A 70,718-nucleotide genomic window follows, 5' to 3' on the forward strand; every position below is an offset into this window, starting at 1 on the left:
AAAATAAATTTCTTTCAGATTTATGATATTAAATTTTAATTACTGCATTATATAATTGAACAATTTTAAACATTATTATTCAGTAATCTTTAAATAAGAATATAAGTTTATTTCATTATATACAAATAATAATTAAAAATAAGTAAATATAAAAAATAGCCATAAAATTATTTAAATAAGCATAGTTAAAGAATAATAGAAAACAAAATTTAATAATAATTATATAAAAACAAATTCATATACAGATAAAAATAAAAATAAAAAAATTATAGATTCATATAAATATATATATGTATAAATATATATATATATTAATATATATATAAATATAAATTTATATATATATAATATATAATATATAATATAATATATTTTTATAATTTAATATTTATTATTTAGAAAATAGTATTATAAATTCTAATTATTTTAATAGTATAATATTTACTTTTTTATTTTCAAAAAAAACTAAAATATATTTTTTTACTTTTAATTCTTTAAAAAAAATATTTTATTTATTGTTTATATATTTTTTTTTAAATATTAAAAATTAATTGATTTTATATAAAATAAATGCTGAAAATTAATTTTACTATTCTGTATTTTATAATAATAAAAAAAAAAAAAAATTAAATATAATTTATTTATTTTAATTATTTTTTATTTTTTATTTTTTTTTTTAAATGCAATCATCTAATATATTAATGTCAGAAAAAATTAAAAATTATTTTTTTTACTAGTATTTTATTTTATTTTTTAAAAAAATAGAAAAACAAAAAATAACTATTTTAAAAATAATAATAATTATATTATTTATTTTACTTTTTAAACTTTATATTTATAAAAAATTTAAATTTAATAATCATTTTTTATTTTTATTAAAATTTTTGGCCGATTCATATTATTCTATTTTATATTCATCATCATCAAATTTCTTAAGATAATTCAAATATCCATAAATACTCATATTAATAATAAAAACTAAAAAGCTTAGATAAAGATTTCTTTCTGCTTTATGATATTTCATATTTGCTTAGATTAAAGAATCATGAATATCTTCTTAATGATCTTATAATTATTTCTACTCTTATAATTATATTAATTCAGAATATTATTAAACATCATTTATAGATAAAACAAATTACAAAGTTATAAACCCTAAAAATATTATTAAACCTGTTTATATTTATTAAGTTAATGGGTTGTGGAAAAGTAACTTTATTATTAATTTTCTAATAACATTATGTAATGGTAAGTATGATATGCACAAAAGAATATTAATTAAGCAATACCTATGTAGTATATTAAAACACTATTTCTAATTCCAATTTTATTAGTATTTTATATTTTTTTATTATTATATTATTTATAATTTTTTTTATTTTGATATAATAAAAAAATTATCTTTTTTTATATTTTATCATTATTATTTTATTTACGATAATATTTTATATTAATAAAATGAAAAAAATAATGTTAAATTAATAATAATTAAGTAGTTTTATATATATATATATATATATATAATATTAGTACTTTATGTTTTTAGAATTTTTATTAATAATATAATAGATTTATCTTCAAAAATTGAATAAAATATAACAAAAAAATATATATATTTTAAAAAAATATTTAATTTAATAACTATAAATCAAATATATTATATAATAATTAATATATTAATATAATAAATAAATAAATATATATATATATATTTATATTTATATTTTATATAATAATAATTGAAATATATATGACTTATTATAGTTAAACTAGTTCAAAATACACCCCCTAAATAAGTGCATTGTTAACGCCACCAAATTAATCTAGTCTTTAAAACTTTTAATTATCAAATACATAAACTAATATATTTTCAGGGTAAAAAACTAAAAATAATTCCAAAACTGAAATAAATTTTGAAAATAATGATGAAAATCAAAATAAACGAGCTTCAAAATTTATATAAAATTCCGAATTTTTATAGAATTCCAATATTTTAAATAAAGACGAAAATTATCATAAAATAATAATAAATCCTTACAAAATAATATCATAAGAAAATATAGAAAAGTAACTAAAAAAAGAAGAAAGAATAAAAAAAGAACAAGAGCGTTTATAAATAGAAGAAGAGAAATTAATTTAAAAAAAAATTTTAAAGGAAGTATATGGAAAAATAGATGAAGATGAAGACGAAGACGAAGCTGAAGCTGAAGAAAAAGAAAAATAAGATAATTTCAAAAAAAAAAAAAAAAAACTTTTTCGTGCCGAAGATATATTTAAATCAGAAAACAAAAAAAAAACTCTATTATAAAACAATTTGTAATTAGAACAAAAAGAATTAAAAATAGACGAAAATAATAATACAGAAAAACTATAAAACGATAGCGAAAATGAATATTTTTGGTAAGATTTTTTATAAAAAAAGCCCTTTATGAAAGTATTAGATAAAAAATTTCTCAGAAAAGCCTTTATTAAGGAACTTTCATATAAATCAAATATAATACTACAGTCTTTAAAAAATAAAGGAATTGAATATTCTTCGAAAATAATCAGCATGAATACTATAATAAGTAGTTTTTCCAATTCTTTAGCAAATTCAGACGATGAAGACAATCCTAATTAATTATAAGTAGAACTTGATGTTTTTAAAATGGCTAATTTAGGACAAATAATGATTGTAAAAAAAGAAAATAAAAAAATTAAAGGAGTTTTGAAAAAAAAAGGGAAATATTTACAACTATATAAACTTTAAGAATAAACCAAATAAAAGGAAGAAATGGAAAATTAAAATTTAAAAAAATAAGAAGTAAATAAAAAAATGAAAATAAAGCCGAAAATAGATTCTGAAAAAGAACACATATATAGCTTAGAAGGTAGATAAAAGGCTATATAATTAGAAATAAAAGAAAATTAAAACGAATAATAAAATAATAATAATAATAATAAAAAAATCAGATTTTCAATATAAGCAGATTTATACTAAGTAGACGAAGAAGGAGAAAAAATGGCTTCTGTTTTTAATAAATAATTCATAAAAGGACTTTTTAATGATTAGAATATATATTTAAACTCCTATGATAGTTTTAAGAAGGTTTAAAATTTTAAATAGAGTATCATTTTATCTTAAAGTGATTATTCTGGTTTTGAAAAAGAGATAAAAAAAAGTCTTTTTTTAGAAGAAAATTTAGGAAAAGGAGGCGATGATTATTAATACCCTTTAAAAGAAGAATTAAAATAGATAAAGGATACTGATAATGAGAAATTTATGAAAAGTTATTTAAATAGATTAGATGGGATTAAATATAAGTATTTTGAAAAGGATAATATAGAAAAAGATATCCGAGAGGAAAAAAGTTACTATGAGGGGATAATAAATGATCCTTACGAGGATTTTTCTAAAAAAGAATTTCAAATAAATGATTAACCATAGACTAAACCAGATGAAAATTTAAAATAATTCATAATAGAACCTAATATATTAATAAAAAGTAAAAAAATATTAAATTTAGATGAAAACTATTAGCTTAAATACAAAAATAAAGATAATTTTAGACGTAGAAATAATTAATTAGGACTTTTTTTGGATAAATTTACGCCTGGATAGTTATAAACTTTACAATAGAATAATTTTTAATTTAAAGATAAAAACAATTAAGATATAATAGAAAATAAAAGAAAGACGTTTGATTTTATATATTAAAATCCTTCCAATTTACCTTTTGTCAAAATGCATTAATAAGTTTTGGAAAAAAAAGAAGACAAAAATCAATAAAATTTTCTAAATAAAGAAGACTTGGCCATTTTATAAAAGACTCCTTTAATACCACCTAATATTTTTTTAAATAGATTTTTATAAAAAGACTTTTTTGAATAATAATAAGAAGAAGAAGAAAAATAAATAAGCAATAAAATAATAATTAATTAATAAAAAACAAACTTTACATCATAAAATATAATTGGTACTATGAATTAATTCAATCAGTATTTTACTAATAAATAATAAACAAGTAAAGCAGAATTTTTCCTCAAAACTAATATTGAAAAACCTGAAATTTTTTCAATAAAATCACTTACAAATATTCAAAAAAATACATAAAATATATAAAAAAGTACTATTTAAGAAAATACCACAAATATTCAAAAAAATACATAAAATATATAAAAAAGTACTATTTAAGAAAATATGACGTATAAAAATATGTACAAACCAGGCTAATATATAATAAATGATATATAAAAAACACTTAAAACTATAAGAATTCAAGAAGAAGAAGAAAGAAAAAACAAATAACAATAGACTAATAATAGCAATATTTAAAACAATCTGAATTCTAAAAAAGTTCTTAAAGAAAAATATGATGGAAATTATTCTTAATCTTATTTAACTAATGCTTAAATGGATTATTCTATCCCTATGAATTTTCATATTAGAGAAGCAGAATAGGGACTTTTTTATTTATCTAAAGCCTATAGGGATTATTTGGAACCGGCAAGAGATACTTTAGCTGAAAAAAATGGATGGGATATATTAGAATATTTTAGTAAAAATCCTTTAAATCTTAATCAAAAAATTAACAATAATAGTGTCTATGGATATTCTTAATAAAATAAAAATTTATAAGATGAAGATATTTTAACGGCTTTTTAAGGAATTTATAGTATGTAATATTATAATTCAATAATGAAAGATATAGATTAGAGAAATTAAATTAATATTTAAAGAAATATCTAATAGATTTGAACTTATTTTAAATTAATTAGAGAAAAAAAAAAATTAATTACTAAATTATTAATAAAAAAATATATAATTGTAAAATAAAATAAAAAAAAAACATTTAATTAATTATAATTTATTAAATATAATTTGTATATTTTTAATTATAAACAAAATATTTTTAAATATATATTATTGAAAAAATAAAAATTATATACATTTTATATTATAAAAAATTAATGATATTATAATTTATAATCCATTAAAAAAATGATTTTATTTTAAATTGAAATCAAATATATGTCACTTGCTTATATTATTCTATATATTTTTCTATAGATCTTTTAAAAACTAAATTAAAATAAAGTCTATATTAACTTATCATTTTTTAATTTAAAAGATTTTCTCTTGTAATATTTATTCAATAAAAATAACTATATTTCATGAGGGATATGCTAATTTTATACAATAAATTTTCATAAAAACTTATTATTATATTTTAAACAATATAATTAATATAAAAATGACATTTAAATAAAAATTAAAAGCTATTAGGGCTTTTAGAAAATAAAAAAATAACTATATTTAAAAATTTAATATTAAATAAATAAATATAATAATTAGGTATAAAAAAATTAAACCTTAAATAAATTTATATTTTATTTTAAAATAATAGATTTGAATCATTTTTTAATTAAAAAAGTAAAAATAAGAGAAATTAAAGAAAACTAATCTTTTATTTATATATTAATTAAAAAATTTGAAAATAAACAAAAAGAAAAATTATTTAATATTCTTAAAGTAAAGAAAAAAAAAATCAATATTATTTTAATCTTATTATAAAATTGTTTAAATTGATATCTCTATATTATCTAATATTTAATATTTGAATTTTATATATTTTTAAGGCTGATTTTTTTATTTTTTAGACTTTTAAAATAATTTATATATATGCTTTTATTATTTATTTCACCAAAAAAAAATATAATATTTTCCATATTGTTTTGATTTTCTGTTAATTTGGTTAGTTTTTGATTAAAAACAATATCTTTTTTTTATAATTTTAATTTATTTAGTTTTATTTTAAACTTCAATTCTTTATTATACAAGTAAAATACTTTTTTTAATTATTTTTTTATTATAAAATATAAAAAAAATGTTATTATACAAATAAAATATATTAAAAATATTATAAATTATTAAAATTCAATTTAATATGCTTTATATAAATTGACATTTTAATAAAATTAGTTATTTCTATGAATTTATAAATATGAATATCATTAATTTTATAAAATTTCCTTCTCCTTCTTTATATATAAAGTAAATAATTTAATAAAAAGCATTAATAAATGTATTAATTTATTTTTTAATATTAAAAAAACTAAATATTTTACAATTAAATAATATACTTAAAAATTAAAATAAGATTTGTTTTCAAATTTTTTAACTAAAAAATAAAAATACACGCATTAATTATTATAATAAAAAATATCTAAAAAAAAAAAAAATGTCCGAAATAACAGACAAAAAATAAGCCAAATATGAAGCCAAAAAAAACTTTGTATACTCTTATTTTAGTATAACAAACAATTTCAATATAAAAGGGAGTAAATTTGTGAATTTCCCTAATTTTATATACTAGTAGCACCCATAATAAAAATATATAGTCTTATAACAAAAAAAATAAGTTTAAGAAATTTAATATTATTCTATTTTATTCCATTTATTATTATGGTCGGAAGATATTTTAAAAATATACGCAATTTTATGCCCAGACGATAAAGGAAAGCTTGAATTATAATATTAAGCATAATTTCAAATCCATAGTCGGATAGTAAATATTGGAATTTTAAATAATTTATTAGTTTGTTCATTAGAAAAATATAAATAATAACTCTTTTTTATGACAATATAACTAATTCTCTATAGACTATATCTTAATACGCCTTATAGGAAAAATTACCTATAGACATAGAGACAGAATTGGAAAACGACTAATATAAATACAATAATTTTTACATAAAAACAGCCTAAGAAGTCCTATTGTGTTTAATTTAGAGAAGAATTTTGATGATTTCATATTCTTAGAGGGGATTTGACAGTTTTTTCGATAAAAGCTAATCGGAAGAAAAAAGCCAAAAAAACGAAATTCATTAAAACATCAATATTTTTTCTAATGAGATTTTTTATTTGGATTTAATTTAAGATTATTAAATGAACCATATAATAGACTATACTATTTGTAAAATCGGAAATATATAATATGCTTTTATATTGAACCGAAAGATAGTCTTTTAACAATAAGAAGAAGAGGAAAAAAAGGCCACATAAATAATAACTAGTAATAATATTAACTAAGATTAAGGAAATAAACACAAAATGAACAAAAAATTATATTTACTTAACTTTTTGCAATTAATTTAGTGAATATGATTGATAAAAAAAACAAAAAATTCGTCTTTGATAAACATTAGGTTAATTTACCCGAAAATACGCACACTATAAGGACTTTAGAGAATAATTCTATATTAATAATTTGCAAGTTTTATATTTTTTTGGGCATTTAAAATTCTTAAGGTATTTTTTAGTTTCAATGTTTGTCACTTAATCATAATTCCAAAAATGAATTAGAGAGCTTATAATAATAATTTTAATGTAGTGTAATTGTAAATGACTATAATGTATTGGAAGGAATAGAAAGTTGCGATGTATAGGAATTATCATATAAAGAAATAGCTATTAAATATAAAAAAAATATCTATATGTTTGATATATAGGCTTTTTAATTAAAATATATATATTCGACATAAATTTCCAATACTTTTTCAGCAAAAACATTTTTTGATTTTAACCAAAAATAATATGATCTTTTATTTATTGGATCTAAAAATAATTCTTCCCCATGTTCTTATTTATTTATTTTAAATTGCCTTTAAGAAAATATTGTTAAAAAAGTTAAATAAGAATAATAATAAGGAGTTTAATAAAATTTGCCTTAGATTATTAACGTTCCTGTTTATAAATATAGTTTATAAGTAAAATATATATTTATTTTTATTAATTATTTTTATAGATTGTAGAAAAATTCGAAAACTGGAATAGAATAAAAGATGTGAGTTTTATAAATAAAGAAATACCTTAATGGTCTAATTATTATTTTCTATGTAGTAATGAAAAAGGGCAAAATCAAATTTATTATTGCCAAAGAATCATGAAACCTTAGAAATTAGATAATGTAGAACAGAAATTTAATGTAAAGCCTGGAGAAGACTATGCAGATAAAATATTCGAAATAGAAAATAATTTTATAATAGTTTCTTGTAAAAATAACCGTACAATAATTCTTGAAAAAATAGATTTAGAAATCAAATCTTTTTCTAAATATACACTTTTTATGACAGATGTTTATACTTTGGATATTATTAAAGAAATTATTTAAATAGGATTACAATAAAAACCAATATTTATATAACTATGTAGTTAAAAATTAAGAATTATAGATATTTAAAACGATTCTTATGTAGATTTAGAAATAAAGTAACAATAAAATATTATTAATATTTTTTTTTTAAATAAATATATAGTATTTAATTAGTTAAACTGATATATGTATGTAATACAGTGTTTATATTAGACATTCATAATGATTTACATGCATTTACATATAATTACTATGGAGGTCAATGGGAGGAAGCAGTTCATTTTACTCAAGAAATAAGTACTAGGAGAATAATAAGTATCCAAAAGACATCACCATATTACAACAACATTAAAATGAGAAATTATGATTTTGTATTTATAGGATATCCGAATTAATTTTAAATATATAGCAGTGATCTTGATAGATAAACAAATTAAGTATAATTTAGACTATGCTATGAATGCTATTATGTAAAAGAAGGACTAACGATATTATAAAATGGGATTTTTTTAGATGAAAATTAAAGAAAAGATCACCTAATGAGAAGTATTACAGATACAAGTGTTGTTTTAGGTTTTACTAAAAGGGAAGTTTAAAATACTTTCGTGAAAGAGTATTTTATTACTTTATTAGATAAATGTCTTGTTTTAGTTATCAAAACTAATGAAGGAGATGTTTATATATATAAAGGAGTACTTAAGCATAGTAATAATAATAACGATTTTTAAGTTTTTCCATATGATTTTTAAAGATAATAACTTAAATGTATTTAATTTATTAATACCAAAATGAAAAAAAATGAAGAATTTTAACTTAGTATTAATGAAATCGAAAAAAACATGTACTCTTTTCATAATATCCAAAATACGGTTTTTAGAAATTATTATAAAGATTGTATTATTATTTCCGATATTGAATAAAATGCAGCTTGTTTAGCTGTTTTTGAAAATAAAAGATAAGAAATTTTTATTCATGTAATGCTTTTTAAAGACGGGCCTGAAGTTATTAAATCTCTAGCTTCTATAAATTTAAATAGTTAAGTATTATTTCTTTAATTTTATTTTTTTATAAAAATAAATAAAGTAAAAATCTTTTAATGGTCTATTAATTACACATGAAGGAAAAATACTACTTTATGAATTTGATAATCAACTTATTTGTGCCTAAAATTTTATGTATAAAATACCTGAAAAACTTCGTGAATACAACTCATAATATATGGATGTTGTAAGAACTAAATTTGATTAATAAATAAAGCTTTACTTAATATTAGTAAATTAAAGAGCTAAAGGAAAACAAGAAATAATACTAATAGAAGAAGAAACTCTAATATAAAGAGAACTCAAATAATTAGAAGAAGGAGAAATCGTTTATAAATTTAAATGTTTCGAAGGGACATCTAAAAAAAACAAAATAAAATAAAAAATATAAATGATAGGATATTTGACTTATAAGGAACCTGAAGATGATGTAAATTGCAAATTTTATTGTCATTTTTTAAGAGAAAACTAAATGCCAGAATTAGTCAATACAAATAATGTCTATAAAGATTTTATTTTTGATTTTTGTTTTTTAAATTATCCTTCATTAAATGATTCAAGTAAATATATATATATATATATATATATAAATATAAATAAAAAGCTGAACATTTTAAAGTTGTTTTAATGGAAAGAGATAAAGTTATGATGTGTAATTTAATTAATAATTAAATAGTTCCTACTATAGATGGTCCTTATCATTAAAGACTTATTATTTCATCTATATGGAATAATAAGTAATATTTTTTAGTTGGGGATATTTAGAAAGGAATGTAACTTTATGAAATGGATGAAAGAGAAAATAAAGTTAAGTAAATAGGAGAAGAAAATGCTAATATAAATATTAGATAATGCCTTCTTTTTTTTATTTAAAATACTAATACATTAAGAGCCCTTGTTGCAGATGAATATAAAAATTTATATGCTTATTCTTTGATTTAATAATAAGATTTAAATGAAAAAAAAAATGTCTAAATGGAATTAATTGCCAATTTCCATTTAGGATCCAAAGTTAATAAAATAATTACTGATTAAAAATAAATTATAGAAAAGGGAGATAATTAAGTATTATATATTTCTTAAATATATATTTTTTATTTTTTTTAAACAAAAAAATATAAGTAATAAGAAGCAGTAAGTCATATTCTTTTACTTTCATAAGATGGAAATATATCTGTTTTAAAATTAATTTATGAATAAGGAGAAAATACTCTCCTTTTTGATTTATAGAAAACTATTTATGAGGAACTTCCTTATATTGGAAGTTTAGATTATAGAGAATATAGAGAATGCAAAACTTTTAAATAATCAATGTTTTTAAGAAATTCTCATGAGTTTTTTGAATTAAATATTTTGGATGTTTATTTTAATCTTACTAGACCTTTATAAGAAAAAATTGCATGGAAATTAAATAGATCAAGAGAAGATTTTATTAATGTTATTATTGGAACTATTTTAATGTGAAAATAAATAAATATAATTTATATTTTTTTATTTGTTTTTTTTTAAACAAAAAAAAAGTTTATTTTAAAATTTTATATATTATTTTTTTCATATTAAATTTCTTTTTTATAATAATTATTTCACTTTTTGTAAATTTTTTGGTTCTTTTCTTTTAATTTTATTAGTAATTTTAAATGGTTTCATATTTTAAACTTAATTATCTTTCTAAAATAATATTGAGTTTTAACTATCTTTATTAAGAAATTATAGGTCTTAATTATCTTTAGAAAAATTTTAAAGCATTTTATTGTTATTTTCTTTTTAAGGCAAATAATTATCTTTTTCAAAAAAACAACTTTTAAATTAATTATTATTATTTGAATTCTGAGAATGAAATTAAACTTAATTTTATTTTTCAATTTTCAAATTATTGTCGCTTTAAATATTGAAAAAAATGGAATTTCTTTATTTTTATGTAAGCTAATAATTATTATTAATAAAATATTGGCTTGTATTTTTTTTCATAAAAGGTTTTTTAAATATATTTGAAATTTCTCTTTTATTAAAATTATGCATAAAAAGACTATTTTCTATATTTTTTTAAAAATCTTAAAATCCTTCCCCCCCCCCTAAATTACTTTTTTGTAAATCTTCAAATTATTTTATTTTAATTTACTTATTTTGATTTTATGCATTATATTCTTTGGTAGAATTTTATTTTTTAAATTAAATAGGTGTTGTTTAATTATTAAATTACAATTTGTCATTAAAAATTATAGAATTTTATTTATTAATTATTTCAAGTGACTTTTTTTAAATTTTTTGAACTTTTTCAAACATTTACATTTAGTATTAAATAAAGTATTTATTCATAAATTTTGAACTGAGATCTTTTGAAGATATAAGACTTTAATTTTTATCCTTTTTTTCGAAATTTTATATTTAAACTTTTAAATTTTAAGTTTAATTATGAAAAAATATTTTTTTTTATTAATTTTCTTATTTTATTTTTTCAATATAATTATTATTTATTGTAGTTTAATTTATTAATATTTCTTTCCTTTTTTCATTAAATTGGTTTTTTTAATTATTTTATTAATTAATGTTTTCCATTAATTTATAAGATTTTAATGTTTCTAAAATAATCTTTAAATTAATATATATATAATTATAGTTTTTTATAAAAAATAATACTTTTTTATCAACAATATAAAGTTCAGTATCTTATTAATTTATAATAGCCTACTAAACTCTATATTTTTATTCATTTTTAACTTCATATTCTCCAAAGCATTAATTCATACCTAAAAGGGCTATTCGGATGATTTTTTTATTTTTTTATGCGTACAAATGAGGATTTAATTATTTTTTCTAACTTTCAAATTTTATATTTAAACTAATTTCAACTTCTCCTTTTTTAATAAAATATATTTTATCGACTGCATCTCCTTATTAATAAATAATATTATTCAAAGAATAATTAACATTTTTAGTGCTATGAATAATCTAATTTTATATTAAATTTATTTACTAACATTTCTTTTTATTTTAAAAAAAAATACACTAATAAGTTTAGAAATAGGAATATTATAAAAAATCTAAAATTATCTTAAAAAATTAATTTTTTGTCTTAAAATATCATCATGATATTTCCTCATAATAATATCAAATCCATCTTTAGATAAAGTCATTACATGAGTTTATTCTCTACATATAATAGTACCTGTTCTATTTAAAAATATTATATTTATTAAGATAATAGTATGTATATTTTTTTTACTTTTTACCTTCTTTATTTTGTCAATAAAGCTATTTCACCAAATGCATCTCCTGGAATAAATGTTTTTACATTATTCCAATTTTTAAAATGGCTTTAAATATATTATTAATATAATGTATCATCTACATATGAAGTAATTTTAGGCGAAAAACTAGCTGAAAATTTTCTTTTAATAATTTATTATATTTTTTTTAATTTAATAAACTACTTTGATCTATTTGATTAAAGTGAACTTTTTCTTGTTAATTCTTCTGCTTATTATATATTTAATTATAATTAAGGAACAATTTCTGGTTTTGGTATAAATAATTAAGCGGAACCTTAAAATATAAAATAGTAAATTTTAATGGTAAATATTATGTTTCAATATTATATATATAAGTAATTTTTGGATAAATCTAATTTTACCTTATAATAAAATATAATATTTGAAACCAAAATCGCCTAATTATATATTAAATAAAATAAAATAAATTATTTAGGTAATTTATATTATAGATTATATATATTTTTATAAAATAAAAATTAAAGATAATAATATTAATAATATTTATAATTATTATAAAATTAAAAGAGTTTATTATAATTAAAATATTGTTAAAAATAATTGTATTAATATATATATTTATGTAAAATTTATAATGTTAATTATAAATATATTTTTAATTTTTATAATAAATATTATTCTAATAATATTAGTATTAATATTACCATAGTTAAATATTATTTCATTTTCATCGAATTTCTCATAATTAAATTATTTAAAAATCTATGCTTAAATATTTTCTATAAATAATATGTCTTAATGAGACTTAAAAAAATTTAGTCCTTATATTGCTTTTGAAAGAAATGCATTTTCTTTATCGCTTCTTTTTTCTTTTTATAAAATATATATTATCATCTTTTTTTTGAAATTTAAAATTTAATTGTGTTTTTATAAATATAAAATACATCACTATCTTCCTTATTTTATAAATCAATATTATTTTAATTTAACTTATCTTAATATTTTAAATTTTTTAATTAATTCTAATGTAGTTTTGATTGTACGTTTTATGAAATATTTAACTATTATTTAAATATTGAAGGATTTTATTTCATTTTATTTGCTATTAATTTTTATTTTAAAAAAATAAAAAAAAATTAAAATATAAAAATAGTAAACTGATAATATTAAAAATATTATTAAATTGCATTTAATATATATATATATATATATATTTATATATATATATATATAAATATTAAATTATTATATCATAAATTTTTATTAAAACAAAAAATATTTATATTCGCGCGCTTAAATCTAGTTTCACCAAAAAAAAAAAAAAATTAATATACTTTAGAAAGAAAAAAATACAAATTTAATTTTTACGTATTCAAAAAAAAAAAATCTTTTTTTTTATAAATAAATAAATATAAAAAAAGGAAACCATGAAACAAAGTAATCTTCTTAATTTTTTTTCAAGCACTAAAAAAAGTCAATAAAACTCCCAATAATCCGACTACCAAAAAGAAAACTAAAAAAACAATGTAAACATAATCTTAAATAATAATTAATAATCTGATAAAAAATACTAATAATAGTAAAAAATATCTCTAGACCCTTCTAAAATTTCCGAAGAAAACTAATACTAACAAGAAAATCCCATTCCCAATTTTTAAAATCCAAATCTCCTTTCTCTTCGCAAAACCAAAAAAATAATTGATTCCGAAGAAGAACAAGAAGAACAATAATTATAAAAAATCTTAAAAAAGCCTTCTCCGTTAAAAACACCTTAAACTAATAACAATAATTAAAAGAGAAAATCAGTCAGATTTACAGAAAAATAAGAAAAATCACTATCTTCGTTTTCCATAGAATCCCAAAACGAACAAGAAAACGAAGATTTCGATGAAAAATACAAATAAAGCTCAACTGCAAGAAAATCCAAACAATCCCTCTCCACACCTAAATTCGGGTAAAAAGTAACAAATACATCCGAAAACATATGCGAAGACCCAAAAAAGGCCGCTTTTGAGCAATTAAGAGACACCACCCCTTTATGGGCCCTTCCAGAAAACGCCCGTGACAAACAAATGCGCAAAAAAGATCACCCAAACTATGATCCAACTACATTATATATTCCCCCTGATGATTTTAAGAAACTAACTATCTGTATGTAATAATACTGGACAATAAAAAGCGAAAACTTTGACAAAATTGTATTATTTAAACTTGGTAAATTCTATGAATTATTCTATGAAGATGCTTTAATTTCGAATAAAGAATTAGACTTAAACTGGATGGGTGATAAAATGCACACTGGTTTTCCGGAAAAAGCCTTAGATAGAATGGCTAGTAAACTAGTAGAAAGAGGATATAAAGTAGCCATAGCGGAATAAACTGAGACTAATTAAGAAATGGAAAAAAGACTGAAAAATAAAATCGGATAAAAATGCATTTAAAGAGAACTAGTTCAAGTTATGACTAAAGGAACTTACGATATAAACCAAGAAGGTAATTATGACCCAAGATATTTAGTTTGCTTAAAGAATTTCAAAAATTACTTCTGCTTATGTATTTTGGAACATACTACGAATTAAATAACAATCTCTTTTATATAAGATGATTTACATTATACTAATTTTAAAACCTTATTATGTCAAATTAAACCCCAAGAAGTTGTTTTTGATCCTTTGTTGGTAAATAATGAGGTAAAAAAAATACTCAAATCTGGATATTTAGTACCTTAATTGAGTCCTTTCCCTAATAAAAGAAACGAGTGGAATAAAAATGCATGCTTTTCTTATTTTGAGTAAGTTTATGGATAAGATAAATAGTTATATCCTTAAGTTCTATAAGATCTAGTTAATATAAGGAATGAAAAAAACGATATTATTCTAGAAACTTTAAGCGGACTTTTTTCGTATTTGAAAAGTCTCCTAATTTTTGATGAAATATTATATACTGCTAGATATTAAATGTAAGAAGATATTCATTCATAAAATTCCGTTTTATAATAATTTATGATACTAGACAGCTAAGCTTTATAACATCTGGAAATTTTAGAGCCTTCTGCAGGCTTTTTTTCAACTAAATAAGCCTTCGATGGTAGTCTATTGTCGTATATTAATAAAACTAGAAGTCCATTTGGCTACCGAATGCTCAAAAAATGGGTTTGTGCGCCCCTTTTAGATATTTAAATGATAAATGATAGACTTAATGCAATCGAAGACTTACAAAACATATCAGAAATGAGAGACTATTTTCAAAAAGAGCTTCAAAAAATGCCTGATTTAGAAAAAATATGCGGTCGAATTTACAAATACTAAATAAAATAAGCTTAAAAAAATGTTGTCTAATATGAAGATTTCTCTACTATCCGTCTAAAAGAATTCCGTGAACTCTTAAGTAATTTTTAATCGTCTTATAATTTAATAATGTCCTCATTTTCTTAATATGCTGAAAATTTTAATAGTTAAAGGTTGAAATAAATCACTTTAATAAGCTCCTAAGGTGGTAAACTACCCGAAATTGCATAATTAATAGCTCAATTTGACAATATTATTGAATGGAAATCTAATAAACCTTACCCGAAGAAAGGTTTACTTTAAGAATTTGACGAAGCATAAGAAAATGTCAAATAAATATAATAAGAGCTCGAAAATTACCTAAGAAAAATACAAAAAATGTTTTCCGATAATAGTATAAAATACAGTCCTAAATACGAATTAGAAATCCATGAAAATCACGTAAAAGGAAATAAAAAGCCCTCCGATTTTGAATTTACATCTAAAACAAAACAATACTAAAGATTTCTCACTAATCCATTAAAAAAGCTGATTTATGAACTCGAAAATGCCCAAGAAATAGAAAAAAAGGAACTTAAGACTATTTGTGTTTAAATATTTTCCTAATTCTACTAAATGCATAAGACTTGGGATTCTTTTTTACATATATTGGCCGAATTAGACTGCTTATGCTCTCTTAGTTTAGTTTCTTTTACATTAGCAGACGGTATAATGGCACGTCCTTAGATAATAAAAAACCAGAATTCACCTTTTATAAAATTAAAATAGGCACGACACCCCTGTTTATCAAGTTTAGGTATTAAATTTATCTCTAATGATGTTTTTATAGGTGATATAAATTAAACTGGAGAACCCAAAGATTAAAAAAATCTAATATTATTAACAGGACCAAATATGGGTGGAAAATCAACTACATTAAGAATGACTTGTATTGCTACAATTCTAGGACAAATAGGATGCTATGTGCCCGCTTAAGAAGCTTAGTTTAGTGTTGTTGATAGAATTTTTACAAGATTAGGTGCAAGTGATAAATTAATGGAAGGTAAAAGCACATTTTATATAGAAATGGAAGAAACATTCAATGCAGTAGCTAAAGGAAGTATTAATTCTTTAGTTATTATGGATGAATTGGGTAGAGGAACTTCTACACATGATGGATATTCTATAGCTTATTCTATTATTAGATATATTGTGGAACATATGAAATGTAGGTGTATTTTCGCTACTCATTATCATTCACTTATTGATGAGTTTAGGCTTTATTATTAAATCGATTTTTATCATATGGCTTGCTTTGTAGATTAAAATTTAGGAAAAGTTGTATTTTTATATAAACTTAAAAAAGAAGAATTCTAATAAAGTTTTGCTATGAATGTAGCAAAGGTAATTTAAAATTTATATATACGTATATATATATTGAAAAAATATATATATACATTATAATTAAATATATTATAAGGATATAATTACAAAAAAATAAAAAATATATAAATATATAAATATATAAATATATATATAAAAATATATTTTTTAAATATTTTTTTTTATTTTAGATTGTTGGTATTGATTATAGTATTATATAAATTGCTAATACAAAATCTCATGAATTCGAATAAAAATTAAGAGAATAAACTTAATTAAATGTAAATAAAAAGTTTGGTTTAATAATTAAATAAATAGAAAGTTAAAATATTGATGAATTTATTAAATGTATGGATCTAGTAAATAATTATTGATAAAAAATATTTTTTTTTTTTTTTTTTTAAATAATATTAATATTATATATAAATTTTATATATATATATGTATGTATGATATTTTAAATTTTTTTAAAAATAATCAAAAATTTTTTTTTTAATTAAATTAATAAAATATTTTTCACTATATTCCTATTTTTTTCAAAAATTATATTTACTTGTTCTTGATAGTTTACTATTTTCTTTATTTTATTTACATTCCTCTTCTGTTTCTAATATTTTTTAGTTTTCATGTTATTTTTAATCTATATATTAAAAATATTAATAAATTTATTATTTTATATGTAAAAATACCTAAAATTTCCTTAACTTCATTATTTTTTAAAAAATATTATAATCTTTAAACGTATTCTATTTTTAATTATATTTATGAATTATAATTAAATTACCTTAAAATACTTAATCATCTACTGCTGAATAATATTCTATTGCATATTAATAACATTCCATTAGTTAATTAATATTTTTTAAATTCATATTTTATTAAACATTAGCTTCACATATTTATATATTTTAAATCACTTCTTCAATATTAATTTATTCATAAGCTTTCATAGTAACATTATCTTCTGAAATTACGATATTTTTTTTAATATTGTTAATAATTTTAGCTCCTCTTTTCTACATATATCCTTTTATTAAAGAAATTAGTTTTTATGTTTAATTCACTTTTAATATTTGTAAGCATTTTTATCCCTTAATTTTTTTTTTATTTTTTTTTAATTAAAATATATACATAATTATTCCATATTAAAATCAAAGTTTCATCTTCATTTTTTTTCTTTTTAATACTCAATAATTAATTTAAGTAATTTTATTATTCTAATTTTATTATATTTTATGTCCTATCTTAAAGCAAAAATGTATTTAAATAACTTTCTGAAATAATAACATATCTATTTATTATATATAAATTTATTAAATTTAAAACTTTTAATTTTTACTTCTATGTATGTTCTTATAAATTTTCGCAAGGAAAAACATCTACACAGTTCATTTAAAGAAATTATTCTAAATCATAATCTTAGTTTTCTATAAAACTGCCAAGATTATTTAAATATGTCTTATTATCAATATTTTAATTTACTTTATACTAAATAAAAAATAAAAATAAAATTAATTTTTTTCACTTTTTACCAAAAAACCAGGTATTTACTCTACTATTTAATATAAAAGAATTGAAGGAATCCATTATTACTCGATTATATTGTCTATTAAATCTCTTCCGTCAGCTAATGATGGTTCAGAAAACTTTTAAAAGGAATAAATATATAAATAAAATATTTTGTATATAATATACATTTGTTTAACAAATAAATTAAGGAAATGTAAATGGATATGTTTTATATAATAGAATTTCAAATTTAATTGGTTAATACTATAAATAAAAATCTAAAAGATTTTTTATAAGTAACTCTTCTTTTAATATAACCTTATATATTATTATTAATTAAAAATATATATTTTATTTATTATTACAATAATTTTAATTCCTAAACCAAAACAAGTAACATTTATATCATATAATTATTAGTCTAAATTATATAAATGCTCTAAATCTATTTTTTTTTTTTTTTAAGAAATATTTAAAATTTTACCTTTAATTACCCTTTTAATTTATACTTCTTTTTCAAAAACTTTATATACAATTTCATTTAAATTTTCCATTTATTTTTTAGAGAATATATTAGCTGTATTTGTTTATTTTTCTTTATAAAAAATAAAACTATTTATTTAAAATATAAAAAAATACACATAATTACTTTTATTTAATTATATTAACACATAACTATTATTATAAATAAAAATAGAATTTTTTAAGATATTATGAAATAAAAAAATTATAAACAAATATTATTAATAATATTATTTTAATACAAAAAAATATAAATAAAAATATAAAAAAATTAAAAATATTTATTATTGTATAATTTATATCATAATTTTATTTATTTTATATTAAATTTTTCGTAAAAAATCCTAAAATAAAAACAAAAATTTTTTAAATAATTTTTTTTTTTCATTAAATAAATTCAAAATAATAGGAAAATAAAATCTTAAAAAATTAATAAAACATACATGCAAATAAAGAAATAATACAAACATTAATTTATATATATATATATTTTCAAAAAATTCAATTTATTCCCACATAAGCAATAGGAATATCCTCACCATATTCCGGTGATTTAGTTTATAAAACTTCCACATTATTAAACCCAGCCTATTACATTTTATCTTTAAAATTTGGAATCATATCCAAAGCACTCAACTATTACGAAAACTTAGCATGACTTTTCATACATTATTTAAGACCCACATAAAAATCTAAAGTAAATAGTGAACCAGCCGCTGATCCTTCTATCCAAACGTCAGTACAATCAATAATAACTCCATCAATTAGGCTATTATTTTATGCTAATTCCTTAGCAAATAAAGCTCCATCTTTGTATACTACATGAAGTCTTCCTGATTGGATATTATTATTAATATTATCTGACATTTTGAAGTATTTTCGTACATTTTCGACTACTCTTTCATCTATTTCACATACTGTAACTTATTTTATATTAGGGAAATTTTCGAGTAGATAATTTGCAATAAGCATATCTCCTCCTCCTATAATAAGAACATGTTCAAAAACACTTTCTTCATTAACAATATTTCTACTCATATCCAAAGTATAATTATCATCTAATTTATCACTAATCTACACTTATCCATCTAAAACTAAAATTCTCCCTAAATATTTGCTGTCATAAATTCTTAAATCCTAATAAGGAGTTTTTTCTCTATGTATAAGTTTTACATCATTCTATATTTCGCATTTCTAAAAACTATTATTGCATTGAATTCTGCTATTACCTCCTCTAGGGATAGTAACTGTTGAACTACATTTATCCCATCCTAATCCATCGCATAATGATTCTTCTACCTATTAAACAACATTCCATGTATTAGATCCACAATGATAAAAATCAATCGCACATGATTTTGCTTCAGGCCATGCATGGATTGTTAAATGACCTTACTTTAACATATATATGCAAGTAAGTCCTTAAGGTTCGAATTCTTTCTTTTATAAATCTACAACTTCTAATCCTACTTTGTTTAAAGCTATCATGAATAAATCATTTACTTAGGTAAAACAATTTAAATCTACAGATTCGACACCTGTGAAATCAAGAATCAAATGTCGTCCCATTTGAAGAATGTTTTTTTGGCAGGACATTGTTTTTAAAAAAAAATTATTATATATTAGAATTTTTTTCTTATTTTTTATTTATAAAAAGAATTTTTAAATTTGTTTGAATTATTTATTTATTGTATATTAAATATCTTTTATTAGGTTATTTTTTATACTGAAATTATTTTATCTATTGATAATAAATATTAAAATATTTTTGGTAATTTCATTAAAAATAGCATATTTTGTATTTTCTTAATAACTTTTTTATTTATAAGTAGTAAAAAAGAAATAAATATATATATTTTAAGATAAAAATATATATATATATATATATATATATATATATATATTTTGATAATATATTTATATAAATTAATTAAATTTATTTTAAAAAAAAAATTTAAATTTTTTTTTTTTTAAATTATTTTATATTTAAATAAAACTCAAAATATAATTTTTAGAAAAATTTAATAATATTAAAATAAAATATATATTTAAAATGTAATAAAATGTAACATCAGGACCTGTAATTAAATATAAAATTGTATTTTTGGGAGATTAATCTGTTGGAAAAACCTCAATAATAAATCGTTTTATATACGATAATTTTACAGGCAGTGAATAAGTACGTAAAAAATATTTAAAATAAATATTAATAGTATAAAAAAAAAAATATATAAAATAAAGCCAACAGTAGGTATTGATTTTATTTGCAAAACATTAACCTTAGATAACAAAACATTAAGATTATAACTATGGGATACTGCAGGTTAAGAAAGATTTAAAAGCTTAATCCCTAGTTATATTAGAGATTCTAATGCAGCAATAATAGTATATGATGTGACAAGTACAAAAATATATATAAAATCTTACTTAACAAAAAATAAAAAAAAGACTAAGCATCATTTAATAATTTAACCAAATGGATTGAAGAAGTAAAAGAAGAAAGAGGAAATGATGCATTAATATTTGTTTTAGGAAATAAAGCAGATTTAGAAGATCGGTATTTTTATTTTAAATAAAAAAATAAACGAAATAAAATTTATATAAAAAACAAAGAAAAGTTTCAGCTGAAGAATGCTAATAATAATTAAAATAATTCAATTTAAAATTGTAAGAAGTTTCAGCAAAATCAGGATAAAATATTGGTACATTCTTTAAATAATTGGCTTAATCATTAAGTGGAGGTTAAAGTAATGAAAATTAAAGCAAGCCGGGATAGTCTTAATAAAGTGAAGGAGAAAAAGATAAATAACCAATAACTCTTAAGAATTAAAAAAATAATGGATAAGAAAAAGAAAAAAATAAATCTGGTTGTTGTTGAAAAAAATACATTTTGAAAATAAAATAAAAATATTTATTTATTTTATATATATACGTATAAATATATATTTTCTTAATTTAATTAAAATAATATTAAAATTAATATTATTTAAAAACAAAAAATCATGTATTTAAATACTTAATTAAAAAATATAAAATAAAAAAAAATATAAAATAAAAAAAATATATATATATATATAAATATATATATAAATTATTTATATATACAATAATTTTTTATATTTTTTTTTTATTTTATATAATATATAATATTAATTTATTAATAATAAATATATTTTTTCTCAATGCAAGCAAAAGATTAAAAGCTAGAAAAAAGAAATGTAAAAGAAATGAAAGAATTAAAAGAAAGTATAAAATAAATGGTTTCATTATATATAGAAGAAAAATTTATTGATGATAATGCATTAAATTTATTATCTGAATATTTTAAAGATTTTATATATAATTTGATTACAAAGTTAAAAACAAGACAATAATTCAAAAAAATTATATCTCCAGAAGAAATTAAAAAAGATGTTTTATTTATTATTTAAAACGATTAAAAACTTGTTTATAAAGCTATAAAAACATTATTAACTGATTAATAATTTATGAATTTTTATAAATAAAAAAAATGTGTTCCCGATACTGTTCCTGCCCCCGGAAAAAATAATATTAGTGATATTGATGACGATAAAATTTCAGAAGATGAAGAAGAATATGATGAAGAAGATTGATTTTTATTATAAATTTAATTAATAAAAATATAAATATTTTTTTTTTGTATAATATATCATATAAATATATATTATAAAAAAAATTAAATTTTTTAATTTTTTTTGTTTAAATATATTTTTAAATATTTATATCTATAAAAAAATTATTAGTGTCTAAAATAAAAAAAATAAAAATAAAAAATGTCAGTAACCTTTCATACAACACACGGCGAATTAAAAATAGAAGTACATTGTGATAAAACACCATTATCAGCAAAAAATTTCCTTGCCTTATGTGCTAGAGGTGATTATAATAATACAATATTTCATAGATGTATCAGAGGATTTATAATATAAGGAGGAGATCCAACCAATACAGGAAAAGGAGGGGATAGTATATACATAGATAAATATTTTAAAGATGAAATAATGCCCGATTTAAAGCATGATAAAAGAGGAGTTGTTAGTATGGCAAATAGTGGACCAAATACAAATGCTTCATAATTTTTTATTACTTTTTCAAAATAAAATCATTTAAATGGATCATATACTGTTTTTGGTAAGGTAATTGATGGTTGGGAATGCTTAGATTTGATGGAAAAGGAACCTGTTGATGGTAATGATAAACCTTTAAACGAAATTAAAATACATAAGGTTACTATTCATGCAAATCCTATTGCAGAAATAGAATAAGAATGATTTCTATTTTTTATATTTATTAATAATGTTTTTATTATATTTTTTTTTTATTTTATATTTATTATTACTTTTTTAATGTAATTATTATAAAAATATAAAAAATAATTTTTTTATTTTTAATTATATATATTTTTTTTAAAATCATTATAAAAAATAAATAGTGTTTAAGATTTTTTTTAATTGTAAATAAAATTATTACTAAAAATTAAAATTCAATAATTTTTAATAATAAATATCGCCTAAAAAATAAAATACTTATAATATTAATTTTCAAAAAATAAATAAAAAAAATGGAATAAATATAAATAAACTAAAGAAAATAAATAACTTTACAAAAGTAAAATTTTATAGGTTTTATACCATAAATATAATTTTGTGTAATATGTTAAAATATAACGAACCATCTTTTACAATGCAGTACTTGCAAGTAATTTTATATTTAATTTAAATATAAAAAATAAAAATAGATCAATATATTGTTTCTAATGTTTCTAAACCTAAATTAAATAAATACGTAATGAAAAATGTACAACATGTTAGGGTATAAATATTAGTAAAATAACCGAGCCTTTAATTTCAATGTATAGAGAACTTGATTACTTGTGTACTGATTGTAATTAAATAATAAAATTAAAATAAGTAGAAGATCATATGTTTAAAATAGATAAAAGATGTGAAAACTTTTAAAATTGTGGAAAATAGCTTTAATGTAAAAAAAAATAAGAATATACGTGTTCAAAAGTATGCACCATATTCTTAAATATAATTAAAAATAAGGACAATCATGACGCTATTTATTAATAATTAAAAGATATTCTAAGTCAATATGAAGATAATAAAGAAAATATATTCCCAATTTGTAAAAATGAAAACCAATAAAACTAATATTCACTTAATAATAATATATATTAAATGAAATTAAATATTATAAATTAAGAAAAAAATAAAGAAAATAAAAAATAATAAAAAAAATATCAATTTAATTCTAGTTTAGTTGAATTAAAACGAAACTTTAATAATATTAATATAGAAAAAAAAGAAGAAGAAGAATAACATATTGGAAATCTTTAAAATACAATAACACTTTAATAACTTTAAAACAATAAAAATAAGCAATAAATTAAATTCTATTTGGATGAAAATACAAACTTTTAAAGTCCTTCCTTTGAGTTTTATTGGGATTAATATAATTCTCATTCAGAAATTTTATTTAATAATAATAATCGTACAATTTAATCAATTTATGATGATAATAAATATAGGACTGTCGTATCTGAAAAATGTTTCTTGCAAGGAAAATATTATTGGTAAATACATACATCTTAAGATATGATAGATTAAATAATTATAGGTGTTGTTGGAAGTAATAATTTTAATAAAAATATAGCTTTTTCAAATTTATAAGATGGATTTGGAAATAAACACTTGGGAGAATAGTTGTCTAAATTTATTAACCATACTTATAATATATAAAATCAAGTTATTATTGGTGTATTATTAGATATGGATTTAGGATAGTTATCGTTTTTTAAAAATAATTAAAATTTAGATCTTATTATTAATAGTTCAAGATTGAAAATAAAGCCTTTATATGCCACTGTTGCATTAAATGGCTTTGCAAGGTGTACAATTGTACCTTATACAAGAAGTTATATGAGAATACCTTGAATTTTAGAATTTTTATAAAATTTTAATTTTTTATATTTAATTAAATTTATTTTTATAATATTTTATGAAAATTAAATTACATGAAAAAATTATTATTAAAAAAAAAGGCTTTTTTATATTATTTTAAATAGAATTCTTTTATTTTATAAATATAAATATTTGGTATCAGTTTTTATCTACTAAGGAGTATTTTTTAATAAATAAATAAAAAACAGGCGCATATTTGTCTTCTGAATGAATATGTATATCTGTTTCATCTCTAATAAAAAAAAGTTTTATAAAATAAATAAATTATTTACATAGCAATTCGCTTCTTATAAAGAGGACAATCTAAAGTTAAAGATTCATATTCACCTCCTTCTCCACAAATATTAAGATTGCATTTTTAACTCTAAAATTTTAAACATATAAGTAGAGTATAAAATATAAATATATGAATTTTTATTTATTTTTTTTAAAATACCAATTCAATAATTTAATCATAATTATCTCTTAAAGACATTCCAAGATGTTATTTACCTAATCCATAAGAAGCAACTTTAATCAAAATAGAGTTCATTCCACTATCAATCATTTCTTTCAATAATTCTTATTAATTTCTTCCCCAAAGGAAAACTAAACTTTCCAAATCAAGTCTTTTGCAACTTTATTTATTAAAATAACATATTTACTAAAAAAATAAAAATTAATATTACACATCTTCTATTCTTAACTTTTAATAAGTTGAAGCTATCGCACCTGAAGAAACTCCTTTGAAATCCCATTTTTATTTTGCTTCTAATAAAAGTTCATATAAATCTTCTACTTCATCATCTTTCTTTTATTCAGCAGTTCCTGTATAATATAAATCTTGCACTATAGGTTTTCCTTTCAATTATCTTTTTATTAAAGGAATTTATAAGCATTCAGCAATAGCTTCTGCCATATTTGTACCTACTGATTAATACATATAACTGTCTTATTCCATTGCTATTTCTTTTTTTTTAAAAAAAAATAAATAAATAAGTTTATTTTAATTATTATTATTATTTTTTACAAGCAGGATACAAATTAGCAACAGCTACTAATTCGTGTCCTTGTTAAATTGCTTTGTAGATGTTAAAAATACTATCTTTTCCTCCTGATATAAGAGCAATAAATTTCATTTTTTATTGACTTTTTTTTAATGTAGAAATATTAATTTTTTTTTATTAAGATATATATATATTTAATTAGCTTTTTATTTTATTATGCGTTTATTGTTAGTTAGTTTTAGTTTTTTATTCTAAATATAAAAAATATAATAAAAACTAAATAAGAATTTATAAATTTATATTTAATTTATATAAAAATATACTTGTAAAATAAATAAATTTAATAAAAAATATTTATTATAAAAAAAAATAATATATAAATTGTCCTCTATTAATATTATTACATATAAATTATAACGAATATATTTAAAAGAATTATAATATTAATAATTACAATAAATTAATATATATTAAATTAATTTTTCATATGTATTTTAATTACTAACAATTTATGTTAAGAAATTTAATAAATAATCAGAATACATTTATATAAGAAATTAATAATTATATTTAAGATATGTGTAATCTTTAAAAATTCGAACACTTATAAAAGTAAAAAACATTTTTGTAATGAAACAAATATATATTTCAATTATAAAAAAAGTATATTTATTTATAAAAAATATTTATTATAAAAACAATTATTCAATGAATTAATAAATAATTTAATTTAATTTAAATAATAAATTAATTTATAATTAAAAAATAAAAAAAATCAAATAGAACTTCAAAATAAAAAAATGAATTTTATAGATAATGTAGATAAAGATTTATAAGCACTTTTAATAGAAATAAAAAAAAAAAATCCTGAATTAAAAGACGTAAATAAATTTTAGATAACAATTATATTCTATAAATATAAAAATTTGTTTCCTTTTTATTTATAATAATATAGTTAATACAAGACTAAATAAACAAATTGTAAAACATAAAAAAAATAGTTTTTTAAAATGGGAATAATAGTTTTTAAACAAATCGTATAGTACATAATTTACCAATTAATGATTTTTTTTAAATAATAAATCAGTTAAAAGATATTAAAAATATTAAAATATTTGAATTAGGACTTAGTTTATTAAAAAAGATTATAACTTAACCAAATTTATAAGAAGAAAATTATGCTATAACAACAAATTACTTATATTCCCAAAAAGATTGCAAAGATGATAAAATACTAATAAAAATAATTTAAACATTATTAATGTTGTTTAGCCCTAAAATAATTCTTTGTAAAAATTATTAATTAATATCAAAAGTAAAAAGATAAAAAATTAAAACAAAATTTAAAAATATAAAAATAAATATAATATATAAGTTAAATATTTTTTTTTTAAAAAAAAAGGTTTTAAATATATGTTTAGTTCTATAAAGCAATAAAGATATAATGATTAGAAATACATCATTAGCTGGTCCATTTTAATTAATTCATATAGTATTTTAGCATTTAATAAATTCCATAAAATAAACATAAAAATTAGAAAACTCAAGCGGTTCTTAATCAGATGGAAACGAATCAAAAAATAAAATTTATGAAGAGGAAAATAAAGAATAAACAAAAATAAAAAGAAATTCAGAAGATGAAATTTAAACAATTAGCTATTCGCAAGAACATTGTGATTAGATAAATGAGTAAGAAAATTATAGATATATATAAATAAAAATAATATAAGAAATAAATATAAATGTATATATATATATATATATATATAAATATATATATATATATATATATATATATATATATATATATTGAATTAATTTTTTTATTTATTATTTTTTTAATTTTTTTTAAAAAACAGAATCAAAAATAAAAAAATTGTTCTTTTATAATTTCTGATAATTTATTTTTTTGATTATATAATATATATATAAATATTTATATATATATATATATTTATATATAGTATATTTTTTTTTATTTTTTTTATATATATTATATTTAAACTATTATATACATATATATATTTATAATAATACCTAAATTTTTTTTTTTTATTATATTAATAAGTATATGTCTTAGATTATTTAACGAAATAATTTCTTTAATGTTAGATAAATAATTACCTGAATGGGTTCCTCAAAATATAAATGGGTTATTGATTTCATATTAGGAAATAGGTTTTGATTTATTATTAAGCCTTTTAAAATAAATAGGAAGACATGTAAAGTATTGTAAATAAATAGAAGAATAAATAACAAACAAATTAGTATCTTTTGCTATTGAAAATATAAGTTAAGATTACACTGAATTTAAATTTGGGATTCGAATTATATAATTAAGTAGTATTTTAGTCAATAATTATTTTGGATATAATGAAATATTATAGAAAATATATGTAGTTAATAAATCAATAAATAAAATTTACATATACACATTTATGTATGCAGAATTATTTAGTTTATGTTTAAATAATCCTAAATTTATTTATATTTCTTTTGAATAAGCAAACAATAATCTTAATGATTAATAAGATAAAAATGCTTCCAGAGAACGCAATTTAATTAAAATTTTAGAAATTACACTTCTAATGGCCTAAAGTATTTCCTAATTTCCTGATGCTGAATTAAGAAAATAAATAAACACTAATATTAAAGGTGGAAAAATACTCGAAAGAAATGAAATAGAATATTAAAGTACTGAGCCTCCTTTAATTAGTTATAATATGTTTTATAGTTTATTAAGTAAAATATATATTTCATTTTTTCATATATATATATTTATAAATTTAAGTTGAAGTAATAAATCATTTGACTGAATCTTTAATGAAAATATATTAGGAAAGATAAGAAAAAATACAAAATTAAATTCCTGATAATAATGAAATATCTAATATAATAAATTTAATTTGGAAAGATAATTTAAGAATTATCAAATAATTACTTTCTAAATAAGTTAGTGAATAGTACTCTTAAAATCTCTTAAATTAAATATAAAATTGGATTAATATTGCAGGATCGTTATAATTATATAAAATTTGTGATTAATATATTAAAATTTTAGCAAATAATTGTCTTCCTTAAAAAAATAATGATGAACACATACTTAAACCTATTGAAATTCAATCTACAAAAATACTTTTTAATATTGCACACTGCTTAGGAGGTTTTTATTCAACAAAAAATAATATCTTTTTATCAAAAAAATAAAAAAGGAAAATTAGGAAAAAGCTCATGGTTTATAATGTTATAAACAATGTAAAGATTAGATACTTTTTTTAATAAAAAATTGATTTAAATAGATAATAATAAACCATAAAAAGAAGAAGATTTACTAGTCTAATCTGAATTATAAATATTATCAGATATAATGAGTAAATTGTTTTCTTCCAGTGATATATTTGATGTATTTTTATTAAAAAAACATTAATAATTAGAAATATGTATATTTTTTTTTTTTTTAAAAAAAAAAAAGGATAGTTTGTTAATTATAGTAATTGATTCATTAAATTAATTAAATTTGTCAATATTAGAATAAATAACAATTGAATAATAATAAAAAAAACCTTTTGAATTAAATAGTAAAAAATTTGGATTTTTGAAATTAAAAGAAACAGTATTAGTTAATATATCAAGAATAGATCTATTCTGGAGTTTAATAATTCCACATTTAATACTTCTATCTTCCGAAAAATAAGGCGATTTGCGAATGTTCTCTATAGATATACTAAATAATATCATAAATAATGCTTTTAATTATTTTAGTTCAAACATTTATTCCCCATCTTAAAAAAATAAAAAAAACTTGAAAAAAGTAATCTAAAAATTCAAAGAAACAGACTCTTGGAATCAATAAAATTGGCAAAAATCTTTACTTATGCCTTATAAAGAAGTCATATTATCCTAATTTACTGATACATAGGATATATTTTTATTAAATTTGATAAAAATTATTCAAAACAATGGTCATGAAATCAACTAAAACGGTTATTTAGTAATTTTAGATATTCTCCAAATTGTATCTACAGGCTAATAATTCCAAAACACTCTAACATAGGGTTTAAAATGTTTAAGTATAATAATAAACTAACATATTACAATAATAAATAGATATTAATTAAAAATAATAATTGACCTAATAGAAAACTTCAGATAATCATCAAGTAATATAAAAAAAAAAAAACATAAATAAATAAATTAAATAGAAGATAAAAACTCAATATATTAATCTGTAGAATTCCTTTGGAATATAGGCGATCAATTAGCCAAGCTACACTAAAATCTCTTAAAAGACGAAAATATAGATAACAATTAATTAAAACAATAGCAACTAGTCGAAATAGAGCTTTTATGGGAAAGTTTATTCTAGAAATTAATAAATATAATAAACGAACCCCTAGAAGAGCTCAGATAATCCGCAATAGTTACCTTAACGTAACTTTTTATGACTAACAGTATATTTTTTAGCAAAAAATTCTGGTTTCATATAATAAAAGAGATCTATATAAAAAACATCGAAAAGTTAATACATAAAATACTCCAATAATTCGAAGAAAACACCTCATCTTTAAATAATCAAATTAACATTCACTCTCCCTAATATTAAATTCATTTACAAACTCCTAAATTTTTCGGTATTTCCGAAACTCCGAAATTTTAAATTTCCTCTTAGGATTTGAGCAAAGTCCTAGCTCATTCCCAAATGTAAAATTCCTAAAAATTAAAGACCAAAGCATGGGAAGAAACATGCATTATATTAATCTAATCTTTATAAAAAATACTCAAAAAAGGATTCAATGCTGATAATTTTATCGATTTATACTTAAGTATAATCGCAAAAGGCAGATAAGGCATTCTAATTAATAATTAATAGCTTATTTTGGAGTTTTTTAAAATTATTAAAGATTTTGTACAAAATAAAGGTTCTTTAGGTATCAAAATTATCGACGAAATCAAAGATTTTATTTTACAATATTAATCCACAATGGAATTTATTGGCTTAGACATAGAAAATGACAAGTAATCAGATTCTAGGATATCTATAACTGAGACAATTCCGGAAATAATTGAAACTTTCGAAAATTTACTATTATGTGCAGGAGGTATAGAATCTAGAAGCGGAATGATTGTAAATCTATACATAGATTTCTACAAAAGCTCCCTTAATTTTTGCCAAAGAATTGATTTTATGAACTCTTCGCATAGAATGTTACTATTTTAAGATGAAAACGCTCGCTAAATATACGATTATGTTGAAAATATAGGTATATTAGTTCTTGAAAAGACAAATTTTCAAATTTAAAATGAATTTATGCTTTTTATGAACGAGCTTATTAATATAAGAGTAGACAGTAGATTATCATATTTAATGAATAAGAAATTTCTGAAAATTTTCCAAAATGTAATTCTTAATTAATCTATGCCAGGTGAACTATAAGATATTTTTACGAAATATTATTTCGCCAAAATAGAAAATATACTTGAATTGAGATTCGATAAAGATTATTTTGAACTTCATAGTTAAAAATTATAAATTAAAAAATATGTCCCTTTATGGATTTTCGTTTTTGAATAATTCATTTATTTAGCCAAAAATTTCTCTTAAAAAAATAAATTTTATACCGAATTGTTCTTTATTATTGAAAATTTGCTTAAAAGACCAAAAGAAAAAATATGTTATTCTTTTTTTAAAAAATAATAATATATATATATAACATAATTTTTTTAAATAGATATACTTCCAGTTGATATGTAAGATTATATAAAAAAAGAGATTATTAAAATAGAAGCTGTTTGTATTGAATTTATTATCGAATAAATGCTTTCTGAAGAACAAGAATTAGACGAATATATAATATCTAGAATGATCGAAATTCTCGAAAACTATATAGATTCTAAAAAGAAAACCTCAGAAAATACTACAAGTACAGATTTATAAGAAATTAACGAAAATAATGATTTAGAAATTCGCAAAAATTACATTTCGAATTTTTTTTTATTAGCTAAAGCTAAATCTTCCAAAAACAAGAAATTTGAAGAAGTAGCAAAAATAGTTCTCCCTATTTTGATTTTAAGGTGTAAATAAATAATTGAAGATTTTATAAAGGAAGAAAAAACATCTAAAAATTAAATAAATAATCCCTAATATAAAAAAAAAGCTGAAGAGGTTTTATTTATTCTTTAATCTTTGCTTAAATTAGAATTATAAAATTAATGTTTTAAATACGAAAATAAAAATAATGAATAATAATAGTAAGTGAACTAACAATTTTAATTGTAAAATAATAATAATGAATAGGAATAGGAATTTAATAATAATAAATCTGATGTTCCATAAATTAAATATATTATTATAAATAATGGCAATTAAAATATGAATAATAAAAAAGGTCATTTGTTTTATTTATTTTCACTTTTTATAGAACTTATTACTTGTGAATACTTACCTATTACTTAATGTTTACAAAGCATTTTTAAAGAAATATAATAAGAACTTAATTTAATTAATTCATGAAAAAAAAAAACAAGAACAAAAAAAAAGTTACCCCAAATTTTTTTAAAAAAAAATAAATAAATATATATTTAATAAGATAAATAATTTGTGTTTTTTATTTATTATTAACAAAAAATAAAATACAAATTTAATTTAAAACTAATGTTTATAAAAAAAAAAATTTTTAAAGATTTTGTTATTTTTTTTTTGTTTTAAAAAAATAAATATTATTCAAATTAAACTTAACAAAAATTTTTCTATTACAATGAAAATTTTTAAGTTTTTATTAATTTGCCATAAATTAGCAAAATAAATAACTGTGTTAATTGCATGAAGACAACACATTAATTAGGCTGTAATATTAGTATCTAAAACTTAGTTAGAACATTTATTATCTATATAATAAGAAAAGTCATATTAATCAATATAAACAGAAATAACAATCATGAAAAAAAAACTAATAAGGCATCCATAAAACTATATAATGCTTGAATTCATTTTTTTTTTGAATTAGTAAACATAAATAATAATAGGAATAATAATAAGCACTGCTCCTGAACCTATGTAAATTGATAAAGTACTAAGATTGCAAGATTACATATAAACAGAATTTAGTATTATGGATGTTAACCCTATTATAAAGCAAGCGAATATTCTTATAAGTTCATCAGGATTTTAAATATTTGAGTATTATTGTTAGTATTGAGGTGGAGGAAAATATGCTTATTATTAATTCGAACTATTATTTTATTGCTAATATTATTAAGAAGACCATAACTAAGGTTATTATTATTAAGAATGTGCTTCTTATGAATATTAAGGAGAAATTAATTATTAATCCTAAATATTAACTTATTACTATTAAATTTATTTGTTTTCAATATCTTAATTTAATAATTAATCAGTAACATTTTATTAATCCATTTATTTTATTTTATTTAAATGAAAGAAATAATAAATATCTTTTTATAATTTTAAATAATTATAATTTTGTTTATTTCGATTAAATCTTATTTTTATAATATATAAAAAAATTAAAATATGATAAAATTATATATATATAAAAAAAAGATATTTATTTAAAATAAATAATAAAATTTTATAAAGTATTTTATTTATCATTATTATTAAATAAAAATATATAATATATAAAATTGATAATACAAAGATAATTTTTATCAAATTGCATAATTTATAATATTAAAAAATAAAAGAGTATTAAAAAAATGAAATAAACTAAAATCATCAATTAAATAATAATAATAATAATAATAAAAAAAACTTAAATTAAATCAATAAATATTGCAATCTTCTTTATCTTTTTTCCCTTCACCTTTATCTTATTTTTATTTTTTTTTATCACTATCTCCTTCTACTTCTTTTTTTCCTTCTATTTTTTTCTTACCTTCTTATTCTTCACTGTTCCCGTCTTACAACTCGATTCTTTTTTAATTAAGATTTTAATTATTAACTTCACTTTTTTTCCTATCAATTTAAATTTCTTCAAATCCAAAAACTTTAAATACAAGATTTCTCTCCATAAAATAATTAAGATGCTCCGAATTAAGATTTTCATAACAAAAAATCTTCGAATAATTATAATTAGGTTTCGAGTTTTTTCCCACAATAGTTTCTGTTCTATAGATTTATATTTTTCCATATTAATCCATTAGAGAATATTCCACATACGAGTCTTTACAAAAAGCCTCAGGCAATTAAGCTTTTTAAATATTAATTTTAAAATAAAGAGTTCTTCCTAAAAGTTAATTCGGATCTTCAATAATTTCTTCACAAGACTCGTTTTCCATTTTTTCAGATAAATTTATATCCCCAGTCTCATTACAAGGAATAATACTTACATTTAAAGATCCACATTACCCATTTTCTCCCACAATAGATAAATCCATAACCGAATCCATAAAATAAGCCAAATAAAGTAACTTAAAGTATCCATTTCCAATTAAATGGGGTTCTGGAGGGTCACAAAAAGGGTCATTAGAAGGGTCAATGACAGGTAATGTATTAGTTTCGAAGTATTTTTCTAATAAATCTTTAATCATATAATACCTCTCGTTAAACTTAGTATGGTCCCAAATATAGACTTATCCCAATTCTTTATTATCAACTTAAATTTAAACCTTTGATTTGATATTAATGATATTCTAAGCGTCTTTTTTTTCCTCATTTTCTTCATATATTTATGCTATTTTGGCTTACAAAGTAACTTTTCGTTTAAGTTCTTTTGCAATAAGATTAATTTCGAGTACTTTAGGCAAATACTTTTACAATTTATGCTCTAGATAATTTTTATCTTTATATTTATTTATTTTTTCAGAACATTATTTTTTCATAGTCGGAAGAGGAGGAGGAGGTTACATTTGTAATTATTTAATTTATTCTTCCAATTTTTTTTTTTCATCTTCCCAAAGTTTTTACTATTCCACTTTTTTTTCTTCATCTTATTATTTTCTGAATTCATTTTCCTACTCTCTAAGTTTATTCTCTAGTTCCATATATTTATTTCTCTCTATTTATACAAACTCGAAATCAATCTAATTAAAAACCAGCCCCTCGGTTCTTGATTGACTACTTTAATCCATAAGAATAAACATCGAAGTAGTCGAAAAAATAAGTCTATCTAAATTTTTCAACTCTATTCTATTTCTTACAGGGCATCCATTAAGTAAAATAAAGCTCTCGTCTTACCCTTAAATTGGCTGAATGAAAATTATCCCGTTTTCATAAACAATTTCTGCTATATTATGTTTTGTCAACCCTACAATAATATCCGCTTTCGGTTCTGCATATTTACTACCTATAATAGTTTTTTATCTATCTAAAGTACACTGAATTTTATTATGAAGTTAAGGATCTTCATGAATATTAGTAAGGTAAGGTTTAGATAGATCAATTTAAGGTTTTTAATCTTCGTATTATTTATTTTCTTCGATTCTTTATTTCTTAGTTTTTGTTGCATCAACCAATAAATGTTCATTAGCTTCCATTTATTCTTTTTTGATCAAAATTTCTTAAATATTAACTTATTTTGTGTCTAATTTCTAAAGTGAGGAAACATCCATAGAATCTAAATTTATTCCAAATTATTCCTAAAACTTCTGCATGAAAATTTTCAATTTTTCATTTTCTTGAGTTAATTCTCTTATTAATTTATCTGTAGCACTTTCATTTACTGTAGCTTTATTTTTTATTTTCTTAGCTTAATCCGCATATCTTAAAGTTGAAAGAGTTTCCTCCCAATTATCACTTGAAGGTGAAACTGCACAAATCATCAAAGTCTTCGAGTTTCCTCCCAAAGCATTACAAAGAATTTTCGTTAAGCAACTTTCTCTATAAGGCACAACTGCTCCTTTTGATTTTCCCATTTCTTTTTCTGCTAAAGTTTAAATAACTTTCCCTAAAGTAGTCAAAGACTAATTGATATTTGACGCTTCTTTCAAACGAGCTCCTTCTGCTCCTGTTTTTCCCACTTTCTCTGACCCCGCTAAATCTACTAAATTAATAACCGAAAGTTTTTCGAATTTTCTGTTATTATCCTTAGTCTCTGTTTACTTGAATTCAATTACAATAATAGTATGAGCCCTAGAAGAAGAAGCATTCATTTAAGTTGCAGCCACAGTTCTATTTTAAGTACCTCCATCCATAAGTTTTTCTATTTAATCATAGTCTTCTACAGGATGTTTACTTAAACCATCTGTATAGAATCCTAAAGATGTATTTTATCTAATTTTCAACCCACCCACAGGTCTTTTAGTAACATTAACTAACAAATCCTACACAGTCTCATTATAAATTTCCAACATAGAACATTAAACTTCATAAATAATATTCGGATTTGTATTACTTTCAATTTTTTTAAATATTTCCTAACATGCAATTGGTACAATTCCCTTATTTGCTCCATAACCAACCATAGAGTAACTTTTACCAGCACCAGTTTACCCATATGCGAATAAACAACAATGATATCCTTACCAAGCATTATCTAATATTTATTATCCTACCTAGTTGTATACATGTCGTTAATCCGCATATTTATCTGAAACTGGGATCGCTAAATTATTACCATCTAATTCGAAACCGTCATGTGACCAAAATGAATAGTCGAATGCAAAATCTTTGTTCTTTTTAGAATCTTCTAAACATAATAAAGTTGTACGGGGACCATCCATATCTATACATAATTATGAATTTAGATCGATTTCTCTTTGATTAAATGGACGAACTCTTACTGCAACTATTACACTCATTTATTTTATTTTATTATATGTGTTTGTTTATTTTTTTTTTTAGTTTTTTCTTTTTTTTCTTTTTTTTAGGTTTTTATTTTCTTTTCTATATTTATTATTTTTATTTTTTCTTTATTTTTTATTTTTATTTTTTTATTGTTTATTTTATTTTTATATATTTTTTTATAATTCTAAATAAAAATTAAAATGTAATTTTCGATAGACTACTCTATCTAATTTTAATCTATAAGAAGTAAATAGGTTTCGTTCAATGTTTATAAAATATTTCAATATAAATAATTTAATTTAAAAAAATATTATGGCATTTAATTAAAATATATTAAAATAATATTATACATATATATATATATATATATATATATATATATATTATAATAAATATAAATAATTGTATTCATAATTGAAAATTTATTTGATTATAATATCTAAAATATTTTTTAATATTTTTAATAAAAAAATATTCAATAAATTTTAATAATTATTATAATTTAATTTATATGATTTTGAGTAATTCTTTGAAAACAATTAATTAAACAAAATTATATTTTTATAATATTATATGAATTATTTTAATAAATAGTATTTTTCATATTAGAAAGATATATATAAATTTTTATATTAAATAAATAATAATATTAATATAAGTAATAATAATATATATACAATATAATTTTTAATCCTTTAATATATATATAATATAACAATATATCATTTCTAATTTAAGTTTATCTAATTTTTTTAAGAAGCATTAAATTTATTAATTTAAATATCTTAACTATTTTTTTTTAATAAAACTTTTATTTTTAATCTACTAAAACTTGATTATTTTAACTTTCTTTTAACTTAATTTCTTAAATCCAAAAAGAGTTTTCTTTAAACTAATTCCAAAAATCTTAATTTTCCTAAAAACATTTATAAGTCTATTAATAATCTCTTGATATACTTTTATTAGAACTTAAATTTAAATTATCTTTCCAAATATTATCTCCTGCATAATTTTTCATATAATAATAATTATTCATTTTTCTTTATTAATTTGAATTTAATTTAGAATAAACCGAATTGTTTTTTTATTTATTATCAACTTCATAATTAAAAAAATAAGAGGCAAATTCTCCATAATTTTAGTTTTCTTTATTTTATATTATTTTTTATCCTTTATAAATACCTTATTATCCTATTATTTCATGCATTCCATTATTATGAAATTTATTATATTTATTTGCTAATCTATTTTCATAATTATTTTTCTCAACAAACTTTCCATAACTTAAATCTAAAGATTATTTTCCTTATATATGTTTTCTTCTTCCTAAAAATACTTCCCTACCTTCTGTATCTGGCAATATTCCCCTTTATTTAATACTATTATCTCTTGATAATTATTTCTAATTATTTTTATGTTCTAAAACAGTTTTAAAACATAAACTAAATCTCGGAGTTTCCTACTATTCTGGATAAAGAACTCTCTTGGTATTAACACTTTCTCTATTTAATGAATATGGTCTTGAAGTATTTTCATTATCGCTAGTTTTATTAATTAAATTTTACCAAACTCCTTGTGTACTATTTTTATCTTTATATTATTTTTGTTTTCTTTAAATGTCTTAGAAGTATTTACTAGAATCTTTTCGTAACCATTAAGAACGGTATTCTAATTATTTTTATTCTTTAGTCTTCTGATGGATAGATTATCTTAAATATTTTTTAAATGAACCTTATGAAATATTATTTATGATTAGGCTTTTATTCGATTATTTATTATATAAATTAGATATTTTTTTAGAACTTAAAGATTTATTAAGAGAATAATCTTATGAAATTTTAAATAAATTAAAGGATTAATTATTCATTTTCTATTATTAAAATTGATTTTTTATTATTAACGATTTTTTAATTATTTAAACAAATAAAACAAAATAATGGATTTTAAATATAATTATATATATAAAATATATAATAAAATAAAATAAATTTTTTTAATATAATTTTTTATATATTTTTATATTTATTTTATTTATCTAAATTAATATTTAAATATATATATATATTAATATATTTTTTTATTTAATATTTTTTTCATTTACATTTTAATTTTATCAAAATATTTTATTAAAATTTTTTTTTATTTAATTATTTGATTAATAATTTAATAATCATAATCTACATAAATATATAATAATTTTTATATGAAAAAATATTCATATATTTAAAAATAATAAATTTAATACCAATAAAAATAAAGATAATTTATTAATATATATCATTTAAAATTCAAAGATATAACTATGTTAATAATAAAATAAGAAAATATAACAAAAAAAATTAAATTTTTTATTAAAAATTATAGAAAGTTAAAAAGAGAAAAAAATAAAAAAATACAAGAAATTGTAAAAGAAAAATCTTTATGGGTAATACTTTAAAATTATGTTCTCCTTAAAATGATAATTCTAACATAGATATGAATGAAATATTTATTTAAAGTTCTAATAAACATTCCACATAATAATAATTAATATATTCCTAATCTTTAAATATTGCAAAAAATCCAAACTAAACATCATAAATAACAAATCAAATTATATATTTAAATATAATGACCAGTAAATAAACTTAAAATCATTTATATGATTATTAAAGTGAAAAAATATTTTTTACATAAATGAAAGTTTAAAAATCTGGAACAATATAAATATTAAATGGTCAAATATAATTTTTATAAGAAAACCAAACTTTATCTTCAATCGACTATATTGAAGATTCTTTTACTTTTTAAAAAGAAGAAAACAATTATTTTTTAAGATAAATTTTAGAAAACAATTAACCTTCTAATAAAAGTGTATGGATATCAATAAGCAGCATTAAAAGTTTACAAAAAAAAACTGGTTTTCGCCTTTTAGAAAACGATTATATTAGATTCGGAAGAATTTAATTAAAATTAATAAAAATTGTTTATAATGGAAATATATCAAAAGTAATAAAAAAAATTATTAAACTTTAATTTATTTGAAAAATAGACCTTAAAATAAATATTTAGTTAAAATAAAAATATTAATGAAAATAATTTAGCTTTAACCCCAATTTAATAATAGTAAAAATAATCAATAGAAGTAAGTTAGAAATTTTCATAAATATCCTTAACATCCGAAAATAGGCCGTATTGTAAAATATGTTTAGGAAATAAAGAAATAATAGAAGATCCATTAATAAACTGTTGTAGTTGTACAGGATCAATATCCTAAACTCATATCTAATGTTTATAATAATGGATATAAAAAAGGGTTGAAAATTAAAACTGTTACTAATAACAATCATAATACTGCACAATAATTCCATCATAATGTTTTTTATGTGAGATATGTAAAATAAACTATCCATTAGAGATAACAAAAGGCAACCAAGCTTTTAATATATTCGAAAAATTCTTTGAGAAAACTAAGAATAAAAAATACTTAATATTCGAATTTTTTAATAGTAATAACTAAACAGATTAATTTGGAGTAATTTTGATAGATATCAGTGAAAAAGATAAATTTAAAATTGGCCGTTAATAAAACTCTGATATTAAAATTAATGATATTTCAGTATCTAGGAATCATGCCTAATTTACTTTTTAAAATAATCAATTATTTATTCATGATAAAAAATCTAAATTTGGAACACTTGTTTTATTACGAGATAATCTTTTAATTAATGATAAAATAAAAAATGTTGTATTTTAAAATGGAAGAAGTATTTTAAAATTAATTGATTTGAAAGAAGATAAAATTTCATTTTAAAATAATCGTCTTTCTCTCTCTAAAAATGTATATGAAAATAATTCATAATTTCTTGACACTTAAATTAATTAAAGAAATCTTGATTAAGAATTCTAAGATGTTGAAGCTTCACTGATAATTAAAAAATGAACTTTTAATATTTAATTATATCATATATTTAAACATTTCTTTATAATTTATATAGATATATAATAATATTTATAAAATACATATTTATGATATAATTTATATGCGTATTTTTCAAAAATTTTTTTTATATTACTTTTTCTGAATTTTGGCTTTATTATTATATATAAAAATTATTCATTTTTAAAATATTAATATTAAATTTATATCAAATATAAATAAAATAAAATAATTATTTAATATATTTTAAATTCAAATATATTGTATATATATTATTTATCTATATATTTTATAATAATATTATTTTTATAAATAAAAAAAAACATTAAAATATATAATTTAAATTAGTATTTTTTATTTATTTTTAATTTATTATAATATATTTATTTTATAAAAAAACTGTTATTAAAAATATTAATTATTTTATAAATCATTAATATAAATAGCTTATTTTTTTTGATAAAGTTTTAAAAAGAAAAATATAGTAAAAATATTATTTTAATGCATTTGCATATTATATATTCATATTTATATAACCATTTTCAAGAATGCTTAAAGAATTTCATGCAAGCCCAATTAAAATAAATAAATAAAATACTAACAAATAAACTTAAAGGTAAATTAAATACATAATAATCATCTTTTTAAATAAAATCTATTAATTTTTAATTTACAGATACACAAGCTATACGCATAAACATAAAATAAGTAATAGTTGTAAATATTAAAAAAGAAAATAATATCAAAATATATCCTACTACGCATGATAAGCTTTGATTCTCATCAGAAAATATATTTAAGTATGTTCTATTTTCATAATTTATTACATGACCACTTTAAGAAAATATAATTTATTAATTCTATAAATTTGAAAATTAACTTTAAAATTTTTCATAATTATCCACTAACAATTATTCATTATATTTTTCAGGTTTTTATTTTTATTAAATTATTTATTTTTCTATTTATTTCTCTATTTACTACACCTGTTTTTTATCTTAAAAATAATCAGAATTAGATTATATTTAATTAGGATATAAATTTATATTATTAAAATTAAATTTGATGTCAATATTAGAAATAGGAGTCTCTAAGAAGCTCATATACGTATTTTATTTTATTTTACTTTATTTTATTTATTTATTTTTATTTTTATTTTTATTTTTTTTTTCTTTAATTTATTTTAATTTTTTTCTAATAATTATAATATAAAAATTATTAATTTAATCATTATTTTTTTATTATTTTTATGAAATATAATATAGACAGATTTTAAAGCAATTAAAAAAAATATATAATTACAATAAGCGTTATATATAAAATTTGTAATATATATAATATTAGATAAATAACGCATTCAAAAAATTAATACGATTTTTTATATTATTATAAATTATATAATTGAATTTAATGTTTATAAAAATAAACAATAAATTATTAATATTTTTGCTTTAATATTAAAATATATTTATTTTATATTTATATATAGTTATATAATCTTTATATATAATTATTTATTATTTTATTTTTTTCGGATTTATTTATTATAAAAATTATAATTTTAATTCAATGTTTTTTTTAATAAATTAAATAAGTATTTAATTTTGTAATTATTAAATATAAAAATAATAAATATTTAATATTTTAAATTTCTAAAAAATTATAAAAATAAAGATTAATTTAATATTTATAATTATTTAAGCTTATTAAATACAATTTATTAATAGCAATTAACCCAGAAAAATACCACATTAGTATAATTAAAATATATAAAAAGATATAAATATATCTCATTTATAATATAAAATTTAAAAGAACTAACTTCTTTTTTTCATATTTTTGATTTAATTTAAATATTAAAATAATCTGAACTATCAAGTACATAATAGCTTTTAAAATTTTAAACATTCTAATCCAAAGGTAAGAGTTTTAAAACTTCATTAAATTCCTAAAATTCTTAATTAAGAATAAGTTAAACAAATGCTTAAGATTCTGTAGTCCATGTAATTTTTTACAAAAACAAAGTACTTTAAACTTGAAATAATAAATTTTATAAGTGAACAAAATCATCTTAAATAATATTAAATTTTTCTTCATTGCCATTTCCATAAACTACCCAAATTTATAGATTTTTTCTATTTTCATCATTAAGATTTTAAATTACCGCCTAAAAAGGTATTTATGCTATATATTTCGATTATACAACAATTTTTTCATTATAAAAATGATTTATTTTTCCTGATTTTTTTTCTATTTTTTCGTACTCTGTTTAATTTTCCAAACAATCACTAAAAATTTTCTCCAACTAATTTTTTTCTAAAATCCTTTAATAAAAAGTAAAAAGACTTTCCTTTTTTTAAAAATTCTATACATTTTTTTACACCTCTAAATTAAATAAAAAAACTTCCCCATAAAATTCATCTAAAATTCCCCCATTTTATTTTTAAAAAACTTCCTCGACAAAATTCTTCAAATAAAGTACACTTTTAATAAACTTTACATTTTCAAAATCAAAAAACCCACTTTTTTCTAAATAAAAACCAGGCAAAACCACATATAATCCCAATAAAGCGACATTAAGTATTTTCTATATTCCTTATTTTTAACAAAACCCTGACTTAATATTATAAATAATCTACAGAATTTCAACAAAAGATTTAACCCAAACTTCCTCAAACTCCTAATTAACTACCAACCTATATAAAAAGCAGCATTTTCTAATCAAACAATCAAAATCTATTTATGAATCTTCAAATTATTATTTCTTCCCTTCCTATAATTTATCATCCAATCCCACACAAAAGAAGCTTTCCCTAAAAAACTACCCAAACCCATCAAAAAGTACAAAGCATTATTTAACAAAATACTAAGGTAATAAAAGCCTACTTTTCTCTTCCAAGTCAAAAATATTCTAGAAAGAATTTGCAATAAGGATTATCCTTTAAACATGCGCCGGATTTTTCCACGAAGGCTCTTAAACGAAAAAAATATCATTAATTTATAGAATATTACATATATTTCCCTAAATCAACTCTTAATTTCTTATTCCGATATTTTTGCTCATTTCGTTAATAAATTCTTTATCATTTTATATATTGAGTAAACTCACGTCTAAAATTTAATTTAATTATTCCATATTTTTGTATTAAATTTTCCCTAAAAAATCATATATTACAACCCTTAAAGAAAGTACTTTTTCCTTCAAATTAAATATTAAACTTCTCATTTCTTCCTTTGTTAATTCTTACTATTCTTCGAATATTTAGCTTAATACTTTTATTGATTTTATTCTGACTGAATCGTTTTCGTCATTGAGCATGTAAAATAGAATTTCGCGCACTTCTTGTGTAAATACTTTACTTTGTCTTCCGAAATTTTATATTATTTTTATAGCACTTTTCCTTATTTTGCTAAATTCATCTTCTAGTAAATGTGATATGGATCCATAATTATGTTTCAAAGTATATTTTTGTTTTTTAAAGAATTATTTACTCAACTTTTTCCTATTAATAGTCTGAAAAAGATTCTAATTTTAACATATTCAATATTTTTGGTTCATCAAACAAAGGAAAATTATGAAATACTTTAGATGCTTCCAGTATTATTCCTTTTTCTAATGATCTTATAGAATTATTAGTATATTCGAAAATCGATTATAATTAATTTTTTGAAAAAAAATCTATTTTTTATTTAAATTTCATACATATGTATTAAAAAAATATTTTTTGTGAATTTTCATTCAAAACTAACTTTTAGCTTAAAATTTCTTCCAAAACTCTTTATTGTAAAAATGTCTTTTTTAAAATAAATCTTAGTGCTCTTTAACTTATTTCCTCTTTACTTTTTATCCAAAATAATATTTCCGGATAAATTTTAGATTCTAAATATTAACTTTATTCTAGTTTGAAACTTTTAAATAACATTTTAAAGTATTTAAATTTTATTTAAGGTTTCAAGTTAATTATTTTTTCTTCTAAATATTAACCTTTTTGTAAAATTTATATATATTTTTATGAATTCTTTTTGAATATTTTATATATTAATATGAATATATCTTCTTTTATTTATTCTATTTTTACTATAGGAATCTTATTTTTTAAATAAAAATTATTAATTATTTTTATTTATTTACTATATTTAATAATATTTCTAATAAATCTTAATTATAGTAAATTTCATTTTAAATTATATATATATCCAATTAATTAGATACACCTTTCTTTTTTTTTTTTGTATATATAATAAAAAAGAAATTAAATATAATATACTTGTAAATAATATATGCCTTATATTTATTCTTAACATAAAATTTTAATGAAAATTCCTAAAATGGCATAGTTTAATTCTTAATTTGTGATATTTTATTTTTCTTCAATTATTTAATTTAGGTTTCTTTTAAAAAGCTAATATAAAATAATTTTTATTTATTAAAAATGATTAATAATGGTATTTTTTGTTATTATACTTTTAATATTTAGCTTATTTTTTTTCTTTTATTGATTCTTCTATATCTAAAAATAATTTCTATACAGACTTTTATTTATTTCAATTAAAGTAAAATTCTCTTAATATATAATTTACTTATTTTAAACTTTATATTTTTTATTCGTTTTCTTAATTCATATCTTAAAACATGTTTTAATTTTGATCTTCTTCATTTAGTTTTTAATATTTTTATACTTAATCTAATTAATCTATTATTTATGTTTAAGTAAAATCTAACTATTCTTATTTTCTCTTCATTTTTATAATTTAATAAAAAAAAAAAAAAATTATTTATTTTAAAAAAAAACAAAAAAAAATTAAAAATAAAAGAAAATTTTATTATTTTTTATTTATTTTTTAATCATAAAATATATAATGTTTAAATCTTAATATATATATATATATATATATAAATAAACTTTATTTAAAATAAATAACGATTTTTTTATCAAAAATTATATTTTTTGAAAATAGATTTTAAAAAATTTCATTTTTATTAAACTTTTTTTAAATAACTTAAAATTTAATCTGTGCTAAAATTATCACTAAGAACTAAGGAATCTATTTCTTATTCTAAATTATGCTTATATTGCATTTCTTCTTTAAGATTGTTTAAATTATTTTATAGTTTTTAATTAATAATAATTAAATTATCCATTTACTTAATATAATATTCATTATCGCTATTAACTTATTCTATTTTTTTTTCGCTTTTTTCTATTTATTTATTGAACAATTATTCTTTATTAAAGCTTTAAGCATAAGACCTAGTAATTTCAATAAGGGGAAGAACTAAAATACAGAAATAAATTATAATTTCATAATAAGTTTCTACTCCTTTTTCAATAGCAGCATTCTCATTTAATTCAATAATTTTATAATCATTATTTTCTAATTTGTTAAATTTCCTATTTATTTTTGTATTTAATTTATATGAAGTATTTCCCAACCAGATAAAAAATTGCTTTATTTTTATATCTTAAAATTTGTCCGAATTTTACTGTGTATGTTTTATTTATGTTTTTTAAATTATTGGTCTTGCTAAAACTCTTATTATTAATGAAAATATTTTAAAAATAGGAAGCATTTTTTTATTTTAATTATATAATAATATTTTATAAATATTATATATAATATCTATTTTATTTTATTTTTATCAATTATTATTTATTTTTTATATTTATTTTACAAATTAAAAATGAAAAATATTTATTTATAATTTATATTATTTTTAAATTTTTATGTAATATAAAGAATATAATAATAACAAAAAAGTTAAATTTTATATAATATAGATATATTTAATTTTAAGAATTTTTAGAAAGTAATAAAATAAAATGTTTTATAATTTAAAAAATTCATTACTACTTATTAGCTAATTTATTATAATCTTAATGATATTATTAAAACCTTTAAAAAATAAAATTATTAAAAATTAAAAATTAATATATATATATATATATATATATATATATATATATATTTATATTTTGTTTTAAAAATTATTATATATATTACCTTTTTATGTCTTCTTCTTTTTTTAAATTATTTTCGATAATATTCTCCACGTTTAATTCTTAAATATATTTTATCGCTCCTTAAAATTAAGTATATGTATAAAGAAATCCAGAATCCATTTACGTATATTTTTATACCAGCATTGTTTAAATAAAGCTTTTTTTATGATTTAAAAATATATATAGAGATGTTTAAAAAAAAAGACTTAAAATTCGAAATTAATTTATCTGCTTATGATCTTAATAATATATTAATTAAAATAGGTGTAGTATCATCTGCTCCTGCATTTTTTCCGTTTATAACAAATAAAATTGCTTCTATTTCCAAAAATAATTTCTAAATAAATTTCATTTTATCTATATGAGATTCTTATTTATCTAAATTTTATAAATCTATTTATATTTTAAAATAAATAACATTTTTGTTAGTACTTTGAGATAATTTATCCCAGAAATAACTCCCTTTTTCATATTTTTCTATCTCTTAATAAACATAACTCATATAGCTATATTTCTTAGCTTATTCTATAAACTTAATATCAAATTCAGTATTATTCTAAGGCATACAACTACATTTTATATTATTATTATTATTTTTAATAAAAAAAAGTAAAATATCAAAAAAGATTAAATAAATTTACTTATTATTAAAATATTTGGACATGTATTTTTCCAATTCTCTTAAAATATCTTGTTTTTCTTAAGAATTATATTTACTAAATTTTTCATCATTACCTAAAATATTATTTATAAGATCCAAATATTATTCAAAAAGTTTATTAAAACTACCAAAAATTATATATAATTTATAAAAACTAAAAAAAATACATTTCAATATTAGTTTAATTAACAAAACATTCTTTAATCTCTTTTAAATTGCCCAAATATTTAAGAAAACTTAAAAAATAAAAAATTAAAACAAAAAAAATTAATAATTTACTCCTAAATATTCTAACATAAAGTTCCTCCGTTATTACACAATTATAAGTTTAAATTTTAATTTTTTTCAAATAAATTAAATTTTCCATTAATAAATTATATTTCCAAAAAAACATTTTATTTATTAATAAAATTGATAATATTTTAATGCAAATTAAGTTAAAAGACAATTTTTTATTCATCTTCGATATCTTTAATAATGCTTCTGATAATATTTCTTTATTAAAAAAATCGGACTTAATCATTTTTTATTATACCGCAAATTTCTTTAAACTTCTTACTGCTTTTGCTTTCTAATTCTAAAAGAATTTCCTAAAATTAATTTTATTTTTATTTTTCACTCATCTTTTACAAAAAATTAGTAATATAACCCAAAAAACACTAAAATGAAATTTATTCGTCTTATCCATAATTCAAATTATTAATATTTTCAAAATTAAGAATATGTGAAAACTTTTAGCTTTTTTTATAATAATCTATTATTTTTTCAAAACTATAAAACTCACTATTATTAAACTTTTATTATTCTTAAAAATCATCAATAGTAAGCAAAAACTGTAATATTTTTTGAAAAAGATTTGTTTCGAAAGATAACTTATCATCCAAACACAAATATTTATATAAATAACTTTTTTAATTTTTATGATTATTTTTACTTTCCCATACAAAAAAATAATTTTTTTCTATTAATTATTAATTTTTAAATGTATTGTCTTAAACTATTGTAATAATCTATTTTATTTTATTGATAATTAAATAATATTTAATTTTTTTTACATTTAACATTCATTTTTAATATTCGAAAAATCTTCAAAGAACATAATATTGTTAGTATTAGAAACTAAATACAATATATTTTTTAAATCATTTACTGAAAAAGTAAAAGTTTAGAAATCTCTTATTACGCAAGTTTTTTATAGACTTTATTTTAAAATAAGCTTAACTTTATCTTCGTTTCCAAAACACACTTTTTCATAAAAATCTTCAGTTTAATTCTCATATTTTTAGACTAAAAAATTTAATTAATTTTATGGAAATTCTTCATCTGAAAAGCTCTTTTATTACATAATTTTTTAAAAAATACTTGAAATTAAATTAAAGTTTATATTAAAAATTTTCACATCTTTACTTTATATTTAATTCCTTTAATTTTATAAAATCATTTCTCCAAAAATAAATCCATTAAATAAAAATTAATATAATTTTTCTTTAATTATCTTCGTTATATTATTATTCTAATCTTAAAATTTATTCCTTATACAAATTTTTAACATACAGCATATTATTTTTATTTCATTTGGAATATAATTAACACTTTCTAATATTACTTTTAATAACTTTTACACTAATTCGCTTACTACAAATAACTTTTCATCAACAATTTCTTAAACTTCATTTATTTCTTGTTCATTTATTTATTTATTATATTTATTTTCTAGCTTTATCTTCAATAAACTCCTCAATTTAGTACCCTAATCTAAGTTCAAACCTAATTATTAGTAAGTTTTATTCTAATTACCTTTCTTTTTAAATCTATCTTCTTCATAAATTTTAAAAATATCGATTTATAAACACTCTTAATAATTCATAATATTTTCAAGTGTTTCTTTTAGCAATTTATTAATAAAAATTTAACAATTAATATTATTTGGAAATGTGAAAATAGTTTTTGTGCTTAAATTTTAATTTTCGAAAATATTTTCGGCATATTATTATTTTTCTATTTCTTTCTTTTTTTTAAATATATATATATATATATATATATATATATATATATATATACATATATACATATATATTTTATTAATTTTTACCTATATTAAATATCCTTAAAGTAAAAATATTGGATGTGCATACTTGTTTTATATCAATATGTTTTCGTAAAAAATATTGTTTATGCTTTACAAAAAACCCTCATTCTCTAATTGAAAGTTTTTCTCAGAATTTTATATTATTTAACCTAAAAATATTGGATATCGTATTATCTTTTTTAATATTAATTTTATTTATTCATATTTCTTGCACATTATTTCTGATTTATCTTAAGTATTTACATTTATATTTATTTTTGGATTTATTTAAATGTATTCATCGATTAACATACTATCTTTTAGTCGTTACTTTTGTAAATAAGTATAATTTAATATGCTTTTTATATACTAATGTTATAAATTTCTTAATTCATTTAAATTTTATTTTTTTTAATCATTTTCTATTTTTTTTATAAGTTATCTATAAAAGGAATTAATTATATATTTTTTACCATAACTTAAGTATGCATAATTTTATTTCTATGTCTATTAAAATTTTGACCATTATAGCATTATTTTTAATTATTCTTCATCATTGGTTTCATCTGTATTATTTGAGTTTTAATTTTACATTTATTTAATTATCTATTGCTTATTAACTTATAAAAAAAATAAAAAATATTCTTATTAAGTAAAGATTTATTGATAGATTTTACTTTAGAATTTTAAATAATCACAAAATTAATTATATTTATAATATTCTTTATTAACTCATATAAATTAATATTTTAATATTAAATAACAAATTATTTATTAAAAATATTATTCTACAATGGTTTATTATTATATATTTTCAACTTTTTAATTAAATTTATAAAGAATTAAATAAATATTAAAGAAAACTTTAATAAATTATAATAAATTATTATTTGTTTATATAATTGTAAATTATATAACTAAAAAAATAAATAATATTATAAATTTATTTTCAAATAAGTTTAATTATAACAAATTTAAATGAATGATAAGAGACTATAAACTTTATCAAGTTAATATTATGTAAGAAAAATATATTTTCCTTAAGCACAATCAAAATTACTTAATGTATAAATTTTATATTGATATCTTATTTATTTATTTTTTTCAATAAAAAAATAAACATATAAAAATTAAGGATAGCAAATAAATATTTTTATAACAAACTAAATTACTTTAAGATAATTCAAAGTTTTTATATTATTCTTATAATTAATAATATTCTGCAAATAATTAAACTTAATAAGAATCATTATTATAAAAGAATTTAAATTTTGATTTTAATTAATAAATTAATTTGAATAAAATAAATATAAAAAGTTATTAAATCAACTAATTATTTAGTCCGAATATATAAAAAAGAAAGTAATAAATAAAAGCTAAAAAAAAAATATAGTCTAAAGTTGTTCTCATGAAAAATTAATAAGTAAAGAAAAAAAAAATTAGCCATAAAAACTGGAAACAATATCATGAAAATAATAAATAGTTAAGATTTTTTAAAAAAATAAACTTAATAAAATGAGAAAATCAAGGAAATAAAATAAAATAAAATTATTGAAAATAATAACTAAAAAGAATAAATTTTATTGTATTCTTCAAATAAGGATAACTAAAATACTGATAATTTTTATAAAAAATTAGAAAATATACCTCTTTTTTTTAAATCAGATTAAAATGAGATTAAACAATTTTATACGGAAAGAAGGTAAATAGAATAAATTTCTACAGATAATTTAAATAAAAAAAAACTAAGAAAAACAAATTCTGACTAAATAATATTGAATTATTAATAAATAAACAATAATAATAGTTAATCTTCATTTTTATAATCGAAAATATATTTTGATAAAAATAAAAAATGCAAAAATTATTCTTAATTAAATTTAAAACATAACCGTTCGAAAGTATAAACACTCCAAATACTAAATCCAAAATAACTAAAACAAATATAAAATATAAGTAAATATATTAAATATAAAAATCTTTAAACGAAAAGCTTATACATTTAAACAAGTGAAAAGTTGAAGGAAATATATGGAAAAGAAGATGATTAAAAAAACTTTATTTTTTATAAAAGTAATAGTTTTAGGAAAAGATTATAACAATTAAATATAGAAACATAGTAAAATAACGATTAAAATTAAATTAATAATAAGAATTTTTAATTGAACATTTAAGATAAATTAATTTCTTAAAATTAAGTAAAAGGTAGATGTAATTCGATTCTAATTGTTAACAAAATATAATAATGGATTAAAAAAAGGCATCTTATATAAAAGGAATAGGCCTTTTTAAAAGAGCAAAACAATAAACTTTTAAAAGACACAAATATTAAAAAGTTTAATTTTATTTAAATAAATAATAATAATAATAATATTTATATAAAAAAAAATATATATATATACTTTTATAAAAAATAGAATATTTACTTCTTTAATCTCGTTAGATATGCATGCTACAAAAACCAAATTAGAAAATATTTAATCTGATAAGAATATTATTTTAACAATAAACATATTTCCTCCTTTATAAAATAATAATCATAGAACATAAGAAACGCGCTCATATAAATTTTAAATAGAATAATTATTCGGGAAATAAAGAGTTATTAAAAAATAAAGTATTTATAATACATATTCAAATAATAAAATACAATAAATGTCTAATGTTTAAGTAGAAAATAATTTTAATTAATAATCTTAAAAAAAAAAAAAAAAAAAATTTCTTTTTGATTACAAATCAAAAAACTAATGCAGTATTGCCTAATAATATATAATTTAATATTTAGAAAAACCAAAATATGAAAAATATTATAAGTTTTAATTATTTTATAAAAATAAAAAAATAAAAAAAAAAAGTTTTTAAGATCGATTTTTTAAAACTAAAAACAGAATAAAAAAAGTAAATACAGAACTATATTTCTAGAATTAATTACTTCCTTTGAATTTTTAATTTGAAACATATGAACATATATTATAAATTTAATAAAAAGAATTTAAATATATTGATAAATAAACATATGAAAGCCAAGAATTGATTTATTTTTCTTAATATGATTACAATTTATTTCATAAAAGCGAGTTTGTCTATGATGAAGATTAATATAAGTAATTTAAATTAGAAAACTATATATAAATTATTAAAGGAGATCACTATAAAAATTAAACAATTTTAAATTAAAATCAAAAAGTAATTGTTAGTACTATTCCAATAGTAGAAATATAAAATATAATAAATCCTTATAAATAAATATAAAAATCAAAAAAAATAATAAAATAATTTCTAAATAAAATTCCTATTTGTATATATTTTTAAATTAAAAAAAAAAATAACAATTTATATAAAAGAAAATAGATATATATCAATTGATAAATAAATTCATAAGCTTGATTAAAAATCTTAAAAATTAGTCCTATAAGCATTTTTTTAAAATTATTAACATATTTGTTAATCTTTTTTTGAAAGTTAAGAAGTTCTAATTAATCCTTTTGATTATGAAGATAAAGAGTTTTAACCTTTTTATATTTAAATAAGTCCTTTACATTTCAATCATGATAAAACTAAAAAAACTAGTTCGACAATTTATTTATCTAGATTAATATCAAAAATCGATATTTTTAATAGATTAGATTCAATAAATATAAATTCTAATTAATATTTAAATGAAAATGATGACGAGTAAAAAAAGATAATTTTTTTTTAAAATTAAATATAAATAAAAGAAACGATTTAACTATTGGTTTAAAATATTCTCCCTTATAAACAATATAATTATCTTAAGATATTGGATAAAAAGTTAAATTATATATATATATATAAGAAATTTATATATAAAATATTAAATATATTATAAGAATGAAGAAAAACATTTATCAATTAAATTCGATAATAGTCCTCAGAGTTTGAGAAACAAATTATATACAACTTTTGAAAAAAATCATATAGTTAACGATTCACCATTTTCTAAATAATACTTAATAACTAAAAAAATGAGTAAAATTAATAATTTAAGCATACAAAATAATAAAAACTACAAAAACTATATTAGTTTAGTAAATTTTATTCTAATATTTTTATTTTTTTAGTTGTTTTTTAAAAAAATAAGAATTAAATAAATAATTTAGTATTTTAGGCTATTAAAAACAATGATATTTAAAAAGTGTTCTTTAAATTTATTTATTCTTTTTTTTTAAAAAAAAAAAAATTAAAATAAAAAAGGTAGTAGAATTATTCGATTATTATGGAAATAATATTTAAATTGAAAATAGAGATTAAGAAGGAAATACTTTTCTAATAATAGCAGCAATAGTAGGAAATAAAGAAATAATTTAATTATTAATATAGAAGGGATCTAAAGTAAATGCAAGAAATGTAAATTTAGATAATAAATATTAAATATTAAATTTTTTATTTTCTAAGTTTAATGGAGATACAGCTTTACATAAATCTATTTATTATTCTTGTTATTAAGTATCAGATATTTTAATATAAGCAGGAGCGAAATAAAATGTTTTAAATAAATAAGGTTTATCAGCATGGGAATAAAAAAAAAATTGATAAAAATAGAAAATTATTTAATTAATTAAAATAATATTAAATTAATATATTATTAAAATACGTATAATTAATATAAACATAATTTATTGTATAAAAATAAGCTTGATATGTTAATATTAAAGATAATTTAATAATATCTGTAATATCAATATTGAATAAATAAAAGATTAATTATATAATATTAATTCCATATTAAATAAAATTAATATATCTCATTAAAAAGTTTACAAAAATTTATATAAATTCAACTATTGACAATTTATAATTTAACATATTATTCTATTTTAAATATATGTTAGGCACATATTTTTAAATTATATATATAATGTTTTATTATATATCTAATTATATATATTAATTATTGATTATAAATAACTCTATATTAAAAATCATTTATTATATAATTCAAACAAAAAATAATTCATGCATTTTAATAAAATAATATAATTTTAAAATTAATTATATACAATTTTTACAGTTTCTCAAAATACGTTTTCCTAAATATTATTATAATATGTATTATATTTAAATTTTACATTTTTATTTTCAATGCGTATAGAGTTTTGTTTATTTTCTATTTCTTCTTTAACTTCTTCTAATTTTTTACTATTTTCTTATTTTTCAATAATAAATTTTCCAAATTACTAATTATTATTATTTAAAGAATCATCAGTTTACGATTATTTTTTAGAGTTAATGCTTTCATTTCTAAACTAAAATTCTTATTTATATTAAAGTTAATTTTAAACAATTTAACATGATTCTTTTTAACTAAACTACCTATTTATTTACTCATTAGATATATTCTAATTTTTAAATTTACAAAATTCAGGGATTTAAATCTCAAATGGTAAATCTTAACTAGACTATTCAAGTCCATCTAAATCATCTAAAATATGTTAATCTTCATTAAAAAATTCATGTTTTAAAGCATCTTAAGGCGAAATACGCTTTTTACAATCTTTTTAAAGCATTTTTTAAAGTAAATCAAACGTATTTTCCGAAAGAAATTTATAAAAATCTTAATCAAAATTAATTTCGCATTTCTTGTTTAATTCAAGCACTTCATCAAAGCTTTTTCCTTAAAAGATTGATTTATTAAAAAGTCTTAAATAAAAAAATTAACATTTTTAGAAGCGAAAAAAAAAAAAAAAAAGTTTACAAAAGATGAAAAATAACTCCTATACTAAAAACATCACAAATAATAGAAATCTATGAATTTTCTATATAATCAAGTATTTCAGGTGCACAATATCCCGGAGTTCCACATTTAGTGAATAAATAGGGAACACAGTAACTAAAATCAGCTAAACCATAGTCAACAAAAACCAAATTATCTAAAGAGTCTTTTTCTTTAAAAATAATATTTTCTGGCTTTAAATCTCTGTGGATTACATTATTTTTTTCTTAGTGTATTAAAGCATTTAAAAGCTATTTCATTAGGTTGCGTATTTTTGATTTTGTAAATTATATTTTATTTATTTTTAATTCGTAATATAAAGAATTTCCTTCTAATAATTCCATTACTATATAATAACATTAATCAGAGTCATAACATTCTATAAAATTTATTATGTTTTAGTGATTTTATAAGGTTTTCATTATTTATATTTCTTTTTGTAGTGCTTATAATTATGACTTAATTTTTTTTTTTTTTATTAAATTAATATTTTTATAATATTTTATATTATAAATCAATTAATATTATTATTATTATTATTATTATTATATCTTATTTATAATTATAAATATTGTTTAAATTATTTTAATATTTTAATATCTTATTTAAAAATAACTTATGCCAAATTTTTTATTCAAAAAAATAATTTATTTTAAATTAAAATTTAATTTTTTCTTTAAATAAATCATATTTCAATTATTTATAGAATAAATAATAGAATTGAATAACATATTTTAAAGAAAGAAAATATAAATAAATTAAATATTAAAATCAAAAAAAAAAATATACTTCAGAGTTCTTCATAAGCATTAATTTGACTTTATAAAAGCATTTAATGGCAACTTTTTAGCAGCAATTTTTATTTACGCCTCTGAAAACCTAACAAAAAATAAAAATAAAATTAAAACACTTGTTAATTTTAATAAAAAAAATACTTATCCATAATTTCCCTAACCAATTTTAGAAATAATTACATATTCATCATTAAAATTTCTTTACCAGACATGTTTTTAGAAATGCTATTTCAGTTGGTTAATAACTAAGCTACTGGCTAAAAAGTTATATTCCTTTTTTTATCCTACTTCATTGCCTCGAACTTTTTTAACAATTTTAAATCCTTCATATTCTAAATTTTTAGAATTTTTGCTAGGTTTCCATTATATATATTCATCTTCAAGAATTTCTATAATTTTAAGAGGAATTTTATCAAAAGCTTTTAAAGTCAAAATAATTTTATTTTTTCTGCATAGGCATGCAAGTGTTAATTTAAAAACAATTTCTGCCTAATTATTTAGCAATGAATTTTACATTTCGAATAATCGAAATCTTAAACTTAATTTTCTTTTTAAGTTTTAGATTAGACTGTTTTGCTTTTATTTTTATTCTTTCTTAAAATATTCATGTTATTTTAGTATAATAATTTTTTTAATATAAATATTTTAGATTTTAATATTTTTATATTTTAATGAATTATATATTAATTATATTATATAATTAAAAATAATATTATGATTTATTTTACTCCTTATCATATATATTATAACTTTCTTAATGTTTTATTAATGTATTTGATTTTTGAATAAATCTTTAATTTATTAAATTAAAATTATTTTTGATTAATATAATCAAGTATAATTTTATGGTTACATACAAAATATAGAAATTATAATTAGTATTTTAAGTATAATATTTACTATTCATCATATTTATTATTTATACTTTTTTAATTAATTAATTTGAAAAGATATTAATAAAAATTGTTATTAAAAATTAAAAAAAATATTTTTTGTTTATATTTTTATTTAAGTAAATATTATATATATTATCCAAATTTTATTTATATTTTTTATAAATAAAATTAATCTATATTATAAAAGTAAAATAAAAAGTATAAAATTAATTAATATATTTTAAATTATATAATAATTTTAATTTTTTCAAGTAAAAATTCGATTAAAAATGATATTTAAAAAAAATTAATAATAATTTTTTTATTTAAAATATACTATAAGTTTTAAACAAAAAATTTAAAAATATTCTCATATTATTCTAGTTTTCGCATTAAGCTTTATAACAATATACAAATCGAAAAAATTAGACATAAATATAATAAATTAATAATAATTTATAAATAAAAAAACAAAAATATAATCAGAATTTAAATTTTTTATTCATAAAAATTATACTTAAATATAATAATTTTGAATTTATTTATATCATTTTAATTAAATTATAAATCAAACATTGTTATAAATATAATATATTATAATAGCTATAAAAATTATAAATAAAAATAAATTTTTTTATTTTAAAATATATTTTATATATTATAAAAATATTTTAAATGAAATATTAAAAAATTTATATTAAAGTTATATAATATTATTTAAAAAATTTAAATATATTTTATATTTTATATAAATTATAAATAAAAGATTTTATTTATATTATTTTATAAAAATTAATTATTTTTATTAATATAAAATATCATTATTAATACTATTATTTATTTATTATAATTTTTTTGTCAATCTTCAAAAAATTCAAAAATATTAAATGATTTTACCTTTTAAAATAAAAAAAAAATAAAAAAATAAAATATAAAATTTACTTTAGGCTTATCATATTTCGAGTGATAACATTTGTTTTTTACTTAACTTTATAATGCTTATTATTATTTTAAATATTTTTTTTATTGAGAGATTTATTATTTATTTTGATAAGTTAAATTATTTTGTATTTCTTAAATAATTATATCTTATTTTTCTTTTATATTATTATTATGAATATTATTCTTATGATTTTAATATTATTAAAGATTTAAATCATCTTAATTATATTTTAGTTTTCTTAATAAGAAATTTATTTTTTAGGAATATATTAATATTTTTGATATTTATTAAAATTTTATTATGAATAATTTTTATTATTAGTAAATTATTAGACTGGCTAATCATTATAAAGATGATTAAAAATATTATTTTTTTTATTATCATTTTTATTATTATTATCATTTTTTATTATTATTATTATCATTATTATTATTATTATTATTATTATTATTATTATATAATTTTTTTTATTTTCATAAAAAAATTGTTAATTTTATTAAATATTAAATTTCACACTTTTTTTTTTATTATTCAAATCCACATATTTTTATTCATTTATTGATTTATTATTTTATTATTATAATTTTTATTAAATTTTTATTTCCTTTTAATTTATATCTTCTTATTAATTTTAAATTATTTCATTTGATATTGCTTTTTGTTTCATATTTTATTAATTCTAAAGTTATATATTATCCTTTATATTTTCTTTATTTATTTATATTTATTATAATTTTTTTTCATCTTTTATTGTTTCTTTTTTATTTATTTAAATCTAATTTTCAGTATCTTTTTTAATTTTGTAAAAATTATTTAAAAAAAAAATACTTATTTCTTATTTGTTTATTTTTTAAATTTGTTAAATTTATTGATTTTAATTTTCTTTATTTATGTTGTCTTCATTATATGCTACTTCTTATTTTTCTAAATATATATATTTTGGTTTTTCTTTTTTTTGATAAGTATATTTCTTATATTATTTTTGATGTTTATTATTTAAATTAAATTAATTCTTTTGCTATCTATTATTTTACGCATTTTAAGTTTATTCATTATATTTATTATTAGTTTTTATATATTCTTGTTTTTAATCTTTATTTTATTCGATTTATTGCGGAAAAGCTTAAACTTTTTATTCTATTATTTAAGGTATATCTTTCTCTTCATTTATTAATTATTTTTCTTCTTTAATAAATTTTATAATAACAATAAATATATTTATTTATTTATTTTTTATTAAATTATACATTATTAAATCTATTATACTTCTTTTTTTTCTTCCTTTTTTAATGGTGATTAATTTAATTCATAATCAGAATCTAAATCAACCCAATCTTTTTTTTTATAAAAAAAATAATTTATTTAACATATAAAATGCATATATAAGATATTTTTTAATTTTAAATTATTTTTACTTATTTTCTTTGCTTTACTCATTTTTATGTTTTTTTTTTATTGTTTATATTTTTTTAAAATTTTATATTAACTTTTTTGGTGTTTTAAATTTTTTTTTTTTAAATATTTGTTTAGAAAAGTTAATTATAATAAATTTAAAAAGGGAATAATTTTGTATAAATTTAGAATAATTCTTCTACTTTTTTATTCTTATAAATTAAAATATTAAATTATTTATTTTTAAAATTATCAAATATTTTATAGTATTTTTGAAGAATAAATTTTAAAATAAATAAAATTTACACTTTTTTAAATTTTAGACAATATTTATATAATTTTAATAATAAATAAAAAAGCAATAATTAAATAAATTATTAACTAATCTTATTTTTTAATATACTTTAGAATTTATAATATTTAAAATATAATCTAACTGAAAATAATAATAAGTATTTAATTATTAAAAACATATATAAACATGAAAATGATTAAATATATTGAAAGCCATAATTAATTAATTAATATTTTATTATAAATTGTTTATATAATTATATAGATTTTAATTCGATAATTATTTCCTATATTTATTTATTCTTATAACATTTTTAACTAAGCTCATACATATTCAATAGGATTAATATTTTGTGAATAAGGTGGGAGATATTAAACATTTAGATTTTCACTTTAAATATAATTAATATCTATTTAGCCTTATTTTTTGAATTATTAATTTAAAAAATATGAAATTATGTCATCTAAAGCTACTTTCTTCACTTTGCTTTAAAGAATATTCAAATAGATTTTAAAATTCATATTTTTTCCTATAAAATATAATGATATATTTCTCTTCTTGCAAATGCCACCACAAAGGCTTATTTTTAGAACGAATATTTAATCTGCCAAAAGTTATATCACTATTGTATTCCAAAATTTGCAGACTATCAACTTTATCCTGGCCTGGATTTATTAATCTAGAAATATGTTTCATTAAAATTTTTTTTTTTTCAAATACTTGATTTCTTTTTAACTAAATTTTACAATATATAAATTTGACTTTTATACCCAAATTCTTAATATTCATTATTTTCTAACTTATAATTTTGACATATTATATGGATAGACGTTAAATTAGGGCTAACATTTTTTTATATATTATTAGTTTAGGAGATTAATTTATTCTTAATAGGAATTGTTCTTTTTTCCATTCTTTTTTTTTCTTTCTAGATTAAAGCTATTCTTAGGAAGAGAAAAATATCTTTAACAATTTCTTAAAGGTATTCTAGCCGTTTTTTTATTACTTTTGGCATTTTTATACCATTTATTAAAAAACAATAAAACACGAATTTTATAAGAAATTTTTTTTAGCAATTATTTAATTTATATCTTTTGAAATAACTATATAATAAAAATAAAGTATTATTTTATATTATATTACTTTTTAATATTTTTTTTATTTTCTCTAATTAAAAATAAAAACATGCAAAAGAAAATAGATTATAGCCATTTTTTTCTTGATTGAGTTTTTTTTTTTTTTTTTAAATACAGAGATAATTCCTAATTTTTGTAAAATTCAATTATATGGGATATATATATTAATTAAAAATATATTTATTAATGCAAAATATATATAATTTTATTTAGGAGCTTGTATTTTGAATTTCTTTAATATATATTAAAGATTTAAAATCTTATTAGATTAAAGTATTTTAAATATATAAAAAGAATAAAATTTTACATAAATAAAACTATAAAAAAAATATTAAAAATCAATTTTTTTTTTTTTTAAAAAAAAATTAAAAATATTTATAAGTAAATAATAATCATTATCTATATTTGTTAAAGACATAGCTAACTTTTTTGACTTTACTAATGTTTTTATATATTTAAAATTGATTATTTATTATAAATTTAAATTTTAATTATTATATATTATTTTAAAATGTAATAAAATAATTAAAAAATAACAAAGACAAGAAATATATGCTACTAAATGCAAACTAAATCTATTTAATTACTTTGATTAAAAATTTTATAAATTATAAAAATAATAAAATCTTTTTTTTAATTTTTTTTAAAAAAAAAGTTTAAAATTTTGAAATCTATAAACTATTTATATTAATTTTTTATATTTTTAATATCATTTTACCACATTTTTTTATTTATCGAATTCAAATATAATACAATTTTAAATGAAAAAAAAAAATGAAAAAACTAAAAATTTAAAAACAAATAGAATTTAAAAAATTATAAACAAAAATATATATATATATATATATATATATATATATATAAATATTTAATTATATATTTAAAAAAAATATATATAAAATAAAAATAAATAAATAAAAAAATGAGTGAAGAAATAGAACCTCATATCTTACGTAAGTTCGAAATAATATAAAAATTAGGTAAAGGAGCTTACGGTATAGTATGGAAAGCTATAGATCGTAAACTAAAATAAGTTGTTGCCTTAAAAAAGGTATTTGACGCATTTCATAATCCAACAGATGCCTAGCGCACATTTCGTGAAGTAAAAAAAAAAAAATCAATAATAAATAATAAAAATACAGGTTATGTTTTTATAAGAATTAAACGGTCACGATAATATAATAAAATTATTAAATATAATAAAAGCGGAAAATAACAAAGATTTATATTTAGTATTCGATTATATGGAAACAGATCTTCATGCCGTAATTCGTGCCGACATATTAGAACCTGTTCATAAGAAGTATATAATGTACCAAATATTAAAAGCATTAAAATACATACATTCAGGAGAACTAATACATAGAGATTTAAAGCCTTCAAATATATTATTAAATAGCGAATGTCATGTAAAAGTGGCTGATTTTGGACTTGCGCGTTCTGTGGCAACAAAAGAAGAAGATGCACCGCCCGTTTTAACTGAATATGTGGCTACAAGATGGTATAGGGCGCCTGAAATATTATTAGGGAGTACCAAATATACAAAATCAGTTGATATGTGGTCTGTTGGATGTATTTTAGGGGAACTGATTATAGGAAAAAGTATATTTCCAGGTGTATCTACATTAAATTAAATTGAAAGAGTTTTAGAATTAACAGGAAAGCCATCATAATAAGATATAGAAAGTATAGAAAGTCCACTAGCATAAAATATCATAAATTCCATAAATATATAAAAAAAAAAAAATTTTAATATTTTTTTTTCTGGAGCATGTGAAGATTCGCTTGATTTACTAAAAAAATTACTCACTTTTAATCCTAAATTAAGATTTACAGCAGAATAGGCACTTGAACATAAATATGTAAACGAATTTCATAATATTTAAGAAGAACATGTATGTAATAAACCAATTGAAATTCCTTTGAATGATCATGAAAAATTTTCAATAAAAAAATATAGAGAAGCACTTTATGCAGATATTAGTGAAAGAAAAAAATAATAAAGAAAAAAATGGTAAGCTAAATATTTAGAATAATTAGGACTTTCAGTTCCTGAATAATAATAAGATAAAATAAATTAAGAAAATAATAATTAAATTATCAAAGTTAAAAAATAAGAAGAAAATATCTAGTAATAATAAACTTAATAAATTACATAATAATAAAAAACGATATAAACATAATAATAATAATAATAATAATAATAATAAAAATAATAATAATAATAATAATAATAATTATAATAGTAATCATAATAATTATAATAGTAATCATAATAATTAACTCAATAATTCACTTATTATTAATACGCATAAAAAGCTTCATTATAATAATAAAAAGCGTAATAAGATATAAATATTAATGATTTATCGAAAAATTAATCTAATAAAGATTAAAATTAATTTGGGCCTTAAAAATAGTAATATAATAATTACGTTCCACCTAAAAATAACTTTTCAAATAATAATAATAATAATTAGTAAGCTGTGCCCAATTTTATTGAATAATATAATAATGTTAATTAATAACTTAAAAATAAAACTTTAACAAATTTCAGTAATAAAAATAATAGCAATTTTTAATATAATAATAATAATGCTCAAGCAAAAAATTCTATTATAGTAAATAATAACAGCCATAACGGGTAATTCTAAAATAATAATATTTAATAAAGTAAAATTACTTAATAATATAGTTAATAATATTCTTAATAATAATAGATATAAATTTAATAATATTAATAATAATATAAAAAAAAAAATTGAAAATTTATAAAAATATCATAAATTATATATAGGTTAAGTTTTAACATTTAAACTTAAAATTTGTAAACTTATTTGTTTTTTTATTAAAATTTTAAATCAATTTTTATTTAAAATTAAAAAATCAATATGGACTAAAATATAGTTATTAATATTCTTTTATAAATATTAAAAAGTTTTGTACATTTTTTTACTTTTTTTATCCATATTAACTAAACCTTTAAACTAAATAAATTTAAAAATGCTTAAAATAATTTTATTTTATTAATTATTTAAGGCTTTATATTTTATTTTTTACTATTTCTATTTAATTTATAATTTTTAAAGGGATATATAAATAATTTAATAAATATGAATTATTATATTTTATCATCCTGTATTACTAAAAATTAGAAATATATATCTTTGTTAAATATATATAAATATATAACATAGTAAATTTAGTCTTTTTAAATATAGAAATAAAAAAATGAAATTATTTTAGCAAATTTAATATGCATTTTGTCAGTTAAGAATACCTAATGGAATAAATTATTATCCAGTGATTAATATACATAATTAAAATCTAGTTTAATATACTCAATAATTAGTAATTTTTATAAATAAAAAACCCAACTAAAAAAACTATAATAAATAATAAATGATTTTTAATATAAATAACTTCATAAAATTTAAAATAATTAATTTATAAAAAAGGCTTAATTATCAAGAAAAAATATAAAAATACAGACAGAATGTAAATTTGAAGTAGTTCCTCCTTCAATGAAAGATTTTTTTACAAATCAAATCAAATAAGATATGTTTTAATTCCATATTCCTAAAGAAGTAATCAAATAAACTTGCAAAAATATAAATAAAAAAAAAATAGATAATATTTATAGGAAGATCAAATGTAGGAAAATCGTCTCTAGTAAATTAAGTTTTTGATTAAAAATTATCTACAGTATCAAAAAAATAAGGCAGCACAAAAAAGTTATATTTTCACGAATTAATAAAGAATTAAGGATATATAATAGATGCCCCAGGATATGGTAAAAAGAGATAAAAACAATATAATAATAATATAAAATTAAAAAATAGGTTATGCAACCGTAAATGTACATTCTAAGAGAAAATGGCAAGGAATGATATATGACTATATATAACTATCAACAAGGTTAGTTCGTATATATATGTTAATAAATTCTTAACATGGTTTAAAATAAAACGATTTATCATTAATTTCATAAATATAAAAGCAGAATGTAAATATATAAATTGTTCTTACAAAAATTGATAAAATTCCAGAAAGAAATTTATATGATTTAATGCTCTCTATTGGTTTATAAGTAAAAGGTTTTAGTAATGTCCATCCTCTATTGCATGCATGTTCATCAAAGTTAATACATATATAAATGTAATTTTTTTTTAAAAAAAAAAATATAAAGAAATCATTTTGGAATCGAAGAACTAAGACATTCTATAATGGATAGTTTAATTAATTTTTAATAACGAAAAGTAGATGGAAAAGAAGAAGTTTTATTAAAGTTTCTAGAAAGCTATAAGTGTAGAGAAAAAGAATTCAACGAGTTCTATGGAAAAGATGCTTTAAAACCTTTAAGAGAAAACAAAACTTATTAATAAATTTCTAATTAAAAATAAACATTAGAATAAAAATAAAATAAAAAAAAACTAATTAATTGAAAAAAATAAAATAAAATAATAATAATTTATTACCTTATTTATATAATATTTAAAAAAAAAATTTAAAAAATTAAAAATATTATGGAATTAAATATTATATGTAGAATTTCTTCATAATAAATTGATGTTTAAGAAGAAAAAGGCCAAAAATGTTGCATTTATACACCTTCTATACCAAATTCATAACTTGTAGCCGCAACAGCAAATCCTATAAGCTTGAAAATACTAAATTAATACATAAAATCAGACAAAACGCTAATATAATATCGAAATTCGATACTAGAGAATGCAAATATATATAAATTTTCCGAAACATATTCTCATAAAACTTCTAATAATGAAATATATGAAAAGCTTTGTTAAAAAAGCATAGATGATATATTTTCTATAAATGAGAACATTTAAAAAAATCTAATTTATTATTTACTCGGACCTGCAAAAGCAGGTAAGAAATACACATTAAGAGGTGAAAGCGAAAAAGGAATATTATTTAGATCAGTAGAAGAAATGGAGAAGAAAATAAATGAAAAAATAAAAGTTTTTTATTAAATATTTGCAATTTTTAATAATAAAATAATCGATTTATTAAAAGAAAGTTAAGAAATAGATGAAATTTTCGAATAAGAATTAGTTTTTTCGGCATAATATAGAACCTTTTATATATAAAGTAGAGAAAAATTAAAAAACTATCAAGGAAAAAATATATCTAGAAAATCTTTTATTTTTTACAGATTTTTTATATGTAGAAATATTAAAACAAAAAAATCTCAAAGAAATACATAATTTGAGAAATTAAGTACTTTAACATTTATACATTTACCAGATTTTTCAAGGAATAAAATTGAAGAGTTTTAACCGTTAGATGATTATTTAACTGATTTTTCAACTTAGTAATTGAATTAAGAATCATAAAATTAAACTTAATTATTATATATATAAAAAATACATGAAACTTTTTCTGAAATTAATAAATATTATCTTATTTGTAATGTTTCTGGAAGCTTAAATGCTTTAAATGATTCTGTTTTGGCTCTATAATTTGCTTCGGGTATAAAAGAAAAAATGGATAATTTTTATGAGGATGAACATATAAATTAAGAAAATAAACATTTTCTAAATTCTGAAAATAAAAATTCTTTTTCTTAAACAAAAATCATTTAATAAAAAAATACTTCTTTTAATAATACTAAAAATACTTTACCATTATAATAATAAAATATTGATTTTTAATTTTACGAATTAAATAAAGAACTTGATGTTATTTCAGAAGAAATAAATGATTTCTTTTCAAATAAATAGCTCTTCTTTTAAAAAGATTAGCTATAAGATTTCCTTAAAGTCAAATAAAAGTAACTTTTTTTTCTTTAATAGTAATTCCAATAATTAAACAATGACAATATAGACTCTTCTTTAGAAAAACTGCATTAAATATTGAAATAAATAGAGCAAATATCATCTAATTTAGAACAAGAAAATTTTATAAAAGAATAAAGCAATAACAAAAAATAAGAATTATTGCAAAAAATAAATGAAATTATAGACATAAAAGACGATGAAAATAATTAGACTTTTTCTAATAAAAAAGTTATTTATAACATACAAAAAAAGCAGGAAGTGTAAAAAGTTGAAAATGAAGTAAAAAATTTAGATTTGATAAAAAATTAAATTTAATAAAAAGACGAAATAATATTTTTTTTAGAAAAATAAATCAATGAATAAAAAGCATAAATTTAAAGAGATAATGAGATTATTTAAATTAAAATTTAAAACGAAAATGATATAGAATAAGAAAAAGAATAAAATCAAATCCAAATTAAATGTTTATAGGATAAAGTGGAAAAATATAAAGAAAAAAATTACGAAAAAAAATAAACAATAGAAAACTTGTAAAAAAATAATATTATGTTGAGTTAAGAAAAGGCGCTTTTAGAAAACTAAATAAAAGATATTTAACTAAATTACGATAATTAAATATCAGAAAATAATTTGATTTAAAAAAATATTTAAAAAATTTAAATTACAAATGAAAGTTTTGAATTTGAAATAAAGAAAAAAGAAAATATAATAAAAAATTTAAATTAATAAATAAATGTTTAAAACGAAAAATTAATCATTAAAGATGAAAATATAGATAAAATTTTAAATTAAAATAAAGAATTAAATAATAATATTTTAAATTTTCAAAATCAATTAAAAATTACAGAAGAAAACTTCAATTTAGCTGCATAAAAATATAAAAAATTAAAAGAAAAATATAATTTATAAAAAGAAAACTTCTTAGAAAAAAAAAATAAAGATTTAAATAAAAAAAAAGAATCTTCACTAAAGCTTAAATAAGAGATTAAATTTATTGAAGATAAATTATAAGAATATATTTTATTGGAAAAAAATCTTAAAAATGAAAATTAAAATCTTTTGTAGTAAATTGAATAAATTTAATAAGACATTTAAAAAAAAAATATTGATATTAAAAAATATAAATAAGAAAAGTAATATATTATATTTTATTTATATATATATATATATATATATATATTTATATATATTTATATATATTTTTAAAATAGCATTAATTTATAAAATGAAATTAAAAAAGTATTATCTAATTACAAAAATAATTAAGATAACTATAAAGCAGAATAAAAAAATGTAATTTAAAATCTAAAATATTTTTATATAAATATTTATAATTTTTTATAAATAATAAGAATTAATAATTATAATATTAATCTTAAAGTTTGTAAGAATAAAATAAATAAGTGTTATAAAATATATAAGCTTTAAATTTTGAAATAAAATAAAAAGAAGAATAAATAAAATTATTTTCAAACTAAAACAGTCAATTATAAATAGATATTTAAAACCAAAAATAGATTATATAAAAATTAGAAAATCAAAATTAAATTCTTTAGGAAATCAAAAACGAAGTAAAAACAATTAAATATATAAATATTTTTAATTATTTAATAAGTATTTATTTTTTTAAAAATAGGAAGTTATTTAATTTGAAAAATAACTTAAAAGTTGTATATAAGAAATAAATTAATTAAAACAATATTTATAAGATAAAATTGTTTTACATTTATAATAAAATTAACAAATTTAAGAATTAGAAGTAGTAATTGATAATTTAAAATAAAAAAATAAAAATAAAAAAACAATTATTGAAAATCTAAATAAACAATTAAGTTAAATGGATAATGTTGTTAAAGAAATTATTTAAGAAAAAAATCATTAAATTTCATTAATTAAAAATGATACATAATAGGTTTTTTTTTTTTTCGAATAAATGCATATTTAATTATTTTATAAAAAAGTATGAAACTAACAAATAAAATACTCAAAAATCTATTTTAAAAAAATCTAAATGTTATAATTAAAATTTAGTACAGACAAACTCATAATCCAGTAGCTCAGATAATTGATTTTTTTTTATGATAAAAGCATATTGCTTTTCTTAAATTTTCTTATAATAAAATAAATTATATTATAAGTTTTCTTTTTTTTTAAAAAAAAAATATTTAAAATAATTACTTTTTTAATTAATAATTATAATATTTTTAAAAAGTTTATTTTTTTATATATTAAGCTATAAAAATCTTTTATTTTTGAAAAAAATAAAAATATTAATAAAATATATAGATTAAAAGTTAATTATTAGTTTTAAAAATGGAAGAATATAAAAAAAAATGTAAGAAAGATTTACATAATCAACTTAAAATAAGTTAAATTAAATAAACAAATTATATTATTTAATAAAATTGATAAAAGAAAATAAGGATTAATATCAAATTTTTTTAGTCAAAAATCTTAATAAGTTAATCCTAATTAATATTAAAGTTAAGATTTAGAACAAAATTAATATTAATAATATTTGACTTAAAATTAAACTTAAAAAATGTATGAAATGAGCAATATAGATTCAAAAACATAATGTAATTTTAATATTTTATTTTAAAAACTTAATATTAAATAAAAATTTAAAATATTTAGATGTAAATTATTAACAAAATAATTAATAATAAACCTTAATAATTTAAAAAAAACAATTATAGAATAATTAAAGGATAAATGGGAATAAAATAAGTAATTCAAAGTTATTACAATTATAAATTTAGCAGTACTAATAATAATAATTTTAATAATAACTTCTTCATTATGAAAAATCTTTAAAAATTATAAAAATAATATAAATAAATAGTTATAAATATTTTTATTTCAAAAAAAAAAAATATATATACATACAATATAAATTTTAAATTAAAAAAAATTAATAAAAAAATGGCATACAGATGTAAAAATAAAATAATCTTTTTATATTTTTCAATACTTATAAATAATAATAAACATAATTTTTATAAATAAATTCAATAGCTTCTCCAAACAGTGATACAATAGCAAAAATAGCTGAAAAATTAAGCACTCTTTAAAATAGTATAATGGATAATAATAAGACAAACAAAATATAATAAGGAGAATAAAGAGCAGCAGATTTAGAGGAATCTTTTATAGAATATGAATAAAAATTAGAAAAGAAAATACATATAATATAGGATACAATTTAAAAACTAGGAAAATTTATTTAAGAAGATAAAATGCACAGAGATTCATAATTCGAAAAAAAATAAAAAGAAATAAATTTTTTAGACTAAAAATTATCTTCAGTTTTAGAAAATGAAATACAAGCAATTTTTATAAATTAAAATTTAATATATAATTATATATATCTTTCTTTTTTAGTAAAGAAAAGAAGGAGAAAATCGCATATTTAGAATAATTGATGATAAAGTAAATTTGTTGAAAGACGAAGTTTAATAAGAAAGTTAAACAAGAGGTAATATTATAGAAGAATTGAATTAAAAATTAGAAAACGAGCTTCCGAAATTAAGTAATGATATTAATAATGAAAAATCTGAAAGAGAAGAAATGGATGAAAATATAATGAAAAAAACCACTGAAGAATTATTAAAACTTAATTCTATTATCTAATAAGAAAAAAAAGAAAGAGAAGATAGTGAATAGTCTATTTTTGATATGTTAAAAGAAGTTGTTAATCGTATAAAAAATGAAATTGAAACTGAAAAAAAATAAAGGTTTTTTTATTTAAACATTATATTTAAAAATATTTATTATTATATCAGGGAAAATACAGAAGAAAATTTGATTTACCTATTAGAAGATACATGTAGTAAATTAAATGCAGCTTCTTTAGCATGAATAATATATATATATATATATTAATATAATTATTTATATATTATTTTTTTTTAAATTATATGAAAATTAATTAATTTTAATTTTATTTTAACAGTTTTATTTTATCATTATATTAAAATCAAAAAAAAAATATTTTTTAATTTAAAAAAATGATTTTATTTTATTTATATTCAAATTATTTTATTTTTAATTAATTTTTATTCATAAATAAGCAAAGGTTATCAACAGAAAAAAATAAAATACAATTTATTGGCTAATAACTAATCCCCCATAAAATTAATATTATTAAATTTTCAAAATATTTATCTTGATGGATGATATATCAAAAATAATTAAAATCAAATTAAATTGAATATAATGACATTTATTATATTATAATATATAAAAATTAAAAAATAAATTTATTCTAAGATATTAAAAATTATAAATACAAAA

General features: G+C 17.2%; 15 protein-coding genes across 15 annotated transcripts, besides 90 other annotated features; 11 read left to right on the top strand and 4 right to left on the bottom strand. All coding sequences in view use genetic code 6, as the record gives it.

Moving 5' to 3' along the window:
• The first annotated feature begins 276 nt into the window (after positions 1–276).
• Positions 277–372: a microsatellite.
• Positions 277–388: a microsatellite.
• A 247-nt stretch (positions 389–635) lies between these two features.
• Positions 636–678: a microsatellite.
• Positions 636–680: a microsatellite.
• Positions 681–1,324: 644 nt separating this feature from the next.
• Positions 1,325–1,382: a microsatellite.
• A 210-nt stretch (positions 1,383–1,592) lies between these two features.
• Positions 1,593–1,709: a microsatellite.
• Positions 1,601–1,638: a microsatellite.
• Positions 1,651–1,718: a microsatellite.
• Positions 1,652–1,724: a microsatellite.
• Positions 1,725–1,952: 228 nt separating this feature from the next.
• Positions 1,953–1,996: a microsatellite.
• Positions 1,997–3,153: 1,157 nt separating this feature from the next.
• Positions 3,154–4,120, top strand: IMG5_160220 (hypothetical protein). The gene has a single exon (XM_004030411.1). The coding sequence runs from the start codon at positions 3,288–3,290 to the stop codon at positions 3,963–3,965; it is 678 nt and encodes a 225-aa protein (XP_004030459.1). The 5' UTR covers positions 3,154–3,287; the 3' UTR covers positions 3,966–4,120.
• Positions 4,070–4,181: a microsatellite.
• Positions 4,072–4,163: a microsatellite.
• Positions 4,182–4,830: 649 nt separating the features above from the next.
• Positions 4,831–4,863: a microsatellite.
• A 4,703-nt stretch (positions 4,864–9,566) lies between these two features.
• Positions 9,567–10,639, top strand: IMG5_160230 (hypothetical protein; the record flags this gene model as incomplete). The annotated part of the gene is made up of 4 exons (XM_004030412.1): positions 9,567–9,735; positions 9,780–9,827; positions 9,852–10,240; positions 10,298–10,639. The coding sequence occupies 4 exons, from the start codon at positions 9,567–9,569 to the stop codon at positions 10,637–10,639; spliced, it is 948 nt and encodes a 315-aa protein (XP_004030460.1).
• Positions 9,740–9,770: a microsatellite.
• A 2,105-nt stretch (positions 10,640–12,744) lies between the features above and the next one.
• Positions 12,745–17,259, top strand: IMG5_160240 (hypothetical protein; the record flags this gene model as incomplete). The annotated part of the gene is made up of 4 exons (XM_004030413.1): positions 12,745–12,747; positions 13,827–13,931; positions 13,986–17,097; positions 17,246–17,259. The coding sequence occupies 4 exons, from the start codon at positions 12,745–12,747 to the stop codon at positions 17,257–17,259; spliced, it is 3,234 nt and encodes a 1,077-aa protein (XP_004030461.1).
• Positions 13,033–13,080: a microsatellite.
• Positions 13,598–13,643: a microsatellite.
• Positions 17,174–17,219: a microsatellite.
• A 645-nt stretch (positions 17,260–17,904) lies between the features above and the next one.
• Positions 17,905–17,937: a microsatellite.
• A 302-nt stretch (positions 17,938–18,239) lies between these two features.
• On the bottom strand, positions 18,240–19,162 carry IMG5_160250 (hypothetical protein). The gene is made up of 5 exons (XM_004030414.1): positions 19,048–19,162; positions 18,929–19,008; positions 18,750–18,881; positions 18,394–18,700; positions 18,240–18,345 (listed from the first exon to the last, which is right to left on the bottom strand). Exons 1-4 carry the CDS (start codon positions 19,115–19,117, stop codon positions 18,443–18,445), a joined length of 540 nt encoding a protein of 179 aa, XP_004030462.1. The 5' UTR covers positions 19,118–19,162; the 3' UTR covers positions 18,240–18,345; positions 18,394–18,442.
• Positions 19,163–19,586: 424 nt separating this feature from the next.
• IMG5_160260 (spermidine synthase, putative) lies at positions 19,587–20,681 on the bottom strand (the record flags this gene model as incomplete). The annotated part of the gene is made up of 1 exon (XM_004030415.1): positions 19,587–20,681. One exon carries the CDS (start codon positions 20,679–20,681, stop codon positions 19,587–19,589), a length of 1,095 nt encoding a protein of 364 aa, XP_004030463.1.
• Positions 20,682–20,953: 272 nt separating this feature from the next.
• Positions 20,954–20,989: a microsatellite.
• A 48-nt stretch (positions 20,990–21,037) lies between these two features.
• Positions 21,038–21,077: a microsatellite.
• A 61-nt stretch (positions 21,078–21,138) lies between these two features.
• Positions 21,139–21,963, top strand: IMG5_160270 (rab6-family small gtpase, putative; the record flags this gene model as incomplete). The annotated part of the gene is made up of 4 exons (XM_004030416.1): positions 21,139–21,264; positions 21,327–21,486; positions 21,534–21,642; positions 21,699–21,963. 4 exons carry the CDS (start codon positions 21,139–21,141, stop codon positions 21,961–21,963), a joined length of 660 nt encoding a protein of 219 aa, XP_004030464.1.
• A 144-nt stretch (positions 21,964–22,107) lies between these two features.
• Positions 22,108–22,152: a microsatellite.
• Positions 22,146–22,189: a microsatellite.
• A 101-nt stretch (positions 22,190–22,290) lies between these two features.
• Positions 22,291–22,332: a microsatellite.
• Positions 22,333–22,342: 10 nt separating this feature from the next.
• IMG5_160280 (hypothetical protein) lies at positions 22,343–22,699 on the top strand (the record flags this gene model as incomplete). Its single annotated transcript, XM_004030417.1, has 1 exon — positions 22,343–22,699. The coding sequence occupies one exon, from the start codon at positions 22,343–22,345 to the stop codon at positions 22,697–22,699; it is 357 nt and encodes a 118-aa protein (XP_004030465.1).
• A 180-nt stretch (positions 22,700–22,879) lies between these two features.
• Positions 22,880–23,377, top strand: IMG5_160290 (peptidyl-prolyl cis-trans cyclophilin-type family protein, putative; the record flags this gene model as incomplete). The annotated part of the gene is made up of 1 exon (XM_004030418.1): positions 22,880–23,377. One exon carries the CDS (start codon positions 22,880–22,882, stop codon positions 23,375–23,377), a length of 498 nt encoding a protein of 165 aa, XP_004030466.1.
• Positions 23,378–23,419: 42 nt separating this feature from the next.
• Positions 23,420–23,535: a microsatellite.
• A 779-nt stretch (positions 23,536–24,314) lies between these two features.
• Positions 24,315–24,351: a microsatellite.
• Positions 24,352–25,044: 693 nt separating this feature from the next.
• Positions 25,045–25,080: a microsatellite.
• Positions 25,047–25,123: a microsatellite.
• Positions 25,124–25,170: 47 nt separating this feature from the next.
• On the bottom strand, positions 25,171–26,190 carry IMG5_160300 (mj0570-related domain protein; the record flags this gene model as incomplete). Its single annotated transcript, XM_004030419.1, has 3 exons — positions 25,171–25,436; positions 25,509–26,020; positions 26,082–26,190. The coding sequence occupies 3 exons, from the start codon at positions 26,188–26,190 to the stop codon at positions 25,299–25,301; spliced, it is 759 nt and encodes a 252-aa protein (XP_004030467.1). The 3' UTR covers positions 25,171–25,298.
• A 505-nt stretch (positions 26,191–26,695) lies between these two features.
• Positions 26,696–26,749: a microsatellite.
• Positions 26,724–26,756: a microsatellite.
• A 13-nt stretch (positions 26,757–26,769) lies between these two features.
• Positions 26,770–26,828: a microsatellite.
• A 211-nt stretch (positions 26,829–27,039) lies between these two features.
• On the top strand, positions 27,040–32,569 carry IMG5_160310 (mon2, putative; the record flags this gene model as incomplete). The annotated part of the gene is made up of 9 exons (XM_004030420.1): positions 27,040–27,373; positions 27,461–27,747; positions 28,127–28,800; positions 28,850–29,221; positions 29,271–29,461; positions 29,531–30,218; positions 30,261–31,730; positions 31,788–32,132; positions 32,478–32,569. The coding sequence occupies exons 1-9, from the start codon at positions 27,320–27,322 to the stop codon at positions 32,567–32,569; spliced, it is 4,173 nt and encodes a 1,390-aa protein (XP_004030468.1). The 5' UTR covers positions 27,040–27,319.
• Positions 27,804–27,868: a microsatellite.
• Positions 27,959–28,124: a microsatellite.
• Positions 27,973–28,027: a microsatellite.
• Positions 27,979–28,026: a microsatellite.
• A 1,271-nt stretch (positions 32,570–33,840) lies between the features above and the next one.
• On the bottom strand, positions 33,841–36,816 carry IMG5_160320 (kinesin motor domain protein; the record flags this gene model as incomplete). Its single annotated transcript, XM_004030421.1, has 2 exons — positions 33,841–36,551; positions 36,633–36,816. The coding sequence occupies 2 exons, from the start codon at positions 36,814–36,816 to the stop codon at positions 33,841–33,843; spliced, it is 2,895 nt and encodes a 964-aa protein (XP_004030469.1).
• Positions 33,916–33,958: a microsatellite.
• Positions 35,474–35,508: a microsatellite.
• Positions 36,817–36,842: 26 nt separating the features above from the next.
• Positions 36,843–36,962: a microsatellite.
• Positions 36,843–36,970: a microsatellite.
• Positions 36,850–36,947: a microsatellite.
• Positions 36,852–36,980: a microsatellite.
• Positions 36,907–36,978: a microsatellite.
• A 163-nt stretch (positions 36,981–37,143) lies between the features above and the next one.
• Positions 37,144–37,199: a microsatellite.
• A 232-nt stretch (positions 37,200–37,431) lies between these two features.
• Positions 37,432–37,469: a microsatellite.
• Positions 37,470–38,866: 1,397 nt separating this feature from the next.
• Positions 38,867–38,902: a microsatellite.
• Positions 38,872–38,902: a microsatellite.
• Positions 38,903–40,720: 1,818 nt separating this feature from the next.
• On the top strand, positions 40,721–41,782 carry IMG5_160330 (hypothetical protein; the record flags this gene model as incomplete). Its single annotated transcript, XM_004030422.1, has 1 exon — positions 40,721–41,782. The coding sequence occupies one exon, from the start codon at positions 40,721–40,723 to the stop codon at positions 41,486–41,488; it is 768 nt and encodes a 255-aa protein (XP_004030470.1). The 3' UTR covers positions 41,489–41,782.
• Positions 41,060–41,116: a microsatellite.
• Positions 41,672–41,701: a microsatellite.
• A 47-nt stretch (positions 41,783–41,829) lies between the features above and the next one.
• Positions 41,830–41,912: a microsatellite.
• Positions 41,837–41,915: a microsatellite.
• Positions 41,916–42,171: 256 nt separating this feature from the next.
• Positions 42,172–42,244: a microsatellite.
• A 657-nt stretch (positions 42,245–42,901) lies between these two features.
• Positions 42,902–43,844, top strand: IMG5_160340 (hypothetical protein). Its single transcript, XM_004030423.1, has one exon. The coding sequence runs from the start codon at positions 42,903–42,905 to the stop codon at positions 43,818–43,820; it is 918 nt and encodes a 305-aa protein (XP_004030471.1). The 5' UTR covers position 42,902; the 3' UTR covers positions 43,821–43,844.
• Positions 43,845–44,706: 862 nt separating this feature from the next.
• Positions 44,707–44,771: a microsatellite.
• A 737-nt stretch (positions 44,772–45,508) lies between these two features.
• Positions 45,509–45,542: a microsatellite.
• A 751-nt stretch (positions 45,543–46,293) lies between these two features.
• Positions 46,294–46,356: a microsatellite.
• Positions 46,296–46,380: a microsatellite.
• Positions 46,306–46,343: a microsatellite.
• A 271-nt stretch (positions 46,381–46,651) lies between the features above and the next one.
• Positions 46,652–46,695: a microsatellite.
• A 921-nt stretch (positions 46,696–47,616) lies between these two features.
• Positions 47,617–47,655: a microsatellite.
• Positions 47,656–49,403: 1,748 nt separating this feature from the next.
• Positions 49,404–49,461: a microsatellite.
• Positions 49,462–49,855: 394 nt separating this feature from the next.
• Positions 49,856–49,898: a microsatellite.
• A 1,898-nt stretch (positions 49,899–51,796) lies between these two features.
• Positions 51,797–51,866: a microsatellite.
• A 2,163-nt stretch (positions 51,867–54,029) lies between these two features.
• Positions 54,030–54,063: a microsatellite.
• A 1,640-nt stretch (positions 54,064–55,703) lies between these two features.
• Positions 55,704–55,735: a microsatellite.
• Positions 55,736–56,619: 884 nt separating this feature from the next.
• Positions 56,620–56,653: a microsatellite.
• Positions 56,642–56,684: a microsatellite.
• A 792-nt stretch (positions 56,685–57,476) lies between these two features.
• Positions 57,477–57,529: a microsatellite.
• A 428-nt stretch (positions 57,530–57,957) lies between these two features.
• Positions 57,958–57,987: a microsatellite.
• A 174-nt stretch (positions 57,988–58,161) lies between these two features.
• Positions 58,162–58,255: a microsatellite.
• Positions 58,162–58,270: a microsatellite.
• Positions 58,271–58,360: 90 nt separating this feature from the next.
• Positions 58,361–58,400: a microsatellite.
• Positions 58,385–58,431: a microsatellite.
• A 2,345-nt stretch (positions 58,432–60,776) lies between these two features.
• Positions 60,777–60,823: a microsatellite.
• Positions 60,824–61,449: 626 nt separating this feature from the next.
• Positions 61,450–61,501: a microsatellite.
• Positions 61,496–61,541: a microsatellite.
• Positions 61,503–61,541: a microsatellite.
• Positions 61,504–61,543: a microsatellite.
• Positions 61,504–61,545: a microsatellite.
• On the top strand, positions 61,544–63,386 carry IMG5_160350 (protein kinase domain protein; the record flags this gene model as incomplete). The annotated part of the gene is made up of 2 exons (XM_004030424.1): positions 61,544–61,723; positions 61,764–63,386. 2 exons carry the CDS (start codon positions 61,544–61,546, stop codon positions 63,384–63,386), a joined length of 1,803 nt encoding a protein of 600 aa, XP_004030472.1.
• Positions 62,677–62,717: a microsatellite.
• Positions 62,754–62,866: a microsatellite.
• Positions 62,801–62,858: a microsatellite.
• Positions 62,801–62,901: a microsatellite.
• Positions 63,276–63,367: a microsatellite.
• Positions 63,302–63,337: a microsatellite.
• Positions 63,304–63,371: a microsatellite.
• Positions 63,387–64,029: 643 nt separating the features above from the next.
• Positions 64,030–64,076: a microsatellite.
• Positions 64,077–66,702: 2,626 nt separating this feature from the next.
• Positions 66,703–66,743: a microsatellite.
• Positions 66,744–67,558: 815 nt separating this feature from the next.
• Positions 67,559–67,622: a microsatellite.
• Positions 67,623–67,721: 99 nt separating this feature from the next.
• Positions 67,722–67,765: a microsatellite.
• Positions 67,735–67,778: a microsatellite.
• A 1,688-nt stretch (positions 67,779–69,466) lies between these two features.
• Positions 69,467–70,283, top strand: IMG5_160360 (hypothetical protein; the record flags this gene model as incomplete). The annotated part of the gene is made up of 3 exons (XM_004030425.1): positions 69,467–69,751; positions 69,807–70,159; positions 70,208–70,283. Exons 1-3 carry the CDS (start codon positions 69,506–69,508, stop codon positions 70,281–70,283), a joined length of 675 nt encoding a protein of 224 aa, XP_004030473.1. The 5' UTR covers positions 69,467–69,505.
• Position 70,284: 1 nt separating this feature from the next.
• Positions 70,285–70,326: a microsatellite.
• A 90-nt stretch (positions 70,327–70,416) lies between these two features.
• Positions 70,417–70,475: a microsatellite.
• The last annotated feature ends 243 nt before the right edge of the window (positions 70,476–70,718 follow it).

This window comes from Ichthyophthirius multifiliis (assembly GCF_000220395.1).
Source record: "Ichthyophthirius multifiliis unplaced genomic scaffold scaff_1120509251210, whole genome shotgun sequence".
NCBI classification, from domain to species: Eukaryota; Ciliophora; class Oligohymenophorea; order Hymenostomatida; genus Ichthyophthirius; species Ichthyophthirius multifiliis.